This window comes from Elaeis guineensis, chromosome 6 (genome assembly GCF_000442705.2).
Source record: "Elaeis guineensis isolate ETL-2024a chromosome 6, EG11, whole genome shotgun sequence".
Taxonomy (NCBI): domain Eukaryota; kingdom Viridiplantae; phylum Streptophyta; class Magnoliopsida; order Arecales; family Arecaceae; genus Elaeis; species Elaeis guineensis.
This window is the reverse complement of record NC_025998.2, coordinates 116001782-116073870: the sequence shown is the minus strand read 5'-3', so window position 1 is coordinate 116073870 and position 72089 is coordinate 116001782. Positions and strand designations below refer to the sequence as shown.

General features: G+C 37.6%; 2 protein-coding genes across 4 annotated transcripts; one reads left to right on the top strand and one right to left on the bottom strand.

Moving 5' to 3' along the window:
- Positions 1 to 23452: 23452 nt before the first annotated feature.
- LOC105046724 (protein BREAST CANCER SUSCEPTIBILITY 1 homolog) lies at positions 23453 to 35747 on the bottom strand. Of its 3 annotated transcripts, none has more exons than XM_019851185.3 (14): positions 35517 to 35747; positions 34803 to 34856; positions 34613 to 34683; positions 27946 to 28059; positions 27110 to 27585; positions 26929 to 27039; positions 25892 to 26809; positions 25690 to 25790; positions 25415 to 25601; positions 25190 to 25290; positions 24956 to 25076; positions 24709 to 24874; positions 24488 to 24606; positions 23453 to 24194 (listed from the first exon to the last, which is right to left on the bottom strand). In XM_019851185.3, exons 1-14 carry the CDS (start codon positions 35570 to 35572, stop codon positions 23850 to 23852), a joined length of 2940 nt encoding a protein of 979 aa, XP_019706744.1. In that variant the 5' UTR covers positions 35573 to 35747; the 3' UTR covers positions 23453 to 23849. The 3 variants fall into 3 exon arrangements, with proteins under 3 accessions (XP_019706744.1, XP_019706743.1, XP_019706745.1); XM_019851184.3 differs by having other exon boundaries at positions 23453 to 24197; positions 35517 to 35746; XM_019851186.3 differs by having other exon boundaries at positions 23453 to 24197; positions 26929 to 27027; positions 35517 to 35746.
- Positions 35748 to 49995: 14248 nt separating this feature from the next.
- On the top strand, positions 49996 to 52151 carry LOC105046723 (pentatricopeptide repeat-containing protein At4g21065). The gene has a single exon (XM_010925405.3). It carries the CDS (start codon positions 49996 to 49998, stop codon positions 51874 to 51876), a length of 1881 nt encoding a protein of 626 aa, XP_010923707.1. The 3' UTR covers positions 51877 to 52151.
- Positions 52152 to 72089: the final 19938 nt, after the last annotated feature.

The following is a 72089-nucleotide window of genomic DNA, read 5'->3' as shown; positions in this document are numbered from 1 at the left end:
ATATACACCAAAGTTGAGTTACTTCCAAGTCTAGGGGTGCTTAGCTAAGATTGTTATTTCAAAATCTAAAAGAAATAAGATGGATCCTAAAATTGTTGATTCCATCTTTGTTGGTTATTCTCTTGATAGTAATACCTATCGTTTCCTTATCATTCATTCTGATTTTATTGATATATCCACTAATACCATAATTGAATCCAAAGATGCAATCTTCTTTGAAAATATATTTTCTTTCAAAAATTGAATTTCTAGATCCACCTCTAATTATAACTCTTGTTCCTTACCTAATTCATCATCAATCTTTAGTCTTTCAATCCCTAGTGATCCTACTTCAAATCTACTTGATCTTCCTTCTGAGCCCAAAAAGAGCAAAAGAGTTAGGATCGAAAAGAACCTGGATGAATGTTTCTTTATCTTCTTAGTTGAGGATACACCTACCTCATATCAGGAAGCTATGAGATCTCCTGATACTCTATTCTGGAAGGAGGCAATCAATAGTGAGATCGAATCAATTATTAGTAATAATACTTGGATTCTCATTGATTTACCTACTGGAACCAAACCATTAGGTCATAAATAGATCTTTAAAAAGAAACTTAGGATTGACGAATCAGTAGAAAAGTATAAGGCGTGGCTTGTAGTCTAAGATTTTAGATAAAAAGTAGAAATAGATGTCTTTGATACTTGTGCACCTATTACTAGTATTACTACTATCTATATCTTTCTTGCTCTCACTTCCATCCATAATCTTTTTATGCATCAAATGGATGTAAAGACTATTTTTCTTCATGGAGATCTTGATGAAAAAATCTATATGACTCAACCTGAGAGCTTCATAGTACCTAATCAAGAGCATAAAGTATACAAGCTTATTAGATCCTTATATGGATGAAAGCAAGCATCTAAATAATGGCACAAAAAGTTTGATAATATTATTCTTTCTTATGGCTTCCAAATCAATGAATCTAACAACTGTCTTTATTATAAAAAATTTGATGATCAATATGTCCTTCTTTGTCTTTATGTTGATGATATCTTGATTCTATCTTTTAATCTTGATTTAATTAATGATATCAAAAAAAAAAAATCATTACTTTGATATGAAAGATCTAGGTGAAGCTGATTTAATCCGAGACAAGAAGATCATTCGATCCTCTGATTCTGTATCTCTATCTCAATCTCATTATACCCAATTATTAATTGATAAATTTGGCTTCTCTGATTATTCTCCTATTTCTGCACCTTATAATCCTTCTATCCAACTTGTGAAAAATTTTGATAAACCTGTAAATCAAGAAAGATATGCTCAAATCATTGGATCTCTTATATATTTCTCAAAACATACTAGACTTGATATTGCTCATGATGTTTCTAGACTTAGTCATTATACTAATAATCCCAATAAGATTCATTGGACTGCTCCTGAAAGAGTTTGTAGATACCTTAAAAGTACTACTTCATATTGTCTTAGATTTATTGGTTATCCAGCTATATTGGAGGGTATAGTGATGCCAATTAGATTTTCGATTTATCTGATGTAAAATCTACTTCTAGCTATATTTCTTCTTGATGGTAGTGATGTTTCTTGAAAATCTGTCAAGCAAATCATTCTAACCAGAAGTATAATGGAATTTGAACTTGTAACTCTTGACTCTACCTGCTCTGAAGACAAATGGCTTAAAGATCTTTTTTCTAAAATTTTTTTAATTTCATCTCCTATTCCTCCTATTTCAATTCATTGTGATTCTAGAGCTGCAATAGATTTTTGCAAAAAGAAACTAATAAATTCAAAAATTAGCAAACATATAAAGGTAAGATAAAAATCTATAAGAAAACAAGAAATCCGTAGCATTATTCCTTTATTTTATATGAAAACTGATAATAATCTTGCTGATTGCCTTACTAAAGGCCTAAATAGGACTAAGGTCCTAGAATCATTGAGAGGGATGGGACTTAGCCTATAATGGGCTTTTCAATAGTGAAAACTTAACCTCTGTGATAGGAGATCCCTTGAAGGAGGTTTAATGTAATAATAACAAGTAGATTGGACAGCCAAAGAGCATATATTTTTATATGTAATAGGAGTTTTCACTCCATCCTATCCCTATGGTGATTAGTGCTCCTATGTAAATGTTGAGGAAAAGCATAGCTCCAAATGAGTTTTCAAGAGGTATTTTTCTCGAGATGTGACTCTACACACATTCCTAAAGGACTCACCTATATGAGAGCTTTTGTATATGGCCATGGCTAAGAGACATGGACAAATTCTAGTTACTCTCATGCATAACAAGTTACTTACGCACGGCCAATAATGTGCAACCCCGTGACAAATCCTTCTATACTATATGTGTGGTAGTTAAAGTCTAGGATAAAAGAACGTAGTTTAAGATCTAGTTCACTCAAATTTCTTTAGATAGAAACTATCTATACTAAATGAAGTTAAAAGACTTCACCCATTGCATAGTATAAATACTCAGTAATAAAATTTTTATTTATTTTGATATTAAATAATCAGTATCATTCATTTTAAAATTTTGAGTTTTGAGAGGGACTGTTAGAATTTTTGAAGAAAAAACTCAAAATTTTCTTTTCCTCCAAAATTCTCAATTGGTCTTGACTTATTTTAGTCCTACATTGGAAAGGGATAATTTATTTTAGATGCTTATAACCCATCTTTCCTTCCTCTTCTTTGCTTGGGGGGCCTTGGGAATTGTGGATTTTCTATTTCACATGCACGCACCGGCCCGGCTCGGCTCAGCTCACATGCACGAATCGCAGTGCAGCATGGCACGCACGTGATGATAGCAAACTATTTTATTTTTCTTTATCATATTTTGTATTATCTTTTATTACTTTATTTTATTTGTTAATGTATTTTTCTGATCGATCGCTTCACTTCTCTTCGCGGTCAAATGGTCAAATGACCATTTATTCCAGATACCATATTTTCTTTAATCGGTCATCTTCCTTCGGATCCGTCGGTCGAAGGGCTTTCTGCAAGCATCTGCTCGCAGTTTATAAAAGACCATGAGTCCTAGCCTGTGGGACATCTGAGAATTAGCGATCTTTTCTATTCTGTCTCTGAGAGTCCACAGTTCTGAGAACTCTCTTTTCCTTTTTCATTGTTCTCTCTATTTCTAATTTTGTTACTAAGTATTATAGAAGGACTGTCAACCCTCTCTACGATCGTGCTCTAAAGAAGGGTATTTCAGTCGTATCTTAAGGTAGAATTCTCGATAAATACCAATACAAAAGTCGGAAATTTGACTTAGGACAATGATTACATGCTTCCAAGGTTTTTTCTTCTGCTTCGTACATTAACGAACTAATCCAACTAGGTTCTCAGTAAGTTTAATTTTTTTCTTATCCTTATCACATAGTTTAGATAATCTTAAAGTTTATCAAAATCTTTTACTTCAATCTGTCCTCTCTTCAGTAGAATACTATTTGCAGAAGGACTTTGTTCTAGCAGTATCTAGCATACATCAAAAGTAGTTAAAATTATAGTTAGCTTGAACGTATATCACTCACCTCTTTTGCACCAATGTCATGTAAAAACTCCACATTTTTAGGCTGCTCTTTTATTTGTTATGATTAATTATTATATTCTAAAACTAAAACTCCATTGCTTTTTGAGATGCTCGCATTGATGATTTTGGGTTGTATATAATAATCATCTTCCTGAAACTCCCTCTTTGCAAGATAAGCCTTGCGTCGAGCAAAGACATACAATAACATTGTAATGCTACTTTTGATGATTCCAAAATTGAAGAAAATAGTTGCTAAATTTAGTATGGTAGATCATTATAAATGAGGGCAGCACTAGAAGAACCATTTTCACCTTATGTAACGGAAAAAAAAAAAAAAAGGGATGATCGTTTCATATAATGTTAACCAACATACTCGAAATCCAATTTCACTTCCAAGATCTAAAAAGAATAAAGCTCAATTGTACTATCTACTGCCTTTGATATCCTCAATTCAATATGGTATCCACCTAACTCCATCCACACTTGACAAAATTCCATTGCAATTATGATGCCATTGCGAGTTCCTATTGGTTTCTCTATCCAAAGCATGTGATACATGAGGTTTGAGTTTGTGATCTTGCTTGTGTACTCCCCCATTGTCTTTGCCTTTCTTGCATGACTTTGAGTGCATGATTCTAGCTTGCAACTCTGTTTCCATTTATTTAGAAGGACGTGCGAGCTTTCCCTTCTTCGGGCATGCGTTTTACGTGGCCTACAAGTAGGATGCATAGCTTTGCACTTGCATATGCATCACTTCTGCGTCATTTGTTTCTCGAATATGGACACACCCAAAACCATATCTATCAAATGCACTTGGTTTTTTTCAAGGAGCGCACAGCATAAAAACACAAATTACTCTATAGTGAGGCATAGACATCTGATTATACTTCGTTCACGCAGGGTTGTATGCAGACGTATATGTAGGCATGCATACATACATACATACATACATACATACATATATATATATATATATATATATATATATATATATATATATATATATATATATATATATATATCTTATACTTTTCTTATGGTTATAATGCATGTATAATTGTTTCACATGGAAAAGGAAGGCTACATGGGCATGTGATGTTTGATGTCTTCGTGGAGATGGACAGACTTGAATTAATTTGCATAAATAACCTTAGTTGCATCTTTTTTTATATGATTATATATAATAAATAATTTTGGTATATGGGATATCTAGCTTTAGGAATCTGACTTTTGGGGCTCTATTATTTTATTTTTTTTTCCTTTATAATTCTCGCCTACACATGAATGCAGTGGATAATTATCGAGTCATAGAGCTGCTCCACGTAAGGAGTAGAACTATGGATTTACTATAACAGTTAGAAAGTGTTTGGTTCGTGACTGAAATCGAAATAATCATAGCTTTCTAAATGTTTGGTTCGTGATTAGAATCAAATCAGAATGAGAATTTAAATCCTTAGCGGAGAGTTAGAATTAGATTTTAGAAGGATTAGGCCATTCCATTCTATCTTGGAATTGAAATCAAAATGTGACACCCTCCAATCAAATGGTTGAAATGAGAGTCACTCATTTCCATTCTTATTCTAGACCCCAACTCTTTCCAACCAAACATTGCTTTAGAAGGCAATCTTTTTAAAGAAGCAAATTATGTGCCATTGGAGTCCTAATATTCTATGCTGATTTGTGTACCAGAAATTCATTTAAGCTATCTTCCTCAATAATAGAATGGTGTGTTTGTTGACTCTTTACAATCCTGAGTTCCATGTGGTTTCTAACAAATTCCGGCTCCCACCGTAAAATATTTGTCTAAGATTTATGAGTGACAAAAAAAAAAAAAAAAAAAGTAGTTCATCAAAAAATAAATAAATAAAGAAATAAAAGTTATTATCTTTACCAATAGGGCATGTGAGGTTCACTACTTTTTTTTATCAAGCCATTTTGTGTATATATATAACTATTATTAGATTCAGGAGATAAGCTATACAAATACAAGCAGGAAGCTAGATGCAAAATAGGAGAAAGGTCGACGATAGAATTGGAAAATAATAAGAAAAATGCTTGGAGGCCCGATCCTGGTATGACAATACTCTCATGCTATATGGATAGAATTGTTATTTTTTCCTTCTGCATTTTAGATGAATTAAATGTTGGCACGTGTATTTGCATGTGAAAGTGTTAACTATTATAGGTCCTCCAAAATTTCATACTCCTAAATTTTCCTCTACAAAAAGATGAAATTTATTTATTTATTAATAATTTATTTATTTATAAATTTATCTATTTATTTATTTATTTATCTAAAAAAGATGTTGATGTGGAACTTGGAAGTTCACAATTTTCACAAATTTAGGACATTTGACAATCATTTGAGGAAAAAATTGTTAATACGTACTATGAGATGGATGGTTTCATACAGACAATAGGAATGAAAAGTTTTGTACTTAAACTATCCAAAGATTAGGATTGATAATTTTTTTTAAAAAAAATTATTTTTTGATGAATCGCAGCAATCTCTAAAGAAAAGTGCCAAATTTAGATGCTAATCCACACTCTACCAATTCTATTACTTGCAGCCATATATCGGCTATCAATTTTATGTTGCTACTTTTGTGAATGCAGATAGGAAGCCGATATATTATTAACTTAGATGTTTTTGGTATTGTGAAATTGGATGGTTAATTCAAACACTTGGTTTGATATTCCAGAGAAAGTACTAAAAATAGAAAATCTAATATGAAGAAGTAACTAAAAATAGGAAATCTAATACGAAGAAGGATTTCTTTTGCTAAAAATTTTGAGTTTTGTTGAATTGGAACAAAATCTTCATCATAACCCTATTAGATCCCCATTTCTAAGAGATTGGATATGAAGCTTGTTTACATGTGCTTGCCTACGGTAATGTCTTAACTAAAGTCTGTGAAATTGTGGTTTATGATGCTTAACTCTATTCCCCATCCTACAATGCTATTTTCTAATGCATCCAAAATGAATTCAGCACTTCATTGCCTCTGATCCACATCCATATATCTAGCATAATCCTATTTTGTTTGAATAGGAAGTTACCTTACATGTCATACTCAAAGACAAGATGGTTTCATAAAGATGATATGGATGATAGCACCGTCCATCCCTCATCTACATATATCAAATGGGTCTTAAAAATTTGAACTTATCAATGCATGTGAAGTGCAAAGCATCCTCACACAGAAAACTCGGGTTATATGCTTCTTGGATTCACAAAATATGTGATTTAATTTACAAGTGACCCTTAAATGTGATACTTCTCAATACTCATTAGAATTTGTGAAATTTAACCAACTATAATAAATAATATTATTTGACCAATAACTGAATTAATCACTTATATCTTGACGCTTTATCATTCACACAAGAGGCTACATTTGGATAGTTGATTGCTAGAATTAATGACCTAAGAGGAGCTAGTATAACAACAAGGACTTATTCATGCGGGAAACTTCCAACAATCACTAAAAATGAGTTATCGAGACAAGAAAAAACCTAAAAGACAATTATTGCTAGAGATAACTGTCAATATACAACATAAGATGATGAAGGAGGCTTCGCTTACTAACTCTCTCACTCTACATGTATAGATTTTGAGCTACTGCAACATGAATAGACTTCTAGGCCACTATTATGTATTGCAATGAGCATTGAGGATCATGCATCCTTGATCATGATCCAAAGATATCCGACATGAAGTCTCATTCCATTTTGGAAGAAATTGATTGAATGTCAAGAAGATTATGCATCCTTAACCATTATTAGCTTTTCCAATTCTCTGACATGAAATCTCATTCTACCTGGGAGGTTATCAACTTGTAGTTAAATAATTCATTGTTTGTATTTGAAACAATGTATCTTATTCAATTTCTTTGTCTCTCTCTCATCATCTGAGTTATACAATTTTATCCTATTCCATTCTTAGTGTCTCATTGTGCTAGAAATTTTAAGTCCTTTCTTTAAAGGCACTGAACCTTCTTTTTTTGACCGATTATATATGTTTGATCGACCTTATGAATGTTGCACGACGGTAACACAGTCCATAAATTTATATTTTAAAAAATAATTATACTAGTCATCTCATTCATTATTTGATGGGTAGAGGAGCTCCATGTAGAGTGTATTGCAACAGAAGCATCATAGTATTGGAGCAATATTTTTTCTATAAGCTAGAATAGTATGACAACTCATTTATTTAATGTTAGTAGAAGATGTTTTGCTATAGAAATTCTATGTATATAGATTTGCTTTTTAGGTTGGAGATATTTGATCTTTGTCTTTGTCTAGATGCCTCGATAACTTTGGTTACAAGTTTGGTATTGATATCTCAAAACTACAATTATCTTAGTAATATTCACGTGATCATGTCTAAGGGCAAGAAGTGTACGATATATATCACATATAAATCTAAATACCAATGTAATACCCTGCACCAATCTCAAAGTGACAGTAAAAAAAAATTGGGCTAGCATGTGTGTTGCACATGCTGAAATTTCCGTGGAAAGGAGAAATCATGCAAAAGAACATCCCAAGGAGTTCTTCTTCGATCTAGAATCCTAGAATCATTAGAAAAAAAGAGTTTAAATCAAATCCTATTTCTTTCCCTTGGAGATCTATTTAAAGGGCCTCAGATCCTTTGATTTCTCACAGAAAAATCCCTCTTCCTCTTCCTATTTCTTCCACTTTCCTCCACCTTTGTTCTCAATGTGCCGGTGATATTATGGCCCAAAGATCCCTAAAAGCCACATAATCTCTTAAAAAATCTTTCTCTTTTAATTTTCTTTAAATTATAGATAGAGATTTTCTATATTTTATGTGTCGATTTTTTGGAAAAAAATTCGATTCCAAAATTCTCTATTTTGGCCGTCCGCATTTATGGGCTTTCTGACATTGTTAGTTGCCATCGAGCACCAATCGGAGAGCTACAGCTGCACCGTCATGGGGTGAATCCTTGGTCACCTGTTTCAGGCAAAGTTCTTATAGAATCTGGGAGGAGAAGAAGGGGATCACGAATCTCCTATTCTGTCTAATCGAAGGAAGAAGAGGATGTGGGTCCTCTATTTCATAAAAAAAAAAAAAAAAAAAAAAAAAGAAAAAAAAAGAAGAGAGAGAGAGAGACACTCTTTCTCTCTCTTTCCTCTCTCCTTTCTCTGAGCTTGAATACCTACTTTCTCTCTAAAAAGTTTCTCTCTCCACTCTCTCTATAAATTTTTTCTCTCTAAGATGATTTCTCTCTCTAAGATTAGTTCAGTAAAGGACTTCCTTTCGATAATTTTGATTTAGCTTAGAGAAGGATCTCGATCTGCAATTATCGAACAGCATGCCGACATCCATCTTGATCGAATCCGAATACTATTAGCTTTGATCTTTATGGAGTCAACTGTATCTTAATCCGATCTTGATTAAATAAAATTATTTGATTAAACTGACTTTTGATCATCGAGCATCTTGTTGATCTTCATCTTGACTCTTGTTGGATACTACTAATTTGATCACCCTTAATCTCTATTGAACCACCTAAATCTTAGATGATCCTTGATCAAATGAGGTTAGATGACTGATAGACCCAGATCGCTAGATGCAACTACTTGTGAATCATATCTTTCCTAATTATTCTTATTCATTCTAATTATTTGACTAAATTCTGTATAGGAATATACACTATAAGAATTTGAAATATGAGCAACGACATTAGCAACGAAAAACCAAGCCGTCGCTAATAATAATCTTTAACCACCAAAAAATGATCCAAAAAAATAGCCGTCGCTAATACTATTAGCAATGAAAAATAAATATTAGCAACGGCAAAAATCATCATTAGTAAATTTAAAATTTTAAAATTTTTTTGATTATAATTATAATTAAATTAATTAATTACCGATGGCTATTAACGATGAAAAAATTTATCGTCACTAATAATTTTGAAAAAAATATATTTAAAAATTATGAAAAAAATATTTTTTTCTGATAAAAGTATTAGCGATGGTAGTTAATTTTTAGCGACAGAAGGTTGCTGTCGTTAATACCTTTACCGACGACATTAGAGATGATAAACTTGGCCATCGCTAATAATTTTGAAAAAAATTAATTTTAAAATTTATAAAAAATATATTTTTTTTGATAAAAATATTAGTGATGGTGACTTATTTTTAGCGATGGAAGTTGCCATCGCTAATACCTTTACCGACAACATTAGCGACGGCCACCTTTGCCATCACTAATAGTCCCTAAAATACACACCACCCCCGACCTACGGGGGGAAGAAAAAATTTTCTCTCTCGCACCTCATCCCCTCCCCTTCCCATGATTCCCCCCTTGCCGACGCCTCCTCCTTCCTGGTGGTTCCCCCCTCCCTGCGCTTTGAAGTCCCATGGGCCCGAGCCCGCACAATTTTCCCCCTCACCGACACCTCCTTCCTGGTGGTTCCCCCCCTCTCCAGCCCCTCCTTTCCGATGGTTCCCCCTCCCTGCACTCCAGCATCCCGCTACCCCGACCCTACTGGCCCTGACCCTGCTAGCCTCGACCTCACCACCCAGGCCCCATCGGCCCGACCCCACCACCCCCAGCCCACAGCTCCACCCCTGCCCCATCGGTCCGACCCTGTGACCCCGACCCACGTGGCAGTTTCCCCCTCCCTGTGCTCTGACATCCTGTGGCCCCGAGCCTACGCTTCGGCCATGCCCACGGCTGCCCCGATCCTGTTGGCCCTGACCTCATAGCCCCAACCCCACGGCCCCTGCCCCACCACCCGCAACCCACGGTCCCGACCCTGCGGCCCCTACCCTGCTGGTCCGACCCCGCAGTTCCGACATGTGCCGCCTTCCCGCAGCCCCATCCCCACACCCTCATCTTCGCGGCTGCATCCCCAAGCTGACGTTCCATCTTCGAGTCATCCCTTCATGCCTCAGTCGTTGCATGCCAACCCATGCCTTAGTCTCTACGCGATAACTCGCCTTCTGTTGTGAGTATTAGCGATGGCATTAGCGACGACTAATGCCATCACTAAAAATTAAATTATTGATTTAAATTATGTTAATTAAATATAATTAGGTATTAAAAAACTAAATATACACGGCAACTAGGTCATCCACCAGGCCAGCTGTGGTTGTAGGAGGCCACATATCAGTCTAAGAGGACTGGTGATTACTTAGATTCTAAGTCACGACCGATCACAATAAAAATTTTAAACTGTATTTATTAAGTTGTTACAGGATCTGATATGTATATTAAAACTAATATATTTCTGAACTGTGTAGGTGGATTATGCGGAGTACGTCATTCCGTAGTACGACGATGATCCATCCACTCAGCCCCTCCTTAATCTTGAGGGATAGATCAGGGTCACCGAAGGGGTGAGTAGGAGCCGGGTCATAAGATTCGATCACAGCTTCAATCCTCCAGTGGTTTGATACTCTTTGGTATCCTCACAGGCCTCGACATCCCAGACTTGGGGTAATGCATATGTGCAGGAGGTCGTCCAGAGGCTTCTAAGCCAGCGACCTCAGAGCTTCCGAAATACCGTCTGTGATATGGTCGTAGAGATTCTCCGAGATCCTTAGCTGCATGGCCAGCTAGACTCGTTATCCAAACCATCACATCAGATAATTCTATGAGTTAGGCTTAAATCAGAAAAAGAGATTTAGAGGTTAAAAATTCAATCTAACCATCCAATTGATAGATCGAGGGTATCTATAGCTCCGTATTATCGAATAAAATATGTAAAAATAATTTATTCGAGAATCGAAAGAGTGTATCGAAAGATACATCTCCGTATCAAAAGATATATCTCTGTATCGAAACTTATTAATAATATTTTATTTTTTTTTGTTTCAGGATGCTAGGATATCCGGCTCTCATCTACCAGCCACTACAGAGGAGCAGGAGGATGAGGAGGACGACGAGGAGGATCAGATCTGATTTTTTTTTATTTTGATGTATTATATTTTTTTGATACTACTTATAAAATTATATAATTTATATTTTTAATATAATAAAATTAATTTTTTATTTATGATTATCATATTATCTTTAGATTTTAATTATAATAGGTGTTAGGAACCATAATTGATTGTAATTAATTAAAATAAATTTTAAAAAATATTACTATAGAAAATAAAATTAACTATTACTGAGATCATTAGCGACAGCATTAGCGATAAAATATCCTCACTAATTTTTTTAAATTTTTATAAAATTTGATTTAAAAATAAAAAAATAAATAGCGATGGAATTTAGCCGTCACAAATACGTAGTTATCTCAAGAAGAAGATGTCTAATGATGGATACTACAATTTGATTTATGAATTGAAGATTTTGAAAAAAAATTATAGAATGATGTGAATTTGTTGGAATACGTATGAGGTAAGTAATATTTTATTTTTTTTAAATTTATCGATAAATTATAAAATATTTTTTATATTAAATTATATATGATTTATGAATCTAATGCATAGTATTTTAAATTATCAAATATATTCTTTTCTAAAATATTAAATTATTTATGATCGAACATATTGAATTTGATATGAATTGTCCCATTGATTTTGATGTCGCCTTATTTATGACTTTTCAAATTGAAATATGAAAAAATATTTTGATTTAAGATGGACGTTGACTCACTGTCTAACTATGTATCGAACCTCACCAGTGAAAGTTAAATGCGAGTACTTTGATACTCTACCAGTGGAGTGGTTAAATGCTGGTAATTATTTTAATATCCTATCAGTGAAGTAATTAAATATTGATAATTAACTTGATACTCTACCAGTGGGATAGTTAAATGCTGGTACTCTGATATCTTACTAGTGGAGATTGTGCGCTTGTATTTTGATATCTTACTAGCGGAGCAGTTAAATATTGGTACTTGATAGCCTATCAATGAAGGTTATCTACTGATACTTGATTTAGTCCATGTCTATCAAGGTGAGCCTGATGTTTTGAAAGAATTTGATTTATAAATGAGTGAATTTGCATGGATTTTATTTGATTACTGATGTATATTTTGAATTGATGCATCCTACATACTTATTTTCAATATATTATTATTGTTTGATTTATTTAATTAAAGTATATATTACTTACTAAGTTGTCTAGCTTATTACTCTATATTTTACTATTTTCACATATTCAAAAATCTAGCTTGACTCGAGATTCGATATAGAAGAACGAACTAGAAGCAGATTTTGATATTTTATTTTAGAATAGGATTTATTAGAATTTGATGTAAGATTATAAAATTTGATTCTATAAGATATTTGATTTAGTAATTTAAAATAAAGTTGAATATTAGTTATTGAAATTTTATTTTGTTGTTGCTTTATGATATTGTGATGAGATGTCTTGCATGCTCATGAAAAAAATTCTCCATGAATATGCGGTAGTTGTCATGACCTCCAACTCATAATCTCAGATTGGATGCATAATAATTTATATAGTATTAGAGTATAAGTGGATAAATTATGATATAGAATCAGACTTGAGTATAGGTGGATAGATATTAGAGATATTGAGATAATAACTTATATTAATTGTAATATAACTTAGATTTTTAGATTTGATATAAGTACATTGATGGATTTGAATCAGAGTACGTAGCGGAAGCTAGTGATAGTATAGTGATCTAAATTATTTTTAAACTAATCAAAATGAGAATTTGGTTTGAAGAATATTATGCTGAAAGATTCGATTTTGAAATTAGAGGATGACTATAACTTGAGGTAAAAGTAATCCTAAATTTTTGAGGATTTAAGCAAGAAAAAATTTTAAAAATAAAATTTCTTTTCAAGGGGGAGAATGTAATAACCCGCATCAATCTCAAAGTGATAGCAAAAAAAGAAAAAAATGGGCCAACACATGCATTGCTCGTGCTGGAATTTCTGTGAAAAGGGGGAATCATGCAGAAGAACTCCCGAAGGAGTTCTTCTTTGATCCAGAATCCTAGAATCATTAGGAAAAAGGAGTTTAAATCAAACCTTATTTCTTCCCCTTGGAGATCTATTTAAAGGGCCTCAAATCCTTTGATTTCTTCTCATCTAAAAATCTCTCTTCCTCTTCCTATTTCTTCCACTTTCCTCTACCCTTGTTCTCAGTGTGCCAGTGATTTCGTGGCCCAAACACCCCTAAAAGCCAGGTAATCTCTTAAGAAATCTTTCTCTTCAATTTTCTTTGAATTATAGATAGAGATTTTTCATATTTTATTTGCTGATTTCTTGGAAAAAAAATTGGATTCCAAAATCCCATGTTTTGGCAATGCGCGTTCATGGGTTTTCCGACATCGTCCGGCATTGTTCGTCACCATCGAGCACCTATCATGGAGCCACAACGGCACCATCATGGGGCGAACCCCCGAACACCTATTTCAGGCAAAGTTCCTATGGAATCAGAGAGGAGAAGAAGGAGATCATGGATCCCCTATTTTGTCTAATCGAAGGAAGAAGAGGATGCAGGTCCTTTGTTCCATCAAAAAAAAATAAAAAAAATAGAGAGAAAGAGTTTCTCTCCCTTCCCTCTCTCCCTCCTTTAAGCTTGAATCTCCACTTTCTCTCTACCAAATTTCTCTCTCCACTTTCTCTCTCTATGAATTTTTTCTCTAAGATGATTTCTCTCTCAAAGATTAGTTCAGTGAATGACTTTCTTTTGATGATTTTGATTTAGCTTAGTAAAGGGTCCTAATCTGCAATCATTAGACAGCATACCGACACCCATCTTAGTCGGATTCAGATACCATCAACTTTGATCTATTTGATCTTTATAGAGTTAACTGTATCTTAATCCAATCTTGATGAAATGATCTTCTTTGATTGAATTGATCTTTGATCGTTGAGTACCGTGTTGGCCTTCTTTTGACTCTTATTGGATACTATTGATTTGATCACCTTTGATCTCTGTTGAACCACCTAGATTTTAGATGATCCTTGATCAAATGAGGTTAAATGACCGACGACCCAGACCGCTAGATGCAACTACTTGTGAATCATATTTTTTTTAATTATTCTTATTCTTTCTAATTATTGGACTAAATTCTATATAAGAGTATAGTCTCGAGAAGATGTCTAACGATAGATACTACGATCTGATCTATAAATTGAAGATTTTGAAAAAAAAAATATGAAATGATGTGATTTGTTGGAATACGTATAAGGTAAGTAATATTTTATTTTTTTAGATTTATCGATAAATTATAAAATATTTTTTTATTGAATTATATATGATTCATGACTGTGATGAATGGTTTTTTAAATTACTAAATATGTTCTTTTCTAAAATGTTAAATTATTTATGATTTAACATATTGAATTTAATATACATTGTCTGATTGATTTCGATGTTGCCTAATTTATGATTTTTTGAATTGAAATATAAAAAAATATTTTGATTTAAGATGAATTTTGACTCACAGCTTGACTATATATCGAACCCCGCTAGTAGGGGTTAAATGCTAATACTTTGATATCCTACCTGTCGAGTGGTTAAATGCTAAAAATTCTTTAATATTCTACTAGTGGAGTGGTTAAATGCTGGTATTTACTTTGATACCCCATCAGTGGGGTGGTTAAATACTGGTACTCTAATACCTCGCCAGTAGAGATTGTGTGCTGGTATTTTGATCCCTACCAGTGGGATGGTTAAATGCTAATACTTGATACCTTACCTGTGGGAGTTATGCATTGATACTTGATTTAGTCCATGGCTATCGAGATAAATTTGATATTTTGAAAGAATTCGATTTATGAATGAAAGTGAATATGTATGGATCTTATTTGATTAGTGATGTATATTTTGAATTGATACATTCTGTACTTATTTTCAGTATATTATTATTATTTAATTTATTTAATTAAAGTATACATTGCTTACTGAGCTGTCTAGTTCATTACTTTATATTTTACTGTTTTACAGATTTAGAAATCTAGCTTAACTCAGGGGTTCGACATGGAAGATCGAACTAGAGGCAAACTTTGATATTTTATTTTGGATTAGAATTTATTGAAATTTGATGCAAGACTATAAAATTTTATTTTATAAGATATTTGATGTAGTAATTTGAAATAAAGTTAAATATTAGTTATTTGAATTTTATTCCACTATTGCTTTATGATATTATAATGAGATGCCTTGCATGCTCATGAGAAGAGTTCTCCAAAACTATGCGGCGGTTGCCATGACCTCCAGCTCACGATCTCGAGTTGGGGGTATGACAACTAGATATCATCATATGGTGCTATAGATGTTTCTGCCACAATCACAATAAAATTATCTAATAATGTTCTATCGGTTGTGTGGCTTAAATGCTAACACCAGTATCAATTATCAGCCATAAGAGGGCCATTGAATGCCACAATAAACATATCTTGTAGTGCAACAAGCTTGCCATCTCTTTGGCCTCAAGAGCATGCACTATTGATAAGTTGTGCATTTATTAATTTTGAAGAAAATGATGTATTTGAGAATAAAGACATAATTAATTGAAGGTGATAGCTTAGATTTGATTAAGAGCAAAAATCAATTTGCGAATTGGACGTTTCTACAGTATATGGTTCCATATTCTTATTTATCAACATATGCTCTATAACGTAGTAAAATGTTATCATGGAGCACTAGATCAAATCTTAAAGTTTGCTTTATTGTAGGTAAAGAGACCTTCCATATTCTTATCGATCACCATATGCTCTATAATGTATGAAAATGTAATCATGGAGCACTAGATCAAGTCTTAAAATTTGCTTGTGTTGTAGGTAAAGTGACCTTAGCATCTAGGGTGCAAGGTTAGCTTTAGGTTGGGCCAAGGTCCAAGACCTAGGTAAAATAGCCAAGCTTGAGCCTGACTAGACCTGATGTCGACCCTAAAATATGGAGCGTGATCTCGACCTGATAGTAGATGGTAGGGTCCAAGCTTGACCTCAGTAGTTGTAGACTCAATCAAACATATCAAACTTGACTAAATTGGAACAAGAAGAGTGAGGAGGTGGAGACTGACCAATGGGGTTACAGTGGGGAGAGAGAGGAGGAGGAGGAGGCAGGCCAGGCAATAAAAGAGAGAGAGAGAGAGAGAGGATGGCGGCAAACAAGAAGGTTAGCATAGTAAGAAACCTTCAGAGAACAGAAGAGTATTCCCCAAAAAAAAAGGCACATTAACTCCAATTGTTATACCTACTTTGGTCCGAACTCTTTTTAAGGTTGCCCATCCCAAAAAGAGAGCTTGACTACAGGCTATGTGATTGTGAATGCCCATGCCCGACCTCGCTTTGACATCCTCTAATCATTTTCTTTTTGCTTGTTTTAATGTATTAGATAGATAAAGCAACTAGAAAATTCAGAATGACAGACACTTACTAACAGATAATATATAAAACTTCACACTGCGATTAGTGCAGTCTGATGTGAAATGATGCTAAGTGGTTCCATGATGCTAGGAAATAGTGGTCCATCCAAAAAAAAGTAGCTTTTTTTTTTTCCTGTAGAGAAATATGAATAACTTTAACCCATGCCAACCCCATGTTTGGTGATGGACCATAGCGCAATCCATGGTTAGACAACAAAGAATGGTCAAATTGGTGCGTTCCATAATAATTAGACAGCATTGAAAGGTCAAAAAAGGACAATAACAATGATTAAGAATTGATTAGTCTCTCAATATTAAAGTACAAAAAGTGGTTACTACCTAAGCATGCTACTGCAACGTTTGACACATTGTTCAACTTGTTTGCGACATATTTGAGTAGGCATATAAGCAAGCAATGTCTCTTACCTTGATCACATAGGGGGAGACAAGGAGTCTTCACTGGACCACTCCCCAGGGCTCGTCTAAGTCATCATTTTGGCTCTGTTTTTTATTGTAATTAAGCAGATGGAGGTCATTATCCTGTCTCTCTTGGACCACTTTGAATCTTCCCATTTGGTAAATTCTTAGCTAGAGACACAAACTAAGATTTTTTTTTTTTTTTTAGTGCCAGCTCAATTCAAATATAGGATGCTCTAAATGAGTCTAGAACATTGAAGTTATTATCTAAAAATGCCAGTCTAACTCACCAGCAGCATTTATTTAAAGAGAGAAACGACATTCCGAGATCCTCAAGGAAATCTCTCATAGATGTTGAAGGTCCCAGCAAGAAACAAGTTTTGTGAGGGTGATGGGCAGCTGGGGGCCCTGGGGTGTGTAAGGTTTTTGGACTCTCATTGTCTTATTTCTAGTTTGAAAATGTGTATGGGTGATCCTCTTGCATGGCTAGATCCTCAATACACCAAAAAGGGTGTTGGGCCACAGCCAGATTAACATGGGATCTACCAAGGGCTTTGAAAATGGCTCTCCAGAAGTATTTTTAAATAATCATTTTTTAAGAGTAAACTAGATGAGGTAGGTACATTTTTCTATAAATTAGTTTTTATATTTTTCTTCAGATATACTTTTAGCATTACACACTATGTGAATTGTGCACAGACTTGGTTAGTCCATATCAGCCATGCACTAGGTAGATCCTAATACTTATACAAAGCCAAAGAATCTAAATGATAGCTTTCGGCTAATTATTTTACGTGAGATCTTAAATTATGACAAACAGTATTAAAATGAATTCAGCCCATGGCCCATGCGAACAAGGGGACACTTTGACATGGGTCAATTGAGGCTGACAACGGGCCAAGCATGGTGATTATGATTATTTTTAGATTTGAATGAATTTATATTATTAATTTAGTGAAGATGTCAAAACTTGAACAATGAAGTATGTGAGAACTCATATAGATATACATTTAATTCTACATGGACTATATACTTGGTCGATTTTAAATATTTGTATAGGATAAAGAAATTCAAATACTATCTTCTGTTTAGCTATTTTCGATGAGATTTTGAGCTGTGACAGCGCTACAAGGCTCAATCCTATTAGTGTGTTTGTAAATTGTGTTAGACTGTGGTGAACCATGTTGTGATCAAGTGAGTGACATCATGACATGGATTGTATTGGACTGTGATGAACCATGTTGTGATCAGGTGAGTGACATGATGACATGGACTGAGTTGTCAGCTTTTGACACTAGGCTAAGCCATTTCCGCCTAGACCCGACCCGCCTGCACTAACTTGCACCGTTATTTGTTAATCGATCTCTAATTAACCTATGTCAACGTGAAAAAGAGCAGACCTCCTTACAAATGCCACCAACTGCAGATCAGTTGGTAGCACTCCAGAGCCTACCCCATGCTTCCTAAGGGAAAAGAAATCATGTTTTGTAAAGTAGATCAGGCTGTGATGATTTCAGCCTGAGATTTAAAAAAAAAGGGTAGTTATGAGAGCCTTGGCACCCTAGAAACTTGATATTTTATCCTAGGTTGGAATGCTTAATCCTAGGTTGGAATCTTGATATTTTATCCCCCCACCACTTCTACGACTTTTCCACTAATATAATGATTCAGGAGGCTTCCTGTATCACTGTGGTCATTATAGGTAGGATTGAAAAGGATTTAGAGATAAGATCTGCTATATCAGCGATCCGAGTCCTGAATCAAACTTTTGAAGATCATAATTTAGTCATATAACATCCGACTGAATAGTTTTTCTTTTAAAAATTCAGTAATCTTTCAAGATTTATGACGTGATGGCCATCTTTTAAGGGGTGACGTTTCTAATGATCAGATCCAAATTCTATTATCTAGGATATAAAATGAGCGGATCAAACAAAAAATTTTCTACTTAGATAAAAGTTGACCAAAGATATCTTCCAATTCGAGAAGAACAAAATAAAAAGGCAAAAAATAGAATTAATGCAAAAGTCAAAATCTATGGAAAAAAAAAAATTCGAGTCTATTTCTATTAACTATATCTATTTTAAAAAATAGTCCTAGTAAAACTAAAAAGAGTAATTCCCTAAGAATTATATAGAAGTAGACCTTACCTCATAAATAGAGGCTATGATCATTTAAAAAAAAAAAAGACTTAGCTATACTTTTATAATTTTTTTATTTTATTCTAATTTTTCTTTCAAAAATTTGAGTTGCATGGATTTTAGAAAAAAAAAATTTTCTCCGATCGGATTATATAATCACTCAAATAAAATCCAAGAGATTCAACTATAATAAAATTAAAGGAAATATTTTCTTTCCATATTTGAAGATTTTTAGCTTTATATTAAGCAAACTTCTACTTAAAGATGCATATTGGCTCAGTTTCTTGGTTTGAATTTTGAAAGCATGGTCAGATTTCATGGTACACGATTAGGGGTGACAATCGGATCGAATCGGATTATAAACGGATCAGATCATAAACGGATCGGATCAGAAAATCGTCAATCTAAATCTGACTTATTTGTTAAACAGATCAAAAATTCAAATATGAACCTCACCTATTTATTAAACAGATAATCTGACCCGACCCATTTAATCCGTTTATGAAATAGATCAAATTAAGTTAAACGGGTTAAACAGATTAAACGGATTAAATAGATAAAACAAGTCGGGTTAAATGGGTCAAAAACATATTAAACAGGTTTTAAACAGGTTAAACGGATCTTAATGGGTTAAACAAGTTAAACAAGACAGGTTAAATGAGTCAAAAATAGGTTAAATAGATTAAATGGGTTATCTGACTCAATCCGACCTGAATATTAAACGGGTTAAATGGATCAGATATCTAAAATCCAAATCCAACCCACTATTAAACGGATGAAATGAGTTGACTAGTTTGTGATCCAAATCCATTTAGCCTAAATCCAAATTTGTTTATGGCAGGTCGAATATGGATCGGATTGATGAGTCGGATCATATTTTGTCAGTCCTATACACAATCGACCCCTTGCCAAATTCACCCATGCTTAAGTGGGCTTGTTTAGCTCCCACCTCGTCAATTATCTTTCAAGAATAACATTAGCCTCAACGTGGGTTGAGCCAAGAATTTGTTTCTGTGACCGAGAGATAGGCCGAGGTTCCAACAGCCTCTTTTTATCACAATGCCAGTAAATCAATATTTTAACCAGTACTCATGCAATTCTATAAGCAAATTTATACATGAAAGTATTACATTAACATGACAAGGTATTTGCATAATATCTACTTGGATTTTTGGTGTGGGTTATCAGGCTAAAGAAGTTGGTCCAAATAGTAGCCATATTACTGACGGGCTCAAAGTTTTCGTCCCAGACTTGGCCAATGTTTGATGAAACAAAGGTTGCAAATTGAAGTTTGGCAGCTCCTGTGCCTTCTGCATTCTTCAAGAGTGTGAGACAAGCTATATCTATTCTAGCATTTTGTCCTGTTCATTGGCAATTACCATATATTAGTAATTACAACTGATTTGCACTCCAGAAGATTGACGCAAGAAACCAGGAAATAATCTTTGGTGTTAAAATCTATAACTGCTGTATCTTGCCATTTTCTGAAGCATCTCATATCCCAGAATAGGTGATAATTTCAATTAAGCAATGTAAATAGCAAGCTGTTAACAAATCCTGCAATTTGTAAATGAAGGGCCAAAAAATGCATCACAAAGAAAGATTGATGAGACCTATGTATGGTGAAGAGAAAAATGGCAAAGATTTTCATAAGAAAATCCTATTTCATACAATTGAAAGCTCACCATAAGTCCACCTTAATATACACTATAGCTTCGTAGCAATCATCTTTTTACATGTGAAGTGCAAAGATTGGAATTTGGAAGGAGGCGGCTGGGATTATGCCCTCCTCGCTCAATCCCCCACCAAGCGTTCACTAGTCCGTCTCCTCCTCTCCTCTTATCTCATCTCCTCATCGAACTGACTCGATCACAATTGATGGGTTCTTCTACTTAGCTTTCGTTGATCTAGATTTGCTTATCGAGCGGATCCGGCTCACCCGCAGCTATGAGCAAAGAGCGATTCTTTGTGTACCATGTGCAGTGCAAAAATTCAATATCACGCACGATGATTGGTCACTCCGAGGGGGGGGGGGGTCGGGGAAAAAAAAAAAATTTCCAGGAGGGGGTTTTTTCGGCATCAATCACTGTGCACGGTGCAATAAGAATTTTGCATTAGCAAAATTAACTAAGCCCACCCAACCTTTAGAGCACTTTTCAGGCTCAAGCCCAATAGCTTTGAGCTTGGGGCCAGACTTCAAGCTTTCTGACCCAAGTGGGCTGCATGCTCGGGAGCGGGAAATAACTCTAGATATAAGCCTATTAAGGATTTGGTCCAATCATCTAAATTCAATACAGAAAGTACTTTGCCTTCAGATTGAACAAGATAAACTCACATCTAAAAAAATAAAAGGAACAGAACAACACACGTCACATCCATAAAATTTCGTAGAATTCAGATAAAAGCAAATGATTTCATCAATATCTCTCCATCATTGAACCCAAAAATATCAAAAATCAAGAAATAGAACCATACCTGAGAATCCTCCAAAGAAAAAAACAGCCAGCGGCAAAAGATCTGAAACAACTGAAGCAAATCGAAATTATCAAATCAAATCATTCCCAAGCTCCGCCAATATCAATTAAAAATCCTAATATTTTGAGCCCAATAATTTGTTAAAATCCTGAAAACAACTATTGAAAAGGAAAAAAAAAAAAGGAAGAAAAACCTCACTTGCGAGGGTTTGGTTAGCTGAATCTTAAAGTTGTTTTGATCTATGAAACCAGAAGGAAACATTGACATAACCAATTATGTTCCTGGCTACACCAACATATTTTCCACTCATCTCCAGTGAATATTTACTTCCATGTGAGTTGTGGCATTATATATTTATAACTTCTATTTTATGGTGATGTAAGTGTGGCCAGAAGAGATATACCCACCATATGCCAATGGACCTGGTTACATAATTTCAAGTGACATTGCAAAAAGTGTCTCAGCATGCCAATTAAAGCTTAAGAGAAAGCCTGATAACTCTGAAATCAACACTCCCATTATATTATATTGCTTCAGTTCTTAGCTATTATGTACATTAGACACATTTCTTACAATTTTTTTGCAGTTGTTCAAGATGGAGGATGTAAGAATGGGAATGTGGGTTGAAGAGTTTAATGCCACCACTACTCTTCAATATTCTCACAGTTGAAATTCTGTCAGTATGGGTGCATGGAGAACTATTACACAGCAGATACCAGCCTCCAAGGGAAATGATTTCTGTGGGACAAATTGTCGAAGGGTCAAGCCTACTGCTGTAACTTTAGATGACCAAGCAAGGTGCTGTTCTTGTAGTAGTTCATCTCTTTTCTGCCATTAATCAATCAACTAAAGCATTTTTGCTAGTGGATGCCATATTTGGTGCAACATATCTAGCCGCAGTGGCCTTCAAGTTTTTATGGGATAGCTGACGACTGGCATCATCTTTTCCCTCCTTTCTGGTTGCCACACCTTGTAAATGTAATGTATATTTGATTTGGTTTTTTTGATAGTTTCAAACAATACAGCTTGTTACACAGCATATCTTGAAATTGAGTGAAAAGTAGACTGCAGTTTTTGCAATGCGACTGCTGGTCTACTATGGTTAATTATCCCCCACTTTTTTTGACAGCTAAATAGTAAACAATCAGCAGCTCATTTTGATGCACTAAAATACCAAGCAGGATTTATTTTTTCTTGTCTCTTCACATGTATTTCTACAGTGGTGGCAAACTCTACCATGGCAATGTAATAAAACAATCTATGAGAATTAGTCTCTAGAAATGTATCAACTTCTGATCCTAATTTTTAGCTTGTGTTTGGCAAGTTATATTTCAGTAGATCAAAAATCTTCTTCTGTTGAGATTTAACATATCAAGCAAGCATTTTGCCCACTAGAAGGACAAATATGAGGACATAACAAGCATGCATATGGCAAGCTAACAAAAATAAAAACTGAGGAGAAAGATGTCATGCAAACAAAATTTCAGTCAAATATGTTTTTTAGTTCATGTTAAGGAGCAGGACCATTTCGTTTGAACTTGGTCTTGAAGTGGGGTTGTAGCCACATCTCAAAACTGGAACATATCAAAGAGTGAATATAATGAAGATAGATGTACAGAAAAGAATCAGCAAGAAAACCAACTTTGGGCTGGGATACAATTTCATGACCTTGGAAGCAAATAACAGCTAGAAAAAAAGGCAAAAATATTAAAATTGCTACTGCATGGGCGTACACGTGGAAAAACTCTGCACAAGCAGGAGGAAGCACCAATATGCTTGAGAAATGAGAGCTTAAGGCACAGCCCAATGGCTATTGTTCTAAATCAGTCAAGCGTTTGCCACGCAAATTGCCAACAGTGAATCCTTATTCATATCTTTTATCCACAACTTGGAGACAGGTGTTGCTGAAGACATTAAAAGAAATTTTTATTTGTTACTGGGCATTCAACTTAGAGTTTGCAATTTGCAAGCAGCAATGGAGTCTATGATCCATGTATTGGCTACCACTTTGCCTCCAGAAGCATCAGCAAGTGCCTGAGCTTCAGCTCTCCTATGGTTAAAAATCAAAGTGTAATCTTGGAATCTGTTTTTGTCTGGATGCTCAAGGCTGTATATTATGAAGACTGGGGAAGTCAAGGAGTCATCCAACAATTTCTCTTGGTCTCTTGAAATGGGCTTCCTCTGCAAAACAGTGCCTCCTGCAGCAATGACAAGATCTTGCAGATAACCTTTATAAGATGGCGTGTACTCTCCACTGAAATAAAAGCTGAATCCATTGAAGAGCTTCGGCTGCTGCAGTTAGGAACAGAAAGTAAATAACTAAATCTATGCAGGCATATTGGGCAACAAATTTATGAACCAAGGTACGTAGGTGCAACAAACCAAGAATCATATTTCATATGGACTGACCAATATTTGCATGGCTGCAATCCATAAGAAGTTATGTCTAAGACAATTTCTAGTGTTCTTTCGAGAATATTGGAGTTGGTTGAGCACTAGAAGCAAAGAGTTGGATTTACTAGTATGGATTTTTCTCTGCAAGGACAAAACAGTATGAAAAAGATAAAAGGTGAGAAAATTACCTTATTAATTATCCTCAGTCTTCCCAACTGGGGGCCCTTGCTTATTCCGTGCACATCTACTGTAATTTCATATGCCTCCTCGTCAACAGGTTCCCTGGCCTCCATGCATGCTTTGATCCCTGTATTATAAGATAGATGCAAACAGTTATGATGAAGCAATGATAAAAAACTTAACATCAGTTCTGAAATGATTTTGAGAAGAGAGAGAAGATTGCTCTTACAATCAATTGATAATATCCACTTTCCATCAAGGATGGCCATCAGGAACTTGAGAGTTCTTTTACATGCCCCATTCTTGTCGGTTGATGCGATGACATGAGTAACCATTGGGCTCCAAGTTTTAGCTGCGGTTACACCAGTCATTTTTGCGAATCCAGAGATGATATCCTGAACAGATTTTCTAGTTAGAAAAAAGTATGTGGGACTGTAGGTGCCTTAGAGAATAGCTAACAAGAAGTTCGGACCAACCTTCTCTGCAACAGAAAGAGCAGAGCAACAAATAACCCACTTGCAAGGTGATCCAGAAGGCCATGTCCACATCCTACTCGTGTCATCACCAGCTTTAGTTAATGATGAAACTTGAGACACTCTGGAAATTCTTACCCAAGTTAGCCATAAGATTTACAAGTTTGAGTTTCAAAAATTTGAGCAATCTCATAACCAAATTTAAACAAAATGGGAATCCAATCAGCATGTAGATACCCTATTGGAGCATCTCTCTTTCTGATTTGCTTCTGGGGCTCAGAAGTTTCAGTCGGCAGTTTGGATGATGAATGAAGAGGGCAAAGCATTACAAAATTTTCCTGTCATGATAATTTGCAGGTTTTCACCAGAAGAAAAACATGTTTTTATAGAAAAAGAATACCATTATGACATTGTGAATCATCTAAGAACTCAGTCTACAGCAAGTTTAATCATTTCACTTACACTGTCCCATCGGCATTCAGAAATCAACTTAGCACAAGTGAAGTGGAAGCTCTTGCGACAACTTTTCTCAAAGCATCCAAGAGCAGCCCCTTTGATGCCACAACAACTGCATTTGATCCTTCTACTTCTTGTTATCTCTGCTGCAAGGTTGATGGCCATATCATCTTCAAAGTATACATCAGGGGCCCTTTATTTAAAGAATTGATCATGCATTTAGCGATGGCTACGGAAAAAAATACTGCTATTAAAAATTTAAATTCAGTGAGGATTCTGACCATTCTGTGCAATTCTTATGAGAATGTATGACGTTGACACCTCCATTAAAATCTGCAGTTACAGGCTTGCCATTGAAATAATGCATCATTTCCCCAGAATCCTGTTAATTTGCTTTACAAATTTAAAAGATTCCTCTAACAGAATAATGAAAGAATCAGACCATATATAAGATCATATTAGACAATGTGATGATAGGATTACCTCTGTATCATTTGTAGACTGACAGAAAGCACATTGAATCTGAAATTTGTTGTTTTCACATTTTCTCAACATATTATTCCCAAGAGTATGACACCTGATCATTGTTGTGTTTTTGATAACCAAGTTCTCAGATTCCTGAGGGGGATTGATGGCAGTTTTAATGTTTTCACCCAAAGATGTGCTCATTGTAGGAGGAATTTGGACATCATTCTTGGTCGCAACTGAGTCAGCAGTCTGATTTTTCATCCTTCGTTGTGCTTTTGAGTCTCCTAACTGCTCCTGTTTCTTCTTTCCTCTTCTGGGGCAACCGTTGTGAGAGCCTTTGTCATGTTCTAGACGCTTTTCCTGACGATTTTGATTTTGTGCTTTTGCTTCATTGACAGAATTGGCAGGTATTTCCTCAAGTATCTTAGTTACAGAATCATCTATTGATTTCTTTATGCACTCTATGGAATCATCAATGGATTTATTCTTGTGCTTTCTCTGTGACTCAATGATGGTCTCCTTGCCCCTTTTTCTGGCTGTTGTGGCAGAATTGTTAAGCAGGTCAGTCGCAATTCTCAGATGCTTTGTTTGCTGATGGCTATCAGGATCACTGCACTGTTTTAGGATCTTCCTTGCAAAAGCCCGACTTCGTTTATCAGTTTCCTCATTTTCCTGACTTGAATTTTGAGCTACTTCCACAGCATCAGTAGGACTTTCTTTATTGGCATCATTGCAGACCTTGCATCTGCTTCTTGGGACAGACAATTTCGCATGCCTTGTTTGAATTTTATTGTTCTTTCTTCTGTTCTTCATATCAACAGTTCCAATTTCAACATTTTCATAGGGGACTCCAATGCTTGATGCAATCCCAACCTCCAAGTCATTCTGACATTCTTTCTCTTGGACTGCATCAAGCCTATACCTACCTGCAGTCTGTGTTCAAATGAAATTTAAGTACTAAAAATTGATCAAGATGAGTTCATCAAACCAGTTGCATAAGATGTGAAATCCATGGAAGTAGACAAAAATTAAGTTGAATGACATAGCAGTACCTGCGTTTTAATTGGTGTTGAACATAGTTCTGGAGAACAATCTCTTTGGGTCCATTCAAACATTTCACTATCAAAAGCTATTACAGCGTTGGGTTTGCTCTGCAATTCACCCTACAAATCAATAACATGAGAGTTCAAGATCTCCAATATTCATCTATTCTACTCAATGACCAAGACTTACAGTTGGAGTCAATTTGACAGGAGATTCATAGTCAGAGTCTTTGATGTCACTAAAACAAGGAACATTATAAGGTGGAGGTGTATCTGCTGTCTGCTGACCGCTTGGTTTCTCTGGAGTTTTGTTGTCTTCTTCTTCTCTCAGCCAAAAGAAAGGTGAAAACTGTTCCTCCATAGCCAGTTTTTCACTTTTATTAATTTCCTTGCTATCATTCAACTCAATGCTTGAATCTCTTAATCCAGAAGCCTTGTCAGGGCGCGCTGGAGTCTCTGAGACAGGGTATGGCGTCACACGTACCCGTTTCTTGGCGGGGAAAGAAGGCATTTTTGATGGTTGACCGTATGAATTCCTGGCAACAGATTTCTCATTATCCTTTTGCATTTTCCTGGATAATCCTTCTTTCATTGACTTGCCCTGATGTGCAACAGCAGTTTCTGCTGAACTAGAATTTTTATCGTGATTGCCTGCGGTCAATCCATCTTTTGGAATGTTTAACAGAATGACGAAGGTAATAGTCAGCACCAGCACAGAGAGGATAAAAAGGGCAAATTTAGTCATTGGTGACACTCTACTAAAACTCAAAGAAGCCCAAATAACGCCATAGCTTATGTAAGTGCGAATAAGCAGTACTTGAATGCAAAAAATAGGCCGGGAGTCAAAGCAACTAGAGTTGCACACCCTTCAAAGAACTAATACGTTGCAATAATCACTAAAGTTCTGAGCAATAAAGCACACGAGCAACAATTTTCAATATATTTTCACAAAAAAAATCCAGCATTTGCCAATGTGTATTAAGAAAAAAAAAAAAAAAGGTAACTAGACATCAAATCTGTTATCACCTGAATTTTTGGCTGAAGGTGCTAGTTGAGTGGAAAAAATATTAGTCCCTGCTGCAGCTTCCATGCACTTGAAAATGCTTACAAGGTTATCCATCTGAGGAGCCGGACATACTTCTGCAACCAAGTCAAAACCATAACCTTAACAACAAGAATAAATATTATAAAACCAATGATAGATTGAAGATTGACGGATCCCAGAATTTTAAATGAAGAAAGGGAGAAGCGTAGAGCCAATTTTATGGTACATCTCCTAGAAAATTAACAAAGTGGACAAGCAATTTGGAATCACCCTCTGCATTGGTTAAATTTAATTGGGTAGAGACCCTGACAGATTTTGATGCATACCATGCTTCAGAAACTGTCAACTGACTGACTGTAGTTGGGCACGAGAGGGACTTGGAAAGAAGCCTAACCTGTTAGATGTTCCTATCTCTTATATTCTAAAATATCTGATGATTCTAGAAATATTCTCTCATGTATTAGTTAAAAATATTTTAAAAATTAACTAAAATATCTCATAATTCTAGAATATTCTCTCATATATTCTCCATATCTTTTCTTGGTCTTTCCATGTATACCTAGCTATGTAATCTATAAATACCCTATACATTATATACTTTGCTTTCAAGCAATACAACAAAGTTGTTCTTTCTTCAATCTAGTTTATTGCTTCATTTTGACATGGTACTTGAGTGGATGGTTCATTGCCGCCGATCAGTTGCATAGTAATTGTTCGTCACCAATACATTGACACAATCCAACCCCAATTTCAGCCTCTACGTTCCCCAACAAGCACTGTGCAAGTATTCTGGTTGCTGTTTGTCACCACATTATCCTTCACGTGCCTACATGTGTCTCTTGAAAACTTCTTCCTTCTGAAGTGCTTCGACACAACCTTCTAACAAGCTTCTGCCACCATAATCACCACTAGTCGTCTTCTCAACAGCCGATCTAAATGCTCCAGCAACCAGACCACCTAACTCTGCTGCACACACCAGGTCAAAACCACCATCTATCTGCCCCTCTTTTCCTCACGCACCGGATCAGGTTTGACCCGTTTCATCTACCATGTGTCAAATGCATCATCAAACACATGTCAGCCACATCATCCTATCCTACCACATCATCTAGTTTGGTTCTACAGAATTACTGGCTCACTGCATCGATTGAACCAGTCCATTTCATTTGACTCGTCGATTAATTGCTTTTTAGATTGGTTCAGACCACTTCTTAGGGTTTTCGGATGTGCTCTTTCCATTTCTGGCCTTGATTTGCTCTAGTTTTGCTTCTGCAATTGGGTTTTGCAACTTTTATTGAGCCATAATATCTTAAAAATGTTTGTTTCTAAGGAGACACGACTTCGTACCCTGAAGTTCCAGCACACTGATACGGTCTTGGCTACACCTTCTTCAGTCTCCAAATCCTTAGCACCTCCTTCCAGTCCTTCTGATTCAAGTAGTCAGCATCGCAATGACCTTTGATACAATTACTGTCACATTAGAGGCCATCAAATGGGTGACTGTCAAAAGGTAAAGTGGGACCAAGAGAATGCTACTCAGACAACTGTTGTGGCTGATGCTGAACCTTCCGCATCCGAGTTTTCATTCAACCTACTGTCTTTTCCATAGCAGATATTGAGGCAATTGTTAACTAGGTCCTTTCCCATACAGGTTCTCCTTTACCTACTTTGTCTATCATTCCAGGTAATTTCTCCTGGATCATTGATTTTTCTTACTATAATCACATGACATCTGATTCTTTACAGCTCTCCATCAAGATTGTAGCGACTCACGCACCCACTATTCACACTATTGATAGGTCCCCCATGCATGTCAATCATGTTAGAATTATTAGAACACCTTCTTTTTCCATTTTTGATGCATACCTTGTGCCATCTTCATCATATTATTTATTATCTGTCGATCGACTTTGTGATCTTAGTTTAGAACTTCATTTTTCCTCTTATGGTTGCAATGTGCATGATCCTCAGGTGAATTGGCTTGTTGGGATAGGCCATAAATTTGGATGCCTTTTTGAGTTTATTGATCTTCATGTTCCATCCGATCTTTCCACTGCCCTTCGTTCTAGCACTTTGACTCCTCTCAATTTGTGGCACTCTCATCTCGATCATGCATCATCTTCGAAGATTCAAATTTTAGCCTCTAATAGTTATTTAGGTCATGTCACTAGTAAGCCCTTTGAGTGTATGTAGGGGTGGCAATCGGGTCGGGTCGGATTAAGTCATAAATAGATCAGATGCAGGTCAGCTTAGAAAATATCAAATCTGAACCTGATCTGTTTATTAAATAGGTCAGATTTTCAAACATGAACTCGACCTATTTAATAAACAGATCATCCGACCCAACCGATTTAACCTGTTTATTAAATAAGTAACCTATTTAACTAATCCGACCCAACCCATTTAATCTGTTTACTAAATAAATAATCTGTTTACCAAATCCAACCCGATCCAATCTGTTTAACTTGTTTGTTTCAGAAAATTGGTTGTGTAATCTGCAACTAAATCAAAACAACAACAATCGATTGCCTATAAAAAAAGGCCATCCAAGATTATTGCTATTAGAAATAATTGAATCAACAAAAAAATATCCCAAAATCATCATAGCCTCCATATACAAACCTTAAAGCAAACCTCCATAGTGCACATAGGCCATAATGCCCATTTTGACATTCAGTATAAAAAGTAGAAATCAAAAGAATACAAAACAGTAACCATAAATTGAGTTTTTAAAGCTAGAGCAATTAGAGTAATTAATCAAAAAAATCAAAATCAAAGAAACCACAATAATAGCCAATTAGAGCAATTAATTTCCATCAGGCACCAAGAAATAAACACGAAAAAAAGCATCAATCTACTTCAACTTTCCAATTCCCATCAAGCACCAAGAAAAAAAATTCAAAAACCCTAACCTCAAGTGAGAGAGTAAAACTAATGGGAGGAAAAAAATAAAAAAATATACCTTATGAAAGGATTAAGAAAGCACGGAAGGAGGAAAAAAATCCTAGATCTCGAGTGGCCAACCCCCTTCAACGACAGCCATTAGAAAAGAAAGCACCGGCCACTGAAAGAGGAAAAGAGAAAAAAACTCTAGATGTTGAGCAGCCAAAGCACCAAGCGGCACAAACCCTTTAACTACGACCGTTGGGGAGGAAAAGGAGAAAGAAAATGATGTAGATTCGAGCTCCTTCAACGACGGCCAAGTGCCGATGAATACGACCACCTCCTCTCGAGGACTAATGATAAAGGAGGACCAAAGAAGAAAACCAAAGGAGGAAATTGAGGGTTGGCTTCATAGTTCGTCCGACTGTCATTAAGAAGAAAACTGGAAGCACCAGCCATCGAAGGAGTGGAGAACCCCTAGCCGCCATTGAGAAATGAGAAAGAAGATGGAAGCATTGACCATCACAAGAGGAGTGGAGGACCAAAGAAGGAAACCCATAAACCCTAGATCTAAAAGTCGGACCGAAGGAGGAAAGAGTAAAAGCCTTTTATACTCAAGAAATGACCGAAGAGCAAAAGATTAACGACAGCGGTCAATTTAAACCGTTAATGTTTTAGCTTTTAAACAATAGTATTGCGAGTTTACAGATTACAACCCTACTCGATCTGATCTCTCCCAATCTATTTATTAAACAAATTAAATAGATCAACTGTCTGAAATCTGCACCGAACCCAATTATTAAATCGGGTTAAATAGATCAATCCATTTACGATCCGAACCCATTTAATCCAAACTCAAACCTGTTTAAGGCGGGTCGAACCCATGGATCGAGTTAGCAGATCGGGTCAATTTTTGCCGCCGCTAAGTTTATGTCTTGTTAGCTTAGCAAACAAAAGGCCTTACCGTTTAATAATACTACCTCTTTTCTTTTGCTCCTTTTGATCTTGTTCATTTTGATGTTTGAGGGGCCACACCTATTCCTAGCAAGAAAAGATATGAAAATATATGGGAGAATACATGAAGGAATGCTCTAGAATCATGAAATATTCTAAAATATTTTTAGCTAATATATGGTAGCCCAATCCGATATAGAAGCAAAGTATCATGCTTTGGTTGATATTATTGTTGAGCTTCTTTGGCTTTGTTCGCTTCTTAAGAACGTGGGGGTAAACATGGGCACCAGGTCAGGCTACCCATTACACGACCCGACCCGGCTCGAACACAGCCTACTTGCTATAGTAACGGGCCGTGTAAGGCACGGCATATATAAAAAGACCGAGCTAAGAATTTTGTCGCCCGCAGCCTCAACCCGACATGGCCCATAAGGGCCTGGGCTAGCACGGTCCGATCCTTGTGCCAGCCTGGGCCCCTTAAGATGGACCATGCCTTGGCACAGCCCATTTATATCCGTTATAGACTCCTGATTGTTATTCTCATGCGAAACAAGATTCGCATCATGTTTCTAAATCATTTGGTCCTTTTAATAATTCTAAGAAATAGAGTTCTTCTCATATTTTTAATTTTGAAGAAATTCATCATTCATTGATTTTTTTTAATTTTTTTAAATTTTAACATGCATTAATATTATGAATATTAATGGATTGAAGATGTAAGTTCCTTATTTTATATCTCCTATCTCTCATATACTTTTATTACTTATTTTTTTATTTTTATTTTTTTTATTTTTTTTAAAAAATGCCCATTAAACCCATCAAGCCTGTGGGCCTAACAGGCCGTGCCAGGCACGGTCTGCCACCCCTAGGCCTAGGACTGTGCCAGGCCAAGGGTTTTGTTTAAACAAGCTGTGCCAGGTATGACCCATTAAACCTTCGGTCCGATGGGTCTGGGTCATGCGAGGCACGGCCCATTAGCCCCATCTCTATGTGGAGGTTATACATTCAAGTACTATTGCTTTGTATTATAACAATCATAGTGCCATTCAAATTGCTTACGATGATATCTTTTATGAGCACACCAAATACATTGAAAATAATTGTCACTTTATTAGTATATTCAAGATAAGATTGTATGACTACAACCTATTTTTTTTTGTTGATCAGCCTACAAATATCTTTACTAACCCTCTATTTGATACGAAGGATAGATTGAAGGAAGAATGAATGGAGGAGGAAGGATAAATGAAGAAAAGGATGGATGGATTTTCTATCCATCCTCTCATATGTTTGATAAAATATGGAAGGATGGATGAAAATGATTTCCTCCTCTGTTTGAAATAGGAGGAATAAGGGAAAGAATGGATGATATTTTACAAAACTACCCTTTGATAAAAATATTATTATTATCAATTTATAATCCTTATTTATACTAAAGAAGTAAAAATTCTATAAACTTATAATCTTTGTAATTATTAAAAATTATATAAAAATTCTATTTAATACATGATTTCATAAATTAATTATTAATAAATTAATTATATAAATAGCTAACTAATTTATAATTTAATATAAATAGTTAATTAATATTATATAAATAGTTAATTAAAAATAATAAATATAAATAGAGAAACAGATGATAATCTAATTATTTAATTATAATTATGGAAGTTATATATTAAAATTAAAATAATAACTAATAAAATTTAATAGTATATATAAAAATATATAAATAATATTAATGAAAAAGTAGTATTATATTTTTATCAAAAAAATTAATGAGGGATAATTTTGTCAATATTAAAATTTATCATTCAATGATCCATCCATCCTTCTTTCATCCTCCCAATTTGAAAGGATGCAAAATGATGGGTCAGGGTGGATAGATAATCTACCTTTTTCATCCATTCTTTCTATAATTTTTTGAACCAAACAGTGGATGGAAACCATCCATCCTTCCAATCCCATCCATCCACCCTTTCATGACCCCAACCAAACACACCATAAGTCCCATTCTACTGGTCGATTTCTTGACTTGGCATCTAAACCCAAGTTGATTTCTACATTGTCATCTTACATTTGAGACAAAATATTAAGAATATTCTAGAACATCTCATGATTCTAGAAATATTCTCTTATATATTAGTTAAAAATATTTTAAGAATATTCTAAAATATCTCATAATTCTAGAATATTCTCTCATATACTTTCTCATATATTCTCTATATTTTTTCTTGGTCTTTCCATGTATGACTAGCTATGTAATCTATAAAGACCCCATGTATTGTGTACTTTGTTTTCAAGCAAAACAATAGAGTTGTTCTATCTTCAATTCAGTTTATTGCTTTATTTTGACAATAACAAAAGAAGCTAAAGACTTATGAAGCAGAATTGGAAATGGATATGAATGATCAAACAAAAAATGGCACTAATCATAATTGAATACAACTTTCATGTATAAACCATCCACAAATAGTATAGAACTTTTTTATCAACTACTTGTCTACCTCATGCCTCTTCTCTAAAAAAATATATACAATTGGTTTAATGGTTAAACAACCATATAATTGAATGTGGAACTATGGATAACATAAAGCTGCTATTCTAATTATAATTGTTCTTTGCATTCTTAGCAGTGGAATTGCATGCATTCAGCAAACAAGAAAATGAGTACTCTCTGTGACAATAGTCTATGGATTTTGTTATCCAGATATGAATTAGCAAGCAGCATCATTTTTGAAGCTTCAGTATAACTATTTTTCTCTTAGAGTTCACATTATCTCCATGAATCAGAGATGATATTAAACATACCTCTTCGACGAAATGGAACTTTGCAAACTGGGCAATCAGCTATCAACTTCATCGATGCCAAAATGCATGAGCTGGATCAAAATAGTAACAGATGCACAAATCCCAAAATTTTTCTTTGCTCGAAACAGAAACGCAAATAGGCCAAACAAAAATATTAAACATAGCATAAAACATATGGATGGAAGCTCACTTGCAGAAGACATGGTTGCATGAAAGTGATACCGCTGAGCTCAAGAGGCTCAAACTGCAAAACACAATTGAAAGACGGAGTGGGTGAATACCATTTTGGCTGCTCTATTATTCAATTCTGGCAACAAATTGAGAATTCCAGAGCTTGTGTGCTTGTAACTGCTCGAGATTAAATATATCTAGGCCAAAAATAGATTCCTAAGGTCTAATTGCAGTACTTGGAAAAGAAATTAGACAGTCCTAGATATAGAACCTATTGATTATTAAGAGATACGACAATAGTGACATAGGTAATCTCCAAATCCACAATTTTTTTCAAAACCGGGATTATGGAATCCACAGAAAATTAGATTTGCTTTTTGGGATTTCATGAATTCTGACATTTTATTTAGGTTATTCAAATTGAAAATAGATTCCTGAGCTTTGGATGCAGTTCCTGTAACGTATACCAGGGAAACCCTAAATATGGAAGGGATTGGGGATTGGGAACGCGATGGCGGTGAGATGAGTAATCTCAAAGAGCAAATTTTTTTGACCTGAGACTATCAAATCCATCAAAATTTGGAAAGGTGCTTCGTTGGTTTCATTGAATTGGACGTTTGGATGAGGTTATTCGAATGAAAATATGTGGAAAATCTAGGATCTAATCAATGATGAGGGGCCAAAAAAAAAAAAAAGCAAAAGAATAAAAAGGAGTGGTAGGAGTTTTTGGTACCAAATGGGGCACTTGAGCTCTCTGCCCATCTTCTCCAGATGACCTAAATCTGCCATGTCTACCAGCTGATGATTCCTCTGCTTCTAAGAACCAGAGAGAGACGGAGATTGAGAGGTATTCTAATCGATGGGAACGGAGGCCGGAGGGTGATGAAGGAAATTAAAGACAGGAGAGATGGGCGGTGAGAAGAAAGATTTGGTAAAACTCGACTGCAAGGTATAATTCTCTTTCCCTTCTCGCCGTGAGTTCCCCTTTTATTTGCATTTCGTTTTCAAGTTTTGGCGGCAAGGCGCCGTCCACCGCTAAAATGTTTCCCGCACTGGAAGACGATTTGAAAGCTTCTCTGATTATGCTTGATTTTTTTCTCACTTGGCGAATTACCATACAAATTATTCATGAGATTAATTAAATCATAACCATTTAACTATAAATACAAAAAAATATATATCAATACTAAAAAAATTGTATTAGCACTAATATTATAATATTACTTTATTAATATTGTACTATATAATGTGATGTTAGGTAATATATATATATATATATATATATATATATATATATATATATATATCATAATATTTGCTTCATGGTGTCATAATTATCAATATTTATTTAAATACCTAAACTATGATATGTCATTATATATATATATATATATATATATCATAATATTTGCTTCATGGTGTCATGATTATCAATATTTATTTAAATACCTAAGCTATGATATGTCATTCTTGACAATTCGGAATGCTAGTGGCAAAAATTAGCCCGATCAATCCTATTCAAATTGATTTTGGCTAAGGATTCTTTAATTCGAGTCAATTATAGATACCATTTTTTTTTCTTTAAAGCAAACTTTAAATGACTCTAGAACAAGTTAGAAGTTCAACCCAAATTAGGTCTAAAGAGGATAGAGTTATATTTAAGTTAAAACAATTTAGATTAAGTCTTATTCTTGTATAAGAGTTTGAAATGAATTATATATATTTTTTACTTATTACTTAAATAATTTTTAAAATTATTTAGATTTGAATTCTATAAAATAATTAGATTATAGTTAAATGGATGATTGAGGATAAGAATATGCAACAGTTTTAATGAGCATATCTTATATATGGCAAGAATAGTTGTATCAACATACCTAATATTGTTTCCACTTACCCTATGTCATTGTCATGTATATCAATAACATGCATCTTGAGATTAATTTCTTAGAAAAAGCTTTGTACTAAACCTCCATTTCATTCCTCTTCACTCCATGTATCATACCCACCCACCACCATCTCCATCTCCTCCCCTCATGCCCACCACATCTCCACATCTTCCCCTTGTGCCCACCGACCTCTTTCCTCACCTCCATCATTATTGAGAAACCCCTTTCTTAACCCCTAAATCCCCCACCTCTCCCACCATCTCCATCTTATCCTCTACTATCACCTTCTCCACTAAATTCTATGCCACAAATAAATTTCATTAATGAAAGATGAATTGAGAGAAATTGCAATATCAAGTTGAGGGGTCTTTGTATCTAATCTTGAACTCAAGATATCATAAATACAAGATTTTCATTGCAATAGAAAAAAAAATAAATATTTATATTAGTTTCTCTCATATTTGCTCTTTAAGAAAATTGCAAGAGCTATATAAGGGTCTTATCATAGTAACCTACTATTTTTTTGACCATTTATGAATATTGGTTCAAGAACTAGAATTAAAAGTAAGATTTGGTTGTTATCTTGTATGATTCTAGAGGTGATTCACAGGGCTTCTCCTTTTGAAATGAAGAATCTAACATTATCATAGATTGATGCCAAATGATAAGTCTAATGATCTGATAGCTCCAGGATCTCATTATCTTAAACATCCTCTCTCCCATCTCATTTTGTCCTCTCATTTTATTATTATCGCTATCTCTTTTTAGTACAAATTTTTTGATATTAAGCCAATTTTTGAGAAAAAATAGAAGCGCTTTCCTCTATCTAGTGCATTGGCAATAGAAGTGGCAAAATATGATCCGACCCACTAATCCGATTTACGTTACACCCGTCATAAGTATGTTTGGGTTTAGACTAAATAGATCGACTCATTTAATCTATTTAATATTTAGATCACATTCAAATTTCAAAAGTCTGGTCTATTTAACCTATTTAATATCTGAGTTGGATTGGATCATGTAATATAGCATTTAAATAGGTTTGTTTAAATAGAATGAATCCTGAGTGATAGGTTAATGGCCAAATTGCATTATGAATTGGTGATCAAAATTTAAAACCACTTGCTCGGATATCCTTTTTTCCTATTCTCATGACCCCATTACCCACCACGATTAGGGTTTTGAACTGCATTCACCGCTCTCCGGCCCCTCTCCAATCATCCTCTCCTCCACCTTAGCCATTGGTCATGGCAATGCAAGCCTCTGCTTTCTTTCTCTATAAGTGCTCTGTTCCCAATTTAGGAGAACTTTGCTCTTTCCATTCAAAAATAGGAAAGTTATCTCTCTACAAACAATTGAGGTGGGTGGGGAATAAAAGAAAAAAGACAAGGGTCTAGTTGGATATGGTGGGATAAAAGGAGCATCTCGAACAATCAAACGGGACTGAGCATGGGTCGAATTCAATCGAATTGAGAGAAAAATTTCATCCAATCAAATCTAATTGGATTGAAGAAAATTTAATCTATTGCCGACCATTTATCATGTATAAATCATTTGAAATCGAAGTGAACAGTTTATAACGGGTTCGGATGGATTGTGTCGGTTTGAGCTTCAATATTGAATCAATATTGATTTTAAGTCCAATGTTAGCCACTTAAGCTTGTTTATTTTTTTTATCAATTTAATATAAAAAAAGTCTAAACCTTATAAGTTATAAATTTTGAACTTATTTTTGAATCTATACAAAATAAAATAGAAATAAAAAAAATTGACTCATCTAAAAGCAACTACATCTGAAAGCTTTTATTTTAGAATTATCTCAAATTGATGTACTTCCATCAATAATTCAACATTAATATTCTTATGAATCCAAATAGATGATGGGATATTTTTTAGAATGAAGTATTGAAGTCTAAACGACGTCGTCCCAAAAATAAAAATAATTTTGTGAAATACTACATCAGTTGGATTCGATTTTATACAGATTAAAAGTATAGAAACTAAATCCGACTATAAATAACCAATTTTTTACAAATTTCAACCCGTTTCTATCTGATTTATGTCTTTCAACTGACCAAAACCGATGTTTATTGGGTTGGATTGGGTGGATTTCTTTGGATTTTGATTATTTGCTTAGCCCTACGATCAAGAGCATCCTTGGACTAGGAGTAAAGTTCTCTTTCGACTCAAGGGAATAGGATAGGACAATGAGAGCTTTCCATTGACTTCCCAAGAAAAGACTCTAGATGTATAAATGAGTAGACAAGAGGATTGCCTTATATTATTTAGCTTAAACTACAAGAAGCTCCTTTATCCCAAACTAGAGAGGCGAATCAAATCTACGATCAAGATCCCAAGGTAAATAAAGGAGGGAAGAAGAAGATACAGAAATAGGATTTGCAAGAGTATGCTTCAATGGGGCATGGATACTATAGTTCTACCTCTTGGTGATGCTCTTCCTCATCATCGTGCTCCTCAAGCTAACGGTGTTCAGATTCACCATCATTTGTAGTGACAATGGTATATCAAGAATACCACCTGGAGGACTACTTTGGGTGGCTCCGATGGTGGATCATGCAAGATCAATATAGGAGGGTGGCGAGGGAATGCATCATGGGCTCCAAGGCTTGCGCCAAGGTCGCTGTTAACTCTCAATCTTTTTCCTCTCTAGATTTTTTCTAGGGTTTGCATTGGAGCTCTCTTGGCTCAAGTGTGGGGGTTCTTTAGGGTGTAGAGCAGTATAGTTACAGGTATGTGCAGATAGAGGGTTGAATCGGATCTACAATAGAATGCCAAAGCTCTTTCCCAATCAAGATCTCTTATACATTAGACTTAGGTGCTTTTTCTTGCTTTCTCTCTCTCTTTATTTTTTCTTAATTACTTTAGATCTTATTACAAGAATTTCACCAAATCATGAAATGGAGTCTAGATATGTGCTACTATTTGTTTGATTTTCCTAGATGTTACGGTTTGAGGAGTATGTGAGCATTTCTCTATTGCGGTTTAATTTTGTGTTGGGTTAATAGGTCCAATAGTTATAAACCCAATATCATTTATTAAATAGATCAAATGGGTCAGATTATGTTAGATAAATAGGTTGTCTATCTAATAAATAAGTTAAATAGATCAGATTGGCTTACATGTTTATTCAATAGGACAAGTTTTGATTTCAAAATCTAACCTATTTAATAAACAGGTTATGTTCAGATTTAGATTTTTTGATATGACCTTTTTATGATCAGATCCTACCTAATTGCAGCCTCTAATTGGCAATAGGATAGAGTGTCGTAATAAATCTATATTTTCATATGAAGTAGAAGAGGTAATAGTGAATAAGGACTAGCTCTCTTCTATTATTCTTCTCCCTCCCTCTCTTAGATCATGCCAACTCACCCAACTAATCAGCATCAAACAACCCCTTTAGCCCACCTCTTCCTAGTTTGTGCTTATCTTGATTTGTTTTTCTTTTACTTTTTTAGCTAAGCATGCAAACCAAGCTAGTTAAGATGCTGATACAACCCCAAATCCTCCTCCTCTGAGTTTATAACACCCACTCCATCAGCATCATCTTTGCTCCTTCTCATCCATGGCCACTTAATCCATCTAACCTTGCTCTTTGTCGAGCTTCATCCTGGCTATTACAATCTTATCATGGAAAAACTTAGTTATCCCTCTCTCTCTATCGCTTTCTCATTTTTCTACTATTTTCAAGTTCTGACTAACTTAAGCATTAGAGAGTCCCCATTGAAAAATCTCCAATGAATGTTGATTTTTTTTTTAGGTTCTCGAAGGAGTAGGACCTCCAACCAATTGCCTAGTACTACATCGGTAGGAGACCAACCACAACCACACCAACCTGGAGACTTGCAGCAACAAGTCCAAAATCCAATTGACGATTAGAGGGTTCTAATGCAATCCAAGCTCCAACAGTTGATGATGTGTCTATTGTCTTGTACACCAAAAAGAAAAAAGCTTGTTGAAGTGGCTTTGGCTGGACCCTTCGATGTGAAGTCAGAGAGAACTTTGGAAGAATAGTAGAGGAACTAGAAAAAAAATAGAGAAAAATAACATAAAAGAGTTCGATACCTCCTTTGGGTGTTGGGCATTCTTTTATAAACGAAAAGTTCCTTTTCTGCTAGATTCATGCTCTAAAGTCTTTGATATGCTAGAAAGAGATCCAAGCATTTCTTATCTAGATTAGTCCAAAAGTTTGAATTTAAGTAAAACTCCACCCTCTTTATGCCACATATCACCTCTTGATTGGTTGACATATTTTTGCCACATCAATTGCCACTTTGTTAAGGAATTGTAGCACCTCTCAATCCTTATCTTCATTGCTTTGTGTGCTACCTTAGTAGAGTTGGTCTTACATAGTTACAGATCGCTTTCTTTCTCTTCTCTCAAAAAATTTAGTTGCAGATTTTTTCTCTCCTTTCTTCTCAAAGGTCCCCATCGACTTTCTCTTTACTTTTTTATGAATGCCCTATATTCTCTCTCCAAGAACCTCTTCTACTAGAGTATTTTCTATTGTTAACTCTGAAGAAACTACTATACTTTATAATCATCTTCATTATCATTTTCTCTCTAACCTTGGGTGGCTTAATTTTGGGTAGGTGAGCGACCTTCTGAGTAAAAAGATTTATGTGCAGAATTTTATGTACTAATCACTTGATCGAAGTAAAATCTTAGCCTTCTTATTTGATTATCTAGCTAAATTGGAATGGGACTAGGTTTAGTGAGGCATACAACTAGGATTAATTTCCAAACCAAAATATTAAAAATTAGAATTTAAAAATCTGCAAATAATTAATTAAATTTATCATGCTTGTAAGGCTTCATGTGTTAGTTCTCTTATTTTATGAGAAAAAAATTAGTTTATGAAATTATGATGATTATTTTTTTAAAAAAAAAATTCAAAGGAAAGTAACGGAATTCTCCTAAGTTTGAATGATAAAAACTATGATATGTACTGAAGTAAGAGGGTTAGTGAACTACAACCAACAAAGCCACACTATGCTGCAATTTTTTTAAAAGAAAAAATGAAAAGGGAGGCATTTGCCCGCTATATAATGTAAAGAATACATACATATATCTTCATGTATAAAGAAAGAAAAACCAACATCCAAAAAGGGCAAAAGGTAGGGCCTAGGAGTGCTTGGCATGGAAGTCATATCCTGATCTCCAGGGATGCATGATCCGGGAGCTCAATCTTGGAGCTCAACATCGAGGGACTCATGTCCTGATCTCCAAGGATGCATGACCGAGGAGTTCAAAGTAGCTTTGGTTGGCCTTCAGGGACTTGCATCCTAATCTCTAGGGATGCACAGCCTAGGAACTCGGCCTCCAAAGACATGCATTCCGATCTCAATGATACATGGCCCGAAAGCTCGTTTGGGAGCTTAGAATAGCTTTGGTTGGCCACTAGGGACTTGCATCTCGATGTGCAGCCTGAGAGCTCAGCATGGGAGCTCGGCCTGTAAGGCATCTCCATGCATATTTTAATGGTGGCTATATGGCGGAATTGGTTGGCCAAGGTGAGAACTTCATGATAGATTCGTGGTAGGCATTGATTGATCGGTTTGATGATGCTGGTTGTGGTTGGTTTTGAGGTATATTACTTATCTTCCACTTTCGAGAAGAGCTCAACATGGCTTTGATCAGCATTTCAATGACTCGCATCCTGCATATGTGATACTCGCATCTCAAATGGCATGGAAGGACGGCCTCCATAGACTCGTGTTTTGATCTCTAGTGATGCATGGCTTGGGAGCTCTGTCTGGGAGCTTGGAATGGGTCATTTGCCTCTACGAACTCCCATCCGATCTCTAGTGATGCATGGCCTACACTGGGAGATCAGAATGGCTCTAGTCGGCCTCAGGGACACATCTCAGTCTCTAGTGATGCATGACCTAAGAGCTTGGCTTGAGAGCTTAGCATGTCTCTGGTTGGCACTCTAGGAACCCTTGTCCTACATGTATATATGGTGTTCGCACTCCAATAGCATGGCAGGGCGGCTCCAGATATGCATCCCAGTGTCCAAGGATGCAGAGCTTGGAATGGCTCTGGTTGGTCTCCACAAACTTGTATCTTGATCTCCGAGGATGCATGACTGGAAAGCTCGATTTGAGGGCTTTGTGTGGGAGCTCAGCCTCCAAGGACTCATTCTCGATCTTCAAAGATGTGTGACCCAGGAGCTCGGCCTGGGAGTGCTTGGCATGGGACTTACATGCCGATCTTTAGGGATGCGTGACCTAAGAGCTTGATCTGAAAGCTTGGCATCCTAGGATCTACGGGGATGCACGATTAGAGAGCTTGGCTTGAGAGTTTGGAATGGCTTTCGTTTGCCTCCAGAGACTCACATCCCAATCTTTAGGGATATGCATATTGGAAGCTCAGTCTAATAGCTTGGCATGGGAGCTCGGCTTTCAAGGACTCGCATCTTAATCTCCAAAGATGTATGACTCGGCAGGTTGGTCTCTTGGCTGCATGTGACCCTAATTCACATGAAAAAAAAATCCTAAAAGCACCCCAAATATCCATTTAATTTTTTATGTTATGTTTCATTGCACATCACTCTAAATAAAACCTAAAATCCCATACATACATACATACATATGTGTATGAATGTATGCATGTATGAATGCATATATGTGTATATATATAACATATGTATATACATATATAAATGAAGAAAAATCGGGGATAAGACACGTGTGCCACTCTGCCGAACCCGCATTACTATCAGAATTGTTCATTTTTTTCCTCTTCCAATGGAGTCAATCATAGAGGGAGAGAGCAATTTCAAATTCTAAAGACATCGCATGTATGTGCAAATAATCAACTTTCTATCAGCGTCTTAGTCTTCTTTTCAAAAAGAGAACCCATGGTAGAGGAGGGCTGTCCCTTTTGACAGCAACCTCGACATGCACACTTCTAAACAAAAAGAGTAGGTAGAAAAACAAAAATGATGGGTGGGAACCTGTGGACTAGGGTCAATGCTTTTTGCTCAAGTGCAAAGCAAGTGCCCTCCATAGCCTAAGAAATAGGTGGAAAAGATGAACATCGAAGGATGCTTCAATTAACAGTGGATCCATGGATGCGATCTTAATTACTACGCCCTTTTGACTTTTGCCATCATATCAAATGGGTAAGGGCCATGTGAAGTTCTCGATTTTTTTGGTTCTTATCAATACAGCAAATGACATGTGCATAAAATAAGTACCTAGGCATACCTACGCACAATATCCTATCTTATATTATCGAATAAAATTTTGCTATATATTTTTTTGGATATATGACCAGATATCCTAAAAATTGGATGGGAAGTACGCCAAGCTTAGTGCATTCTCTATTCCAACACTTAGCAATGTCCAGTGGAAAGAAAAAGATTTTTTTAATTCTTAAGTCTAACTAAAAAAAGATGTATGACAACTAACTTCTTATTTCTAATTTAATCTAGCTTCAAATGGGATCTCATCACTATCTATCACATCAACATAAAGGCATACTTTTCTTTACCAAAAAAAAACATAAAGGCATGTCTTTTCTTTTATCCAACAATAATTAAGATTGCAACACCTATCTTTTTTTTTTTTCCCTTTTTGATTCCATTAGAAGACTCCTTTGAAACCATATGCTCCTCAAAGCACAGCATGCTCTGCAAACTTTCGAGGAATAGACACACACTTTGGAACCCTCTGGGTTACTCTTTAAGGAATGGACATGTGTCACACTCAGAAACTCTTTGGGCTATCCATATAGTGAGGCTAGGTTGAGAGGTCCACAATAGGATATTTTCACGCAAGTTTATATGATTTTTCACTTCTGAATTCCATGATGTATTGGTTCTTTGTGAGTTTCTTATTGATGGTTGTTTTTTTCTTTACCCTTAGGACCTTTGTCTCATGGTAGGGAGCCGGATCTTCAGAAAAATCCCTAGAGATCTGAAATTATTTGAGGAGAATTTTTAATTCCAGATCTAGTGGCTACTTCCTTAATATTAAATTTTTTAGATATGTTAGGTGCATTTTTCAATTGGACATATTTTATTTGGATTTTGTTGTTGATTGAGGTAAGAATCCATTTTTTCATGCTTACTTATATGAATGTATTTTTTTGACATATATGAAAGTAAATATTTAATTAATTATGCATAAAAAATATTATTATTTTCATATTTTATAATGTCAGTATGATGATGTTTGCAATCAAAAAAATTGAAACTTGCATAACTAGATGGTTGAATGTGGTGTTTTGGAATAACTATGTTTATTGTTGCCCTATCATATGTTTGAAATATGGTACTATGGTTGCCCTATCGCAGACTAGAAATGTGATATTATCATCATCCATCACAAGCTAGAAACCTGAATGTGAATAGTCTAAAGCCAAAATAACTAATTCTTGGTATGTACTCTTTAAATGTATGCATAGGCATAGGTTGTGGGCTGGTCTCAGTAATATTAATTACACCATTATAAGTTAAAAATATGGCATTATCATTATTTCATCACACGTTAAACATGTAACATTATCGCTGCCTCATCATAAGTTGAAAATAAGATATTATCATTATTTACCACCAACTCAAAATATGATACTATCATTGTCTCATCATAGGTAAAAGAAATAATTATGGTTTGCCCAAAACTAATTTCAAATTAAACCACTTTCATACACCGGTGTGATCTATTAAAATGGATCCTTGATGAAAAATTATAAATATGAATGAACTATTTAATTAATGTGAAGTTAGTAGTTTAATTATATTATTATTGATATATTGTCACCTATGTAGTGAGAGATAGAGGAAATCAAGTATTAGTTATTTTGAATATGCATTTGATGATAATGATATCTTTATATTATTCTAATTTTTAAATTTATTATCAAAAATTACTTTTAACTTTTGTCCAATACATGTCTTTGTCTATTTTTTAGGGGCTTGGGCCCGGGGGGGAGAGGTTGTCATGCCCTTCTTTTATTTCTCTTTTTAGAACTCCAAGTTACTTACAAACTCGCTAATGTTTGAAAAGAGAATTAATTTTGATACCTCTTAAGTGCTTAAAACTTGTGGCTAGATGATTCTATTATTTGATAATAGTACAAATTATTTATTATTTATAATAAATATGAATTATACATTCTCTAATATTATTGAGACTTTATATTGTTTTAAAGGCCTCGCATATTCTTCAGAGTTATGCCCATGAAATATGCACCCGTGTTACATGCCTGACTCAAGTAATGGAATAAGGATGTGATGTAGAGACAATGGTGGAAGTAAATTTATGATTAATATGAAGAAAATGGGATAGGCTACTTGACTAGATCTCATAGTGGGAGAGAGTTTTGAGAAAATGCACCAGTTAGATTTTTTTTTTCGACCGGAGGAGGGGGGGCGATTCTCCAATATTATTGAGACTTATATTTTTTTTAAGGACTCATATATTCTTTGAAGCTATGCCTATGAAATATGCACCCATGTTATATGCCTAACTCGAGTGATGGATTAAGGGTGTGATATTGAGATAAGGGTGGGAGTAAATTTATGGTTAGTATAAAAAAAGTATGGTAGGCTACTTGATTAGATCTCATGGTGGGAGAGAGCTTCGACAAAAGGCACCCATTAGGGTTTTTTTTTAATTAATTAATTTGTAACTTTGCTAGGCTCCAAGGATACCTTTAACAGACTTAAGGGTTGTCATTGGAATCCCAAAAATTTCTAAAAATATTTCATGGGACTAGACCTATTCATGGCTTGAATGGACTGCCTGGCCTGTTCAATCCTGTTGGGGCTTGGGTAAAGGTTTTAGGCCCATGGACTATGTTGGGCTTGGGCATTAAAGCCCAGCCTGAGCTTGCCCTAACCCTTTTTTCATAGTTTTCTTGTAATATTTCTTTATGTTTGATGTATTTTCAGATTTAATTGACAATGGTTGTGATTTTTGAACCTAATGGGATAAAAGATATGTTATTGGTAATATTTAATTACTTATTTTCAGTATTTTCTAAAGATTTTTAGGTAGGGGGGTGGTTGGGTTCTCACCGAGCTATTAGCTCTTGCCCTTCTTTTATTTCTCTTTTTAGAGCTCTAAGATACTTACAAACTCGCTAAGGTTTGGAGGGATAATTTTGATACCTCTTAAGTGCTCAGAACTTGTAGCTGGTAATTCTATTATTTGATAATAGTATAAATAATTTATTTTACTTATAATAAACATGAATTATATATTCTCCAATATTATTGATACTTATATTATTTTTAAGGATTTGTATATTCTTTGGAGCTATGCCCATGGAATATGCACCCATGTTATATGCCTAACTCGAGTGATGGATTAAGGGTGTGATATTGAGATAAGGGTGGGAGTAAATTTGTGGTTAGTATGAAAAAAATATGATAGGCTACTTGACTAGATCTCATGGTGGGAGAGAGCTTCGACAAAAGGCACCCATTAGGTTTTTTTTTTAAATTAGTTAATTTGTAACTTTGCTAGGCTCCAAGGATATCTTTAACGGACTTAAGGGTTGTCATTGGAATCCCAAAAATTTCTAAAAATATTTCATGGGACTAGACCTATTCATGGCTTGAATGGACTGCCTGGCCTGCCCAATCCTGTTGGGGCTTGGGTAAAGGTTTTAGGCCCATGGACTATGTTGGGCTTGGGCATTAAAGCCCAGTCTGAGCTTGCCTTAACCATTTTTTCATAGTTTTCTTGTAATATTTCTTTATGTTTGATGTATTTTCAGATTTAATTGACAATGGTTGTGATTTTTGAACCTAATGGGATAAAAGATATGTTATTGGTAATATTTAATTACTTATTTTCAGTATTTTCTAAAGATTTTTAGGTATTTTTATTTTGTTTAAAAAAGTCGAAAAAGAAGCCCGAGGTGGGGGCTAGCCTGTATGTCAAGGCCAAATCATTCCAGACATGCACCAACATGGACACTGGCACATTGCTTCCCTTTACTCTTCTTTATCTTGTAACAAATAATGCTGCTATTAAAATCTGAAACAAAATGAATTACAGACAGGTTTCTTCTAACCAAGTTCAGAATGCATAATTAAATTGACTTGGATCCATTTGCTTAACTCAAACCTTCCCCACCTAACCTGGCCCACTGTGTTTGAGGACCATAATGAGTTAACCTTTGTTGACACACTATTAGGTGGGTTTGATTTCCATTATTAACCTGTATCTTGTTGGGCTATGATGTCTAACTCAAATGGTACTAGATAGTCTATGCTCTTCTTAGGGAGGGTATCTACTCCCCTTGAGGCATCCAAATTTAAAATCCATACATTGATTATAATCTATATTGCTAAAAATATCTACAAATAAAAGAAAAATATATTTTAGTAGTCTCTAATCTAGGCATCAGGTGAATACAAAAGTGATTGGCAAAAATGATATGAGCCCTTGTTTTACCATGATTTAAGTATAAGTATCTATCAACTTCTAATCTATACATGTTTTAACATATGTGTATCATGACCAATAAGGTAGACTCCCTATTTAAATACTTTACAATGTAAAAATTATTCATATGTGTATCGATATGATGCATAGCTTAGAGAATATTTGAATATATGACTTTTTATTTTTGTGCATTTTAGTGATCCAGATCATGATCAATGTTGCAGATCTTTGATTTAGAAATTTTATTACCGATTTTGAAATTAGGAGAAGTAGATACCATATTCTCTTGAGAAGAGTATAATGCATCTCAAATGATAAAACTATATTTTCAAATGGATGTACTTCTTATCTGAAGAAAATGTGTCATTTGAGCTTGTTTTCTTGAGGTCCTTAAACTTGACTCAGGTGAGGACCGAAGGCTCAAATTAAAGTGCATATTGTAGAATCTGCTTGGTTTTATTTGTAGGACTTTGAGCTAATTGGTTGTCTATTAGACAACCTTCATTTATCATCAACTGAATTCAAGAATGATTTTTGATTTTCCTATTGTCAAGAATTGTGAAGAATGATTGATTTCAATCCATTATTTGTGCAAGTCTAAATCATTCGAGTGAATGAAGCAAATCTTGTAGCATAAAATGCATTAATATACATCTAATATATTAATATAGAACGTCAACATACAATTTGTATGAACATATAATGACTTTGTTGTGGGCAGACTGTGGGGGGACCTCCCTTAATAGTCCCACATCGGGCAACTCTGGTGTGTGCATGTGCTTAAGTAGTGCGGGCTTCCTCTTACCCCGTGAGGCGCCTTTTGCCCAAGAGAGGTAGAGAGGACAAAACCGTGATCTGTCGATCGCGTGCGGCCCGTATGGGCGGCGCCGTCGGGGAAAGCGGACAATACCTTGCGTAGTGGTGGAGAGGGGAAGGCTCCGTAACCTTAACACGTGCGCACAACAGTGGCGCGCCAGGTAGGGATAACCCGCCTCCTGTCGCTCAACACCTGCACCCTCCAGAATGTGGGGCATCTGTTGTGGGCAGGCTGTGGGGGGACCTCCCTTAATAGTCCCACATCGGGCAACTCTGGTGTGTGCATGTGCTTAAGTAGTGCGGGCTCCCTCTTATCCCGTGAGGCGCTTTTTGCCTAAGAGGGGTAGAGAGGACAAAACCGTGACCTGTCGATCGTGTGCGGCCCGTATGGGCGGCGCTGTCGGAGAAAGCGGACAATACCTTGCGTAGTGGTGGAGAGGGGAAGGCTCCGTAACCTTAACACGTGCGCACAACAGATTTGTTTCCATATCTTGTGCTTTGTGAAAGTAGTCAGTCGGAACTTTGTCTTTTACCCTAAACCTAGTTGAAAATAAAGCCCACAACATAAATAGATTAGAAACTTGATACCCATCTTATTTCCATATACATGTGCCTGAGAAGTTTCTACAATCTCATGTAACCACACTCGCTAAGCAATAACGAGATGAGGACACCCTATGCCCCAAAGACTTGTCTACGGTTATTTTTAAGTAGATCATATTTGAGTTCAAATTGCTTTTTAATCTTCAAGGCATTCATCCTTAGTTTGCACTTGAAATTCACCATAGACGCATTTAGTTCACAGAAAGAACTTTAAGAATGTGTTTTTTAAAAAATTGATTCTTAAAAAAAAAAATTAAATATAAACTATTTTTTTAATTTTTTTATATTTTTTTTTCTCTTTCTTTTTTGTTCCAAACCCAAAGGAGTCCTATGCGGCATTGCAGGCTCCAGGGACATTATTAAGTGGCTAATAATAAAAAAATATTCCTATTCCAAAATTTGCTGGTGCAGCAAGTTTAATACATGCAAAGCATATAAAGCCCATCATAGAACCACCCACCCCTACTTCAATGGCCAGATGCAACCCAAACCCCCCAACACCATACTAAATCCCTCGGCCTCCCTCCTAACCCAACTCCTCCCTCCATTCCTCACCAAAAGACACCCCACCCCTTCCTCCCTCACCACCTCTCCCCCACCCTCACCCGCCCCAAAACCCCCCACCCTCAAGCGGTGCATCGCCCTCCTCCAGACATGGAAATCCCTCCCAAAAATCAAGCAAATCCACGCCCACTCCATCCGCACCGGCGTCCCCCTCTCCGACCGGGCTTTCGGCAAACACCTCGTCTTCGCCCTCGTCTCCCTCTCCCCCTCCCCCCTCCCCTGCGCCGCCGCCGTCTTCTCCCAAATCCACCTTCCCGGCGTCTTCACCTACAACACCATGATCCGCGGCTACGCCGAGAGCGACAGCCCCGGCCCCGCCCTCCTCGTCCACCGCCAGATGCTCGCCGCCGCCATCCCCCCGGACACCCACACTTATCCTTTCCTCCTCAAGGCCTGCGCCAAGCTCATGGCTCTCCGAGAAGGCGAGAAGGTCCACTCCCTGTCCGTCAAGAACGGCCTCGAGACCTGTGTCTTCGTCCAGAACACCCTTGTCCATTTCTATGGTACCTGTGGCCTTTTTGAGAGCGCCTACAAGGTGTTCGAGGAAATGGACGAGAGAAACCTGGTCACCTGGAATTCTATCATTAATGGGTTCGCTACCAATGGAAGGCCCAATGAAGCGCTCACGCTCTTCAGAGAGATGAATCTGGAGGACAGCGGCGTCAAGCCGGATGGTTTTACTATGGTTAGCTTGCTCTGCGCCTGCGCCGAGCTCGGTGCCTTGGCACTCGGCCGGAGGGCGCATTTGTACTTGGTCAAAGTGGGGCTTTATGGGAACGTCCATGTGGAGAATGCGCTCATTGATCTCTATGCCAAGTGTGGGAGCATTGAGGAGGCTTACAGGGTTTTCGACGAGATGGCGTCGAAGACTGTTGTGTCGTGGACTTCATTGATTGTTGGCCTGGCGGTGAATGGGTTTGGCAAGGAGGCGCTCGAGCTTTTCAGTGCAATGGAGAGGGAGAGGCTGGTGCCGACCGAGATTACATTGGTCGGGGTCTTGTATGCTTGTAGCCATTGCGGGTTGGTCGACGAGGGGTTTAGATACTTCAATAGGATGAAGAATGAATACAACATAGTTCCGAAAATTGAGCATTATGGCTGCATGGTTGATCTCTTGGGAAGAGCTGGCTTGGTGGAGCAGGCGCATGATTATATCATGAACATGCCATTGGCGCCCAATGCCGTCGTGTGGAGGACATTGCTCGGAGCTTGTGCGATGCACAAGAGATTGGATCTTGGGAATGTTGCTTGGGCACGGCTTGTCGAGTTGGATCCAGGGCACAGTGGAGATTACGTGCTTCTGTCCAATCTCTATGCGGCTGTCGGCCGGTGGGGGGAAGTCCATAGGCTGAGAAGGAGCATGTTGAAGGGAGGTGTGAGGAAGATGCCCGGGCATAGCCTTGTGGAGTTGGGCAATCGTGTGCATGAATTTGTGATGGGCGATAGGTCGCATTCGCAGAGTGATGAGATATATGTGATGCTTGAAGAGATTGCAAACAAACTAAGATTAGAAGGATATGTGCCTCGCACGACCAATGTGTTGGCTGACATAGAGGAGGAGGAGAAGGAGACTGCATTGAACTACCACAGTGAGAGACTGGCCATAGCTTTTGCACTGCTTAACTCTGCTCCAGGGGTGCCAATTAGGATTGTCAAGAACTTGAGGGTGTGCGCAGATTGCCATTTGGTGACTAAACTTATATCAAAGGTTTACAATCGGGAGATTGTTGTGAGAGATCGGAGTCGATTCCACCATTTCAGAGATGGATCATGTTCTTGTAAGGATTATTGGTAGCTATAAAGCCAAAATTTTTTGAACATATAGCTACCAAGTTGATTACTTATTCCAGTGTCTTTACAAGACTATACTCAAAGCTTGCACCTTAGCAATAAACTCGAGTTCATGATTTCTGGTAGGGTGATAGCAGGCCATTGGGTGGATTGGGAGCAAATTCCATTTCTCAAAAAAAGGAGTTAATAACAAAACAGAAGGTGTATTTTCAGCATCTATTTGTGGCATTCAGTATATTATCATTAATTAAATAGTATTGAAGTACACTTTTCATTCAACTCAAGGATGGAACTTGTTGATGTAAATTCTCTTGCATTGCTGTTCTCTTTTCCCAGTTTCGAAGTGCAAGTTCTCCCCATACAAACAACAGCCTGCATGTAGTCTAAAGGATTTGAATAGGATGTAAGCATCAGCATCAGCATCAGTTTGAACCAAATTTTGGAACAAGGCGAACCTGAGATCTATATTCAGAGACCTGCCTATTGAATATGTAATTTTAGCCTGTAAGTTTAAACCATGGACTTGCCCAGCCCATTTCCATTGTCTGTTCAGAGGTTACCGGTTGACCACTCAATTGAAGAAGCCAGTTGAACACAAGCATCCCAAAATCCTATCCTAGAAAGGGAAGAGAAGATGCTAGTCAAGCGATGGGATTGAACTAGGGAAGGAAGTTCTCCTCTCCTTGGTGGTGTAAACGGGTCCAGAGGAATTCTTCTCCCAGGGTACCTAACGCTTTTTTTTTTTTTTTAAAGGGAAAATGTAACTCAAGGGAGAAGAACTAGAAAGGAAAGAGGGAGTACTCTGGCTCAAGGAAGAAGAATGAGAGACCGGGATGTTTGATTCGCAAGCAGAATGAGAATCAGAATGGATAGGGATCGAAATTGAAATAGCCAAACCTGTCGAAGCATCTGGTTTGTGACCGAAATTGGAAGTAGAATAGAAATTTGAATCTTTAAGGAGGAATAAGGATTGAGTTTTAAATAGCTTGGACCATTCCTATTTTGCTTCATAATCGGAATCAGAATGGGACTCCTTTTAATTAAATGGTTGGAATGGACATCATCCATTCTCATTTTTATTCCAGATTCCAACTTCCTCCAACCAAAAATCTCCTAAAAAGACAGATGAGCAATAGGATATCATACAAGGTTGGTTTTCTTTAGAAAAAAGAGGATTTTTATAGATTGATTCAAGTGGAAAATGAGCGGTATAGATCATGCAAGGTTGGTTTTCTTAAGAAAAAAAGAGGATTTTTGTAAATTGATTCAAGTATGTTACATGAGTCGGTTGAATTATCGGTACGTAGAGTTATAAAAAAATTCATGTTTTATTATTATCCTTGTTGGTGTGAGAATTCGTACTGCATCGGGACATTGGAGTGGACGGCGAAGTGGGCCTCCCGGAGGTGTGACCTGCATAGAAGTTCTGATCGAAGGTTGCTCTGGCGAGATTTCTCTGACACTCAAGTTAGAATTCTCGTTCAACAAATGGAAGAGCGTGAGAGGCAGAATAATGGCGTACCTCATTTGGGGTCCTCTTCAAGCCTCTTTTATGGGTGGAGGGTTGAAGTTTCAATTGACAAGTTGGTTGGCAAGATCCTGCTTAATCAGGGCACGATTTGCGCAGGGTGTGAAACTATCGCTTGAGATTTTTGGGATGCGGCAGTTGTGGTTGTCTTATCAGTTTCGTGATAGTTATCGTCTGGCAAATATTGAATTTTGAATTGAGTTGTGAATTAGGTGTCGTCGAGATGAGGGCTGGTCAGCGACGACTAAGCCCTCGTCTCGACGACTAAGAGTCGGTCGCCTTGGGCCGCATTTAGGTGAGAAAGTTAAGGGCCAAAGGCTTACTCCGAAGAGAGTGGTTAGTCGGCCTGATATAATTGGCCAACGACCATCTTCTGATTGGGCTGAGCTAGCTATTCAGACACACCGTTGATTCATTAGCTTGAGTTATTAGAGTTGGCTGATGAGGAAGTATCGACGATTATGCACAAGGATTGCCAAGCAGTAATCGGTAGGCTTTCGTTTGCTCAAGGCATGAAGCATCGATTAGATAGACATCGATGACTAGCTCGACAAAAGTCATAGGCGATCATGAGTCGACAAGGGCTTCAGTAGGCGGGCCCCTCAAGTTTGAACATCTTGGTCTAGGATAACTTTCAATTCAAGAATAATTTGGTACACATTACTGATTTACATATTTTACTCGAGGACGAGTAAAGTTCAAATTGGGGGATGTGATAAGTACTATAAACATGTTAATAAAAATATTAATTTATTAATTAATTTATCTTTATTTTTAAGAATTAATGCTTCTATTGATGTTTTGTAGGAAAGATGGTTGTCAATATAAAGAGCTCGATTCAAGAGTTAGAATGATTTAAATTTGGAGCAAATCAGATTTAAAATATATTCTAATTTGAGAGACAAAGATAAGCATAAATTCAAACTAAATTGGGCTCAAAATCAGCCCAAAATCAAGTCAAAATGGCTCAAACCTGAACCCAATTAGCCGATTGGTGCACGGTGAACTGACCGCTCGGTTCACGGATTCAATAGCATGGTCTATAGAATTTTTTATCAGTGCACAGTCGTGGTGCATGGAGCAGGCTGAGATTTTGCACTGACAGACGGTCCAGATTGGATTTCGGAGTTGATCGGACAGTCTTGGGAGTTGTCGGTTGAGAGAATAAATCAAAGAAGCTTCTGTTGTGCGATCCAATGGCCCAGCATGCTCCAAACTGAGATCCAACAGTTGAGGTTGATTCTGATGGTGAATAAAGTTCTAAAGCTTTCCTATATATTGATCAACGGGTGGGATTTGATTTGACATTTGATCCGACGGTTAGAATCGATGCCGATTGGGTTTAGGATGATTTGAACACAATTTCAGATTGTTTGATCAACATTCGATGGCTGGCAGGGATCTACAAGTTTAACAATGATTAAAAGTCCGATCTTAACTCAAATTGAGCCCAATTTTTATCTATAAAATCAAGAAACAGTGGAGAATTTATGAAGGATGGGAGCAGCAGCAAACAGATGGTAGAGAGCATCCATCTTCAACTTTTTATTCTCCTTTTATTTTAAAGCTTTTGTAAGGGATTTTGAGAGGGAAAAAGAGCGTGGTTGTCAGAGTTCTTCTTCTTCTTCCTTTCATGAAGATGATGCTTGCAGACACCATGTGTGGTTAAACTCTAAGTCTCCAAGAGAGTAGATGAGATTTTTTTTTAATATTTATATTTTAGTTTCTTTGTTATGCAATTAAGCTTGATTGTAATGATTTTTTTTCATGAATAAAATTGCTTTTTCATTACTTCAAGAATTGTACTTTTTGTTTAAACTATAATTTAGGTCTTTGAATATCCTATGGCTACGTAGAGACGAGTCATGATCTAAGAGTACAATTCATGTTTAACGAGATAGGCTATGATTGAGATATGATTATAGGATATTTTATTTATTTTTATGATTTGATTTTAGAATAATCTATGACTACATAGGGACAGATCAAAGTACTACGATTTGTATTCAGCGAGATAGGTTATAATTGGGGATCAATCATATTTTTACTAATTACTTGATAAAGAATTAACTTATATTTAAAAAAAATCGAATCGAAACCTTGAGATACCTTCTTTAATTGCTTGCTTGTTAATTGCAATTTCTGTTTAATTTAAACTTTTGCTTTCTTTTAACCAAATTTTCATTCTTTCTTATTTGCAATCTAATTTAAATTTTTAAAATTTTTACTTAAAAGTGAACATAACCCTATTGATCCCTGTGGATTCAATCTTAATTCACTACTATCTACATAGTTTTAAGTTAGTGATTTATTTTTGATGCCTACGACAGCAATCATTTGTCTATCTTTTTCAATCTTTTTTCACTATCAAGAAGCATCTATTTGTTAAGGACTGATGGTATTTCTCTTATCAGAGGAGGATTTCTCCTCTGATAAAGGGTGCTCCTACCTCCGTACATGGGTGGAAGGAGTAGTTTTTGTTTATGTCGAGTTCTCTTATAGATGATGACTTAATCTCTCAAGCTTTTCTCCCACAGGCGATGTCGAACCCTCTATCTTCTGGGGTAGGTCTCATGGCATGAAGATTTGTGAGCTCAGATCCGATGGTGAGGAGATCCATGATGGAGCTCCCAATGAAGTTTCAAAGGTCGGGGTTGGTCGTGGTTCGATGTAAAAATTTTTGTTGTCATTAGCTCGGAGTGATGACGTCTCTGTAGTCATGATAGATTATATGAATGTAATAATGACTACTTATCTTATTTTTCATTACTTTTTTCTTTCGCTTGGTAATGATATGGGCCGTTTCATACTTCGGACAAGGACTCATCGGTATTTTTCTTGCCAGATGTCCCATGTATTGATTGTGGTCGGTGTTTTGATGCTTTGTAACTCCTGATGCATTCAAGGTGAATTCGATTGGATTGGGTGACGATCGTGGGGAATGACGATTATTGCTCCTTTCGAATAAATTCTGGGAAGGAACATTAGGCCTGTAGGAGTGCGCCACATGGTGATGTTTCGGTCCATGAAGCACCACCTGAGTTGACTTTCAAGTTTGGGAAGTCATGCCATTTATGGCCTAGGGGGGGCAGCCACAGTATCAAAGCTATCGATTGGCGGTTAGCGTGGGTGCTTATGCTTATAAAAGGGACTAATGGCTAGTGAGAAATTCATCTGCCATCTTTTCTCCTATAGTACTTGCAAGAACTTCCTATTTCTTTTGTCACCATGATGCCTTTGAAAAAATCCATTAAGAACCTGATTAAGGAGAGGAGGGCCGCGAAAAAAAAGGCCCTTTCATTAAAAAAGGTGAAGAGGGAAGGGTCCAGCCAGTCTTCCTCGTCGTTTGTCCCATTGTCGCCGCCGCTTACCAAGGGTGAGGGTGCCCCCTCTACTGAGTGGATCCTTCATGTGGTCGGTGAGCATTGCATCCAGGACTATAAGGCCTTGACGGTGTTCGAGAAGGACGTTATCGGTATTGCCGCCACTGTCTTTGTCTTCGATTTTGAAGGTTGTAAGGTCCGCTTATGGTGGATGATGCCGCAGCTGGACCTCCACTACCTCCTCCCTGATAACAATGATAAGAAGGTAGGGGCCTTCTCTTCGGATGAGGATTGAGCTCCTCATCCTTTTTTCTTTTTTGGAGGGGGGGGGGGGGCGGTGTTAGAAGCATCATCTCTCGTAAATATTTTAATGAAAAGTTAGTTTACTCCTCACCATGTGTCATGTGTGTATGTTTGTTTTTGATTGGCAATCTTTCTTTCGTTAGGCCGATCATAAGCTGTCTCATTTTAAAGCTGATCAAAGGCTTCTTCAATCAGGCCGATCAGAGATTGTTTCATTTTAAAACTGATCAAAGGCTCCTTCAGTCAGGCCGATCAGAGGCCATCTTATTTTAAATCCGATCAAAAGCTCCTTTGATCGGATCGATCAGAGGTCGTCTCATTTTAAAGTCGATCAAAGACTTCTTCAATCAGACTAATCAAAGGTCGTATCATTTTAAAGCTGATCAAAAGTTCTTTTAGATGGGCCGATCAAAGGCCGTCTTGTTTTAATGATCGATTCATCTTATTTTAAAGCCAATCAAAGGCTCCTTCAGTTGGACCGATCAAAGACTGTCTCATTTTAAAGCCGATCAATAGCTCCTTCAGTCGGACTGATCAAAGACCATCATATTTTAAAGCCAATCAAAGGCTCTTTCAGATTTTTCGTGACTACAAGTTGACGAGCAAACAAAAAATCATAACTTTCAATGAATAGGAACTTTATTGAGGAGAGTTGTGTGATACATTGTTGGTAGTATATCCGAAGATTTTTCAAATTTTATGGTCAGGAGAGTGGGATTCAATCTAGTTGTTTCAGCCTGTAGATTTCTGATTTGATGACTTCATCTATCTGGTATGGGCCCTCCCAGTTTGGGGTTAGCTTGTCTCATTTTCTAGGTTAAGAAACTTCTGTCCTGCATAGGACTAGGTCGCTGACCTTGAAAATCTTGTTCCAAACTCTGAAGTTGTAGTATCGAATAACTTTGTGCTAGTAGGTTGCTATTCGGACATGCACTTTTTCTCAAATTTTTTTGAAAAGGTCTAAGTTAGTGCGCAGCCTCTCCGAGTTGGTCTGCTCATCATAGTTCTTAACTCGTATCGATGGGATCCCAATCTCAATAGGGACTACTACCATCCCAAAAGCCAAAAAGGAGTTTCTCCTATTAGAACTCTTGACGTCATCCGGTATGTCCAAAGCATATGGTGGAGCTCATCGGCCCAGGATCCTTTGGCTCTATCTAACCTTGTTTTTAGACCTTGTAGGATAGTCCGATTTGTTATCTCAACTTCACCATTAGCCTGAGGATGGGCGATAGAAGTAAGATGATGTGAGATCCTATGCTCTTCACAGAATTCTTCGAACTTAGCTCCTATGAACTGACGTTTGTTGTTGGTGATCAGTGCTCGAGATAGACTGAACCGATATATGATTGATTTTCAGATAAAGTCTATCATTCTTGCTTCTGTGATGCAGACCAGTGATTTGACTTCTATCTATTTAGTAAAGTAATTTACAACGATGAGCAGACACTTGCATTGACCTGAGGCCTATGGGAAGGGGCCGAGGATATCCATCCCCCATTACTCAAAAGGCCAAGGGACGCAAATGGGGATGATAGGCACTGTGGGTAGTCATTGTATATTGGAGTTCTTTTGGAATTTATCACACCACATGACATAGGTCTTGGAGTCCTTTTGCATCGTCGGCCAATGGTAGCCCTGTCGAAGGAGTTTATAAGCCAATATTCTCCTTTTTATGTGATTCCCACAAATACCTTCATGCACCTCCTTGAGTGCGTATAGTCAGCTTCAGATGGTCGTAGGCATTTAAGAAGAGATAGTGAATAAAACCTCTTATATAGTTTTTTTTTATGAAGAAAATATCTGAACAACTGATACTTTATCTTTCGAGCTTCTTTTCGATCTATGAGTAGCGCCCCATCTTTAAGATAACTGATAAGTGGGTCAATTCAGGAAAATTTCTTGTTTATTTGTATTAGGGTCGTCGACTCTTCAATACTTGATCAGCTCATCACTTCAAAGAAAATTTTCTTGGATAACTCAGATGGTGTCGATGTCACTAGTTTAGACAATAGGTCGGTCGTAAAGTTCTCCGATCTAGATATCTGTTGGATTTTAAATTTGTTAAACACAGATGCTAGGTCTCTGATTTTGTGGAGATATTTTACCATATTCTCTCCTCGAGCCTCATAATTGCTTTGAATTTGTTTGACGACCAGCTCGGAGTCACTGTAAGCCTTTAAGTTTTATATCTCTCGTTCTCTGGCTATTCAGAGTTTTGCAACTAAGACTTCATATTTAGCTTCATTATTAGTTACTAAAAATTTGAAATACAAGGCATACTCGACTACTGTTCCTTCTGAACTCGAGAGGATCAATCCTACCTCGGATCTCATGAAGTTGGATGAGCCGTCCATGTACATCACCTAGGAATCATTATTAGTTTCTGAAGGGCTTTCATCGGTCAAGGCATGTGGCTCCACTTCTTCCTACTCAATTGGCTCGTCAAGAATGGTGCACTTGGCCACAAAGTCGATTAAGACTCGAGCTTTAATAAATGGTCGAGGCTGGTACTGAATGTCCAACTTAGAAAGCTCAATCACCGATTTTGCAATTTGTCCGGACATGTTTGGGTGATAAAGGATATTTTTTATCGATTGTCTATCAGGAGAACGATGGTATGAGCTTGAAAGTAAGATCGGAGCTTTTGAGCCGCAATAAGGGGAGCATAAGCCAGTTTCTCCAACTTCGAGTATCGAGTCTTCGCATCTCTGAGGGTTCGGTTGATATAATAGATTGGCTTTTGGATCTTACTTTGCTTTTGTACCAACACTGCACTCATAACGACAGGCGAAACTACAAAGTGTAAAAATAATTCTTCATCAAGATCAGGCTTATCAAGCAGCAGAGCGAAACTAAGATAGTCTTTGAGGTCGGCGAAAGCTTTTTGATACTCCTTGATCCACTGAAAGTTCTTTGGTTGCTTCAACACTAGGAAAAAGGGCAAGCATCATTCAGTCGATCGTGAGACAAATTGGTTCAAAGTAGCAACCCTTGCTGTAAGGCATTGCACCTCATTGATCGTCCTCGATGGAGTTATCTCCTGCATAGTTTTGATCTTCTCCAAATTAACTTCTATTCCTCGGTTGGATACTATAAAGTCCAAAAATCTTTTAGAAGTCACTCCGAAAGCACACTTGGTTGGGTTCAACTTCATCTTATACTTTCGTAGGGTAGCGAAGGCTTCTTCAAGGTTGTCAATGTGGGTTCTTATGGATTTGTTTTTGACAAGCATGTCATTCACATATATTTTTATATTCAACCCAATCTGATCTTTGAAGACTTTGTTCACAAGGCATTGATAAGTCGTGCCTACATTTTTTAGATCAAAAGGCATGATCCTGTAATGGAAGAGACCTCGGTTAGTGATAAAAGATGTTTTATCCTCATCCTTAGGTACTATTTGAATTTGGTTATAGTCAAAGAAGGCATCCATGAAGGATAAGAGTTCATGACCTGATGTGGCATCGACTAACTGATCAATCATCGATAGGATATAGCTATCTTTTGGACAAACCTTGTTCAGGTCGATGAGTCGATGCGATTCATCATTTTTATTGCCTTCTTCACCATGACCACATTTGCTATCTACTCAAGATAGGTCGTCTCTTTGATGAAACCCATTTGGAGTAGCTTGTCTATCTCTTCAGCTATCGCCTTTTGTCGCTCAGGTGCAAAACTTCTCTTTTTTTGCTTGAAGGGACAGTGGTTTGGGCTCACATTCAATCGATACATGATCATTGAGGGATTAATCTCCGACATATCTGCTAGCATTCGGGCATCCGAATTTTTTTGTAAGAAGGAGGTTAGCTGGTCTTTCATTACCTGATACAGATTAGACCCGATCTGGACCATATGCTCCTGGTTTTCATCCACCAAGAAAACTGAAATGAGGTCCTTAACAAGTTCCCCATGTTCCTCGACCAGCTCATTACGGATGTCGAGTCCTTCAACCAAATATGACTCAACAGGGTGAGCTTCTTAAAAAGTGATGTTGTAGCAATGACACGCCAAGTCTTGATCTTTATGAACTTCTTCGACTCCATGCATCGTTGAAAATTTTACTTTCACATGTTATGTAGAGACGATGGCCCAGAGTACATTCAGGCCTGATCGGTCGAGGATGGCATTGTAAGTCAAAGGTGCTCGGACGATCAGAAAGTCAATTTGGGTGGTGGACTAGATAGAAAATCGGCCAGCCTTCATAGGCAGCGTGATGACTCCTTCCATGGAGATGGTGTCTTCAATAAATCCGACAAGTGGGGAGTCATCCTTCCCAACCGATTAGTAGGTATTCCCATATTCGAGAAGGTATCATAAAATAAGGCATCGGTAGAGCTTACATTATCAATCAGGACACAGTATACGTCATATTTAAAAATGATTCTTTGGGCGTCTTCTTCTGTGAAGGTTATCAATTCTCTAATTCTCCACTTTTTCATCACTTCCTCGCCTTCGTCGGTTCCTCCACCGCAATGCCCCCTAGTGATGGTGTTTATTACGCCAACTGCGGGTTGATCTTCCTGCGGTCCTGCTCATTATGGTTGCTCCATCGATCGAGGGGATCTCTACCACTCTTCCCGCTGCTCCCTCCTTCATCTGATGAACTGATCAAGACGACCACATCTAATGAAATCTTCGATCTCATCTTGGAGTTGAATATACTTCTTCGTATCGTGATCGTGATCTCGATAGTATAGATAGTACTTATTTGAATTTTTTTGATTTGAAAGTGTCCGCAGCCTCCTCGCCTCTGAGAGCTATCCTCTGATTTTCATCAGCACTTGAGTCCTCAGAGCATTCAGTGGAGTGTAATTATTGTACCTTCTTGATAGTGAGGTGCATCGATCCCTTCTTTGAGGGCTTTAGGATCGACAGTTCTGAGGAGGGATCCCATTTTTTGGCTTTCGAGATGGGGACCTGGAGCGCTATCGGATCTTCTCCTCTCACCTCAGAGAACACTCTTTATTTTGCTTTTCCCCTACGATAGAGCTAGCGGAGGCTTCATCTTCAGTGAAGGCTTCCTCTGTGCGGATGTACTTCTCCACCTGGATCAATATATCGAGATAGTCCCGAGGATAAGTCTTCACTACTAATCTTTTGAGGTCATTCTTTAGGAGTTTGCTCATTATTGCGGATATTGTGACCGATTGCAGGTCGTGAATTTTAAAGGTGGCTACATTGAAGCAGCTGATAAAAGCTTGGATCAATTTGTCCTCCTTCTATCTGATAGTGTAAAGATAGTCGGACCACTTTTGCTGACATCGGCTACTGACAAGATAGTCGATGAAAGATCGGCTCAGCTCCTCGAAGGAATGGATCGAGACCGACTTCAGACTGGAATACCAATGTCGGGCCATCCCTTTTAGAGTTATGGGGAAGGCTTGACAAATAATGACATCGGTTACTCTATAGAGGAGTATTGCCGCCTTGAAGGTCTCAAGATGATCGATGGGATCAGTAGTCCCGTTGTAGTCTTCGAATTATGGAGCCTTGAAGTGCTGAGGAATCGGCTCCTGCATAATCTTCAAATCAAGGCGGATCGCTATTGAACCCATCATAAGGCATCGAGGAGGTATTGCGGATCGCATCGATCCACTGATCAACTTTTTGAAGCCATTGCTTGAGCACAGGATCTTTTCGGTACAGACCTCGAAATGCAAGGAGATCATCAATCAAGGATCGAATCATGCCCCGATTAGGGACTCGAAGATCGTTGTCTTTTTGGTTCTAGGGTTTTGGGGCGGCTCTGGTGGATCTGTCTCCTCTTCAAACTTTGTGGAGGTGTCCATGGTTGTTCTGGTGGTGGCGGCGGCTGTAAAGTCAGATTCGGGGGTGGTGCTGTCGAAGGAGGTGCAGGGACAGCCTGATTAGGCTGCAGCTCCGCCTGTGGAGGTGCAGGGATGGTTTGGATTGCCTGGACAGTGGCTGTCGGAGTCTAGACATGCTGAAAGAGCAGGTTAAACTGATCTACTATGGCCAACATCGATTGGGGAGGTGGAGGAGTTTTCGCCACCGACGGTTGTATTCGATTGTTGGCCTGGCTCTCCACTGATCAAGAGACGTTCGCATTGGTTTGGCAGGATGAAACTCTCTTAAGGTGGCATAGTTGTTTACTGCTCTCGATCTGTACTCCTCCAAATGGGTTTCGAGTCTTTCCTCTAGCATCAATTTGTTGGTCAGTGTGAGAATTCGTATCATGTTAGGATGCTGGAGTGGATGGTGAAGTCAGCCTCTCGAAGGCATGACTTGTACAGAAGTTCTGATTGGAGGTTACTCCGGTGAGAATCCTCCGATGCTTAAGTTAAATTTTTTGTTCAATAGATGGAGGAGCGTGAGAGGTAGAATAATGATGTACCTCATTTCGGATCCTCTTCGAGCTTTTTTTATGGGTGAAAAGCTGGAGTTTCAGTTGGCAAATTAGTTGGCACGATCCTACTTGATCAAGATGTGATTTGCGTGGGGTGCAAGACTATTGCTCAAGATTTTTAGGATGCAGCCATTGTGGTTGTCTTATCTATTTTGTGATAGTTATCTTCTGGTAGGCATTGAATTTTGAATTGAGTTACCAACTAGATGTCATCAAGACGAGAGTTGGTCAGTGACGACTAAGAGTCGGTTTCTTTGGGCCGCTTTTGGATGAGGAAGTTAAGGACCAGAGGCTTACTCGAAAGAGAGTGGTTAGTCAGTTTGATATAATCGGCCAGCGACCATCTTCTGATTGGGCTGAGTAGGCCATTTGGATGCATCGTCGATTCATCAGCCTAAGTTGCTGGAGTCGACTAATGAGAAAGTATCAGCGATTATGCACGAGGGTTGTCGAGTGGTAATCGACAGGCTTTCGTCTACTTAGGACGTGAAGCGTCGATCAGGTAGACATTGAGGACTAGCTTGGGAAAAGTCATAGGCGACCATAAGTCGGTAAGTGCTTCAACAGGTAGGCCCATCAAGCTTGGACATCTTGGGCCCTGAGCTTTTTCATATCATCGGCTCATGCGGAATTTTTCCCCAACAATCCTAATTGCTAAAGATTGCATGCAATAGATTGGATGAGCAAACCTGGTCGACCTACTTGAGTGTTAAAATATTATATCTTGCAATATAACATACTTCTCAAACTAGGTTAACTGCTAATTTCTTGAAAAAACTAACCATTAAATCTTATATCTCACGATAATAAAACAAGGCTTTAGTGATAGATTTTTCCATCACTGAAGCTTAAAAATTTGTCAAAAATAATTTTTGTGATGGAAAAATCCGTCACTAAAAATCTTGCCACAAAAAAAATTTGTGATGAAAATTTTCATCACAAAAATTTGGGATGGAAGTTTAAACTTTCGTCACAAATTTCATCATAAATGGTAAGCGATATAGAACAAAATTTGTCATAATTTGTGACAAAATTTTATGATAGATTTGTGATGAAAATTTGTAATGGATTTGTGATGATAATTTGTGATGGATCAGTGATGGAAATTTATGATGAATTATCCATTACAACATTCCATCATTGATCCATCACAAATCCATCACAATATTTAGAATAAATCCATCATAAATTTCTGATGAATCCATCATAAAATCCATCACTAATCCATCATAACATTCAGAATAAATCCATCACAAAATTCTCTCACAAATCTATCATAAATTTTATCACAAATCTATCACTAATTCACCATTAAATTTATTTTTTTTCTAAACATAACCCCAAAATATCCAATAAACCACTCAAATATTCATCATTCATTCATAACATTATATTTTTTCTCAAAAACCATAAATATCAAGTTAAAAATTAAATTATCTTGTAGTAGCAAAATATTACATTGAGTTTTCTTAAAATGTCTCAAAATAAAATAGTTTAGAATCCAAAATAAGTTATCACACATTTGAATGGTCATGATCAGACTGAGAGATATGTGATTGGTTGAGTTCTAACTTCATAGCATGCATTGTTTCCTTCATCTTTTCCTACATTGTCTCCTTCATTCGACCCATCTTTTGCTACAACTCCTGGTGTACCTCCTAACGTACTTTTTGATGTATCTCTTCTCGCCATTGATCACATTGTTGTGTAATCAAGTGTTAAAGTTGCTCCTCAATGATGTGCTGCATTGAAGAGGCAGGATATCCCAATATTGCTAAATAGAGACTAGTAGCAGATCCCAATAACAGTTTAGGATCTTTTCTAGATCTAAACCCATATAATCTTTCCTTATTTGTGTCCCTAGTTGCTTGGACCCATTTATCTGGATCAAACTCGGATTGAGATGAGACATCTAAGTCATATTTAGTAGTGAGAGTAGCAGAATATTCTTCCTAAAATCATTAGAACTACATTAACTTAATACTCATTGTAATATATTGATAAATAATAATTTTATCATTAAGTATAATAAGTAAACTTATCAAAACTCTTTTAGACTTGTTATCTACAAAGTCATCCGAACTTTTTTTTTGTTTGTGAGTTCACTCAAATGCTTTAAGTTGCATTAGTGGCCTACCCAACTCTATAGTCTAAAAAGAAGAAATAATAAAATTATAAGAAAGTATATATAAATAAACAAATAACTAAATGATAAATATTTTAAAGCAAAGAAAGTATAGTTTAATGCATCATTCTTTTTCTATGTGTAGAAAATATGATTGAACCACTCATGTGTTTGGTGATTCCACCATCCTTCTTTATCATCCGATTCTTACATACAGCTTCTGCTTTATCTTTTTACTTTAGAGAATTTCATATATCAATCAACTTATTTCAAACATGCGGTGCGATCTAAATAGGTCTATGACCTTTGGCCTCAAAAATATCCTCTGTCTCCCGTCTTCTTTGAAGCATCATTCCTTGGTTGGTTAAGCATACTAGAAAATCACCTCTTAGAAGTTTGCTCCCATATATGCTCAACCTCACAAGTTTGGTCCTCAAGCCATATGTATTTCTTTTGATAAAACTCAAAAGATTTAACTTTAAAAAAATTATCAAGAAAGAAACTAAATAATTACTTTATTCAAATCTAAATTGACTAAGTAATCCATTATTTCATAAAATTCTAGCAGAAACTCTCCTAAAAAATGAATATTTATCAAATTTTAAACTTGCATTACAATTAACATAATACTTATAAATTAATTTTTCCGATACAATATAATTTCACTAATCCAAAGATTATACATTCACATCCCAAAAATTACATATTCATATCATATGGGTCATCTTTCAAATCAAAGGCTGATCTAGTTAATTTAAGCAATATTGTTGTTGGTTTCTAGTAGCCATAAAGGCATTTAAGGATATTGCGGTGATTCAGACTGTATTGCCGTGTATAATATAAACTTATTATTCAACAATTTAATGGTGACCGTCAAGAAAAGAAAACAACATCATGCCACCATATCAAGTTGGTAGTGTATTTCAATAACTATAATTTTTGATGCTAGTACGATGGGATCGAACATTCATGGAGCCAACATCCACATGAATTGCATCTACTTGTGGCCATTGGGTTAATAAAAATGCATTGTGTAGTAGGTGATTCAGAATAAATTGCAAATTAAATTGCTTGATATTTGGTATATGTTAAAATATTTGTAGAAGAAAAAGAAAATAATAGAGAAAAAGAGAGAGAATTATATTTCTATTCCATTAGATTCGATAGGTCTAAAAGGTTATATATACTAGTATATAAATTTTATATTAAAAAATAATATAAAGAAAATAAAGATCTTGAATTAAATGGTGAAGGAGCAAGGGGTAGCAAGTGAAATTGGAGATGGAGAGAAAGGGGCCAAGCGATGATGAGGAGAGACGATAACATCTAAAGCTGAGGAGAAAGGCGGTGGAGAAGAAATGTGGATCCATTAGAAAATAAGAAATTTTTGGATATTAATCTATTGGACGATAGAGGATCTACATATCTATTAGAGAATGAGGGATCTTCAGATATTGACTCATTTGAAAATGGGATGATCTAGGGAGAAACAAAAGATCTATAGATTCAACAAAAAATAGATGAGCTTTGGGTGTTGATTCATTCAGAAATAGAGATCAATAGATTGACAATAGGAATCTTTAAGACTTCTAGATATAACAACAATGGCTACAATAGGGGTGATAGAGATGGCAGTGACAAATTAGATGTTGGTGGTTCTGATACCATATTAAAAATATTTATAGAAGAAGAGAAAAACAAATAAGAAAGAGAGAGAAGGGGAGTGGGGAAGGATTTTTTATTTCTATTCCATCATATTCAGTGCATATTAGGGGTCATAGATGCTAATGTACAGACTTTACACTAGGAAAATATGCTAGTAGAGAATCACACTAATAAAAAAAAATACAATGGGTCGATAGAGATTGCTATATGATCTCTAGAATTATTCTAATGAGATCATGGTAATAAAAGAAAATGATAGAAGCTGTTACATGAACACGCCAAAAAAAAAAAAAAAATACAGACTGATATATATTGTTATGTGATCTCTAAAATCATACTAATAGTATATATCATCTAAGTGTGATGAACCATTTTTTGATCTCAATATTGGACATGCATGAATAATATAATTGTCAGTGCTGGTTCAATTTCGGCTATCTGCAAGTATTAGTGGATTCAGTCCCACTAGTTGTCTTATGCCAACATAAAGTGAGTTCATGGGTGGCGGTAGCGTTGAATAGATTCTTTGCTAACCACAGATGCCACCCACATTACTTTTAGACAAAGCAAGTTTCTACCTCAAGGCCGCAAATATGCATTCAGAAGTTTGAAGCCGATCGGACAGCATAATGAATCAATTGAAATTCCTTATTCTTGCAAATCAATGATTTATTTTATTTCCAAACAACGAGAGAGGATTTCTGAACCCATTTAATTTATTGAAAAAAATAAATTTTATAATGGGACAAGTAGGACTGCAATTCATATGAAATAAATTTTAAATTGATGCAGGAAGGACTTACCTCCCTCGCAAAAACTTTTGATAAGGCAGCAACTTTACAAACGGAACTAGGCCACACTCACGATGGTCTACATCCTTTATGTCCGATCAATGCAACGCTGTTGCATTATTTCTAAGACATTACATGAGGATCTCACCTTCTTACCATTGTGTTGCGGCCAATCTCCTCGTCGTCCGATCATCGAGATTGTGTACCTACAAAAAAAGTCCTTACTGATCGGAGATGCCTCCGACGGAGACCCTCCGACGGTCAAGTCAGAGAGAAGACTAGGCAACAGTAGAACTCAGCGAGAGGGAGAGAGAGCTAGAGAGCTCAAGAGCTTAGAGGCGCTTACCCATGCTTGAGAAAGCTTGAGATAGATTACCAAGACTGTTGCCTTACCCCATTTTATAGTAGAAAGCGGTATGGTCCCGCCATTAATGGTGCAGACAACTGGGGAGTTATCAAATCGCCGGGGGCTGTCAAATTGGCGTGGGTTGTCAGGTCATTAACCCATGTCCTTAACAGGACAACACCCCACGGTGGTCGTACGGTATGTCCTTGGCAGGAGAACAGCCCATAGTGATGGTACGATATTTAGATGGCCAAGCCGACTGTATGTCGGTATTCGGCTGTCGGATCGTCGGATGGTGACTCGGAGACACCGTCGGCTGATCTGGTGCCTTGTGAAAATCGGACGTCGGCTGCCACCCCCGACAGTGAGTCGGTGATATGGGTTCGGCCGCTCGGCCAGTCGGACATCGGCTGCCACCCCCGACAGTGAGTCGGTGATATGGGTTCGGCCGCTCAGCCAGTCGAAAACAGTATGGGTCTGATCGACCGGCATACCTTCGGCCAGATATTGTCGGCAGTCATTGTCGGAGTCGTCCGTCGGAGTCGTTGTCGGAGTCGTCTGTCTATCCGGTGGGTAGAGTCGGGCGTCGGTCGGACCGATCTGAGGATAAGTCGGCGTACGGGGGTCAGTCGGTATATCCCAATAGTTGCCCCCTACTCCTGAGTCCGATGTCGTGTTGGCCCGCGTCACCACGTGGGCGGCGGCCTCGGGCGAAAGGAGTGGTCATGCCCTTGTCGAGACATCCCCGAGTGTATAAGTTGTAGCTCCGACATACCTCGTTAGGACGTTCGGTAGGATCCAGCGTAGTTGATCAAGATAGTCAGTGGCGTGCGCCATGCTAAGGACAAAGCAAGTCCCGATCACAAGCCGGCGTCCTGACTGTCGTACAGGTTGCATAGGATTCGATGGTCGAGAGTTGTCCCGACTGTAGGTCGAGAGTCCGTCATCCGGACCTTGGTTGGGCGTGCACGTCGGGTCGGATGTCAGCCAATCTCCGAACGTAGCTTGTCGGCATGATCATCCCGTAGAGTCTGATAGTCGAGTGGTGTCCGACGTATTCGGATAGGATAATGATGATAAGTCGAATATCCGTTGTCCGGCCCTTGGTCGGGCGTGCACGTCGGGACGTATGATAAACGGTGGCAAGCCGAATATCCTTCGACCGGTCGTGACCAAGTCGGTATGTCGCAAGTCGAATACCCGTTGCCCGGATTTTGATCGAGCGGGTACGTCGTGGTGCATGATAAACGGTGGCAAGCAGAATATCTTTCGACCGATCGTGACCAAGTCGGCATGTTGCAAGTCGAATTGCGGTCGTCTCAGCATTTTGCCCTTCTTAGTCGAAGCTAAGTCGGTAAGTTAGCCAGCCGCGTTGGTCGAAGCCCTTTGCCTTCAAAGGTGGAGGCCGTCGGTTCGGAGATCGAGCCATAGATTTGGCGTAGATTCGACGATCGAGCCGTCGGTTCGACGATCGACGATCGAGCCGTAGATTCAACGATCGATGATCGAGTCATGTTGGTCGAGGCCCTTTGCCTTCGGAGGTTGAGGTCGTCGGTTCGGAGATTGGCGATTGAGCCATAGATTTCCTTTGCCTTCAGAGGCCGAGGCCGTCGGTTCGGCGATCGGCGATCGAACCGTAGGTTCGGCGATCGACGATCGAGACATAGATTCGGCATAGATTCGACGATCAACGATCGAGCCATGGATTCGACGATCGGTGATCGAGCCGTGTTGGTCGAGGCCTTTTGCTTTCAGAGGTCGAGACCGTCATAGATATTTCGCTCCTTCGATCTCCATCAGGATCTGCGCACGAGGAGCGGAGAGAGGAGTGCAGGAGTCATACCTGCGATGCGTCGGTCTCGGACTCCATCATCGGGGCGAGATCCGTCTATCGATGGGGCCTGCTGGGTTCAGCAGGAGCCCAATTTTTCTTTCGCTTCTCCTTCTGGCCCGTACCCTCGGTCAGGCGCCTGTCGGAAGCTCCTTCGTCCACGCGCATGTATTTATACGCACGCTCCAGTAATTCGGCATACGTCCGAGGGAGGGTCTTGTCCAAAGAATATGTGAACCGGGACCCCATTAGCCCCCTCTTCGTAGCCGAGATAGTCATGTCTTCGTTGAGGTTCCGGACCTCAAGTGTAGCCGCATTGAATCGGGTCACAAAATGTCAGAGTGTCTCATTTTCTCCCTGTTTGGGGGAGAAAAGACTGTCCGAGGTTCGTGGTGGCTTCCAGCTGGTGCTGAAATAGGCCACGAAAGAATGCTCGAGCTATCCGAAGGAGTAGATACATCCTGAGCGGAGGTCGGAGTACCAGGTCCTGGCAGCTTTATGAAGCATGGCGGGAAAGCTGATGCAGAGGAGGGCATCGGTTGCCCCTTGAATTGTCATGAGAGCCTTGTAGCTCTCCAGATGGTCAATTGGGTCGGTGGAGCCGTCATAAGGCTCCACATGAGGCATCTTGAACCGACTAGGGATCGGTTCGTTGAGGATAAATCGGGGAGAGATTGGGTGGTCCGAAAGTCGACGTTGTTCGAAGACTTCTGACTATCCGCCTAAAGCTGGGCAAGCCGACGGTCGATTTCTTCGAACTTACGTTCGTAGTCGTCCAACCGTCGGTGTTTAGAAATTCCAGGGATCGAACCTCCCGATGAATTTGAAAGTGAGGCAGACGGTGTCTGCGGTCACTTCTCCTTGCTCGCTCCAGCTGTGAAGGAGAAGGACGTCAAGACTGATGGGTGTCGCACCGTGACCGCCTCGCTCCTTCTCGGTGGGAGTGCTAAGACGACTGCTCTTGAGGAGGAGACGGAAGTTGACGCAGGCATTGGCGGCTGCTTTTGGACAGCATAGGATGCGCCGCTGGTTGTTTCGCCGGCGGTTGCGGCAACTGAGCCGGTTGTTGCTGGAGGTTTTTGATCGCGTCCGTCAGAACGATCATTTGCCGCACGATCATCGCGATCTGTGCCTCTGTGGTCACCACCGGGTGCGGAGAACTGGGTTCCATCATGGAGGGTGAAGGAGGGGCCTCTTCCCGGCAGGAAGAGTGCCTCGCCGATCCGATAGCTCTCGATCGCTGAGCCCTGATTTTCATCATCTCGAGAGATTTTTCAAGCTCTGTGGAGCTCGCTGTCTTACCTCTGTCGAGCCCCTATCTGGCGCACCAAATCTGTTGCGGCCAATCCCCCCCATCGTCCGATCGTTGGGGTCGCACACCTGTAAGAAAAGTCCTCACTGACCGGAGATGCCTCCGATGGGGACCCTCGGACGGTCAAATCAGAGAGGAGACTAGGCAACAGTGGAACTCAGCGAGAGGGAGAGAGAGCTAGAGAGCTCAAGAGCTTAGAGGTGCTTACCCATGCTTGAGAAAGCTTGAGATAGATTACCAAGACTGTTGCCTTATCCCGTTTTATAATAGAAAGTGGTATGGTCCCGCCATTAATGATGCAGACAACTGGGGAGTTGTCAAATCATCGGGGGCTGTCAAATCGGCGTGAGTTGTTAGGTCATTAACCCATGTTCTTAGCAGGACAACGCCCCACGGTGGTCGTACGGCATGTCCTTGGCAGGAGAACAGCCCATAGCGATTGTACGGCATTTGGATGGCCTAGCCGACTGTATGTTGGTATTTGACTGCCGAATCGTCGGATGGTGACTCGGAGATACCGTCGGCTGATCTGGTGCCTTGTGGAAGTTGGACGTCGGCTGTCATCTCCGACAGTGAGTCGTGATATGGGTTCGGCCGCTTCGTCAGTCGGACGTCGGCTGCCA

Bases quoted from the DNA above. Each gene is read 5' to 3' on its own strand.
- LOC105046724 (XM_019851184.3), bottom strand. From the start codon at position 35,572: ATGGCAGATTTAGGTCATCTGGAGAAGATGGGCAGAGAGCTCAAGTGC. The intron at 25,791-25,891 runs GTAATCCTATCA...GCAAATTAACAG, and splicing joins AGTCTACAAATGATACAGAG to GATTCTGGGGAAATGATGCA. The intron at 24,198-24,487 runs GTAATTTTCTCA...TCCTAACTGCAG, and splicing joins GACTGAGGATAATTAATAAG to CAGCCGAAGCTCTTCAATGG.
- LOC105046723 (XM_010925405.3), top strand. From the start codon at position 49,996: ATGCAACCCAAACCCCCCAACACCATACTAAATCCCTCGGCCTCCCTC.